The sequence below is a fragment of the Helianthus annuus genome, chromosome 3, assembly GCF_002127325.2.
Source record: "Helianthus annuus cultivar XRQ/B chromosome 3, HanXRQr2.0-SUNRISE, whole genome shotgun sequence".
In the NCBI taxonomy this organism is placed as follows: domain Eukaryota; kingdom Viridiplantae; phylum Streptophyta; class Magnoliopsida; order Asterales; family Asteraceae; genus Helianthus; species Helianthus annuus.
The window spans coordinates 10,187,469-10,254,491 of record NC_035435.2 but is presented as its reverse complement, the minus strand read 5'-3'; the positions used below and the strand labels follow the sequence as shown (position 1 = coordinate 10,254,491).

Here is a 67,023-nt window from a genome sequence, read left to right as displayed (position 1 = left end):
GGATTTTAAATTGTTGTCTTTTAATTTCAAAAACACACCTAAAATCTGTGTTTAATATAAACTTTATAAAAGCCAAAAAGATTTTATTTCTGCTTTATTTTCGATCGTATGATGTTGGAACTCAAGTCTTCGTTGCCTGAAACCTGACTGAAAACCGAATTGACTAAATCTTCATAAACGGTCAAAAATTTGCATGTTTTGAAAGTTAGAATTTAAAATTGACAAATTTATTAAACTTTCAAACAGTCGGACGGTGTTTGATTATGACATGGTCATTCGTGTGTCATTTGTTTATACTATATTCCAGGCAGTTGTTCTCATTATGCGTTTAGATTTCTTGCATGTGCAGATTCTAAAGGCTAGGAGAACATGGCCGATGACAAGCATTGGAATGAAGACACGACGAGAAGGCGCTCAAGTGATGAAAATGATCGAGTTGCCGCTGGCCATCATCAACACCACAAGGATCTCACTTCATAAGGATAAAGTCTTTTCACGAGCATAACTCAAGGGGGAGCTTATGTTAAGGGGGAGTTTGTCAGCACACTGCCTACATGATACGGGTAGTTTGTTGATACACTCTCTGCTTTCAAGACGTGAAGACTTTGAAGATCCTCCGACTTTGAAGACGTGAAAGGACATCAGAGTTTGAGAACTCGAAGACCAAAGACCGTCGAAGTTCGAGACGAGTCTACAACTATAGAAGATAAAGACAAAGCTACAGCCAAGGGGGAGTTTGTTGGTGCACTTGTGTCTGTACTTTGTCTGTATTCGGTCTGTATGTAAACGATGTCCTTGGTAGTCTGTAAGTTGACCAAGTCAACTATCCTCCTAGTTTGACTTGGTCAACATTTGAAAGATGTTCTGATCGAAGGATAGCCTCGAAGGATACACCTGATCCTTCGAGGTGATCGAAAGATATGGTTCGACCATGGTTCGACCATTAGACCTCGAAGGATGATCCTTCGAGGTCCATGCTGATCTTTCGTGTGAACTATGATCGATAGATGATCCTTCGGACCATCTATCAGATCCTTCGATCAAGACTTCATGAGCTGGGTATATATACCCATGCATGTGTTGAGTTTCGGTAGACAGACACAAGACAGAAAGAATACACACACACTGGCTGAGAGCATTCTGTCCAAACTCACACACACACTTTGAGAGTTTATAGAACACTTCTGTAAACATTGAGCTTGTAACCGAACCCTCATTGCATTAATACAAGTTGTGTTAATCGGTGAACTTGTGTGTTTGTTTCTCTACTTGCTACTAACTCGGTTTGCTTGCTAGCTTGGATTCCGCACTCGCTAGTAGGTTTGTATAACAAGGTTTAGGTTCGTAATCCTCCGCGAAACAGGGACCTACATAAACAATATACAACAACAATGTAATATATGAAAGGTAAAGTAGAGGTGTATAAAGAAATTGGTTTTAGAACCAAAACTGGAAAAAAACTGAAACCATTTTTTTAACCGGATTTAGAACCGACACTACAAGAAAGGGACACCTTTAGCGGCGACACCTTTAGCGGCGACAGGTCAAATGTCGCCGCTATTGGTTTATCCGCGTCACAAGATCTCAAACCAAACCCCATCCGTTGATCAAAAGCATGATCTGACGGTTGAGGATTTATAAATTATTGCCGGCGACATGGACAGGGTAATAGCGGCTACAGCTAGTCTCCGCTAAAATAAATGTCAGAACTTTAATCCCTAGCCACACAAATCTTATCCCTGGTCAACCTCTAGTCAACCTCGTTAAAGTCCTTACCGGCGACAATTGGCAATACCGGCGACAATCTGTCGCCGCTAAAGGTTGAACGAACCAAACCCCTATACAGCGGCAATTTCTCCCTCCTCTTTCACTTTTCCCCCAAAAAAACCTCCGAACACGGCTGGTAACTCGCGAAAATCGTCCAAGTCGGTTAGTTTCACTTTGTTTTTGTTAGATTTCTTCTCTACATTTGTTATATACATGTTATAGGCTTTAATTTTTGCTCTTTTTTGTGTATTTTTGTGTTTGTGGAAGAAATATCGGATCACCACCATCTCGAATCCAGTCACCACCATCTCGAATCCGGCACCACTTCGTCTCCTCGGTCTTCATCTCCTTGAAACTTGAAAAATACGGTTAGTTTTTTTTTTTAAGTTTAGAAATTGTATAATTTTTGGTTTAGGTATCTAAATGTATAATTTTTGGTTTAGGTGTATGTAAGCATCTCGAATACGGTTAGTTTTTTTTTTTTTAAGTTTAGAAATTGTATAATTTTTGGTTTAGGTGTATGTAAGCATGTATGTGTGTATGTAAGTCTATGAAGTAATGTATGTATGTAGGTGTATGTTAGTATGCCAGATGTATAATGTAGGTGTATTTGATAAAAAGTGTATATGAAAATCTATTGATTTGTGTATTTTGGTGTATGTAAGCATGTATGTGTGTATGTAAGTTTATGAATGTATGTATGTAGGTGTATGTTAGTATGTAGGTGTTTATAAATGATGAACAATTGTGCATGTAAATGTTTGTAATTGGTGAAAATGTGTATGTTATTATGTATGTTTGTATAAAATATGCAAATGTGTATGTAAGTAAGTATAAATTTTGTGTTTTTGGTCAAAATGTGTGTTTGTAGGTATGTATGTGTACATATGTAAATGTGTCTTTATAAGTATGTATGTGTGTTGGTAGCATGTTTATGTGTAGGTTTGAAAAAAAAAGTTTAAGTTTGATAATTAGTATGTTTGTGTTTAGGTTTGAAAACATTTATATTTAACTTTGAAAGATATATATTAGTTAGGAAATACCCTCCTTGAATTAAAATTATCATTTAAAACATAACGAACATAGAAAATACCCGCCAAAATTGAAATCACCATTTAAAACAAAAGGAGCTAACAAAATGAAGAACATTACATATTTAAAAAACTGTGCCTGATATTTAATTCATCATTTCAACATAACGAGCTAAGAAAACACCCAATCGAAATTGAAATCATGATTTAAAACATAACGTTCCGCCCAACATTTAAAACAATCATAAAGAAAATAACAAGCTTAAAAATTGTGCCCGTGTTTGAATTAATCATTTTAAACATAATGAGCTTAGAGATACCCGCCCGAAATTGATTTAGAAATTAATTTCGGGTTGTCCCCGTTTATCTTGAGACTGCTTTTTGAATACTTTATCTCATTTAGGGTGTGAATGTGTATTACATGATTGTTTGTTTAAGAAGGATTCGGTTATCATTTTCTCTTTGCTCCTCGGGTATATATATCATTACATATATACTTGGGAGCTAAGAGGAAATGCTGCCGAATTTTTCTTAAACAAACAATCATGTAATACACATTCACATATGGGATAAAGTGTTCAAAAAGTGGGTTTAGCAGCCTACCCTTGTCTTGTTAATCCTAAATTATATTTTCTTTCAGTTGCATAATGCCTATCGATAAAAGTCGGATTGATTCCCCACGTCATTCACCTCAATACAAGCAAGGACTCGAGTCATTTATCGAGATGTGTGAAAGAGTGATAAAAAACCACGATGAAGTTAGATGTCCGTGTACCAAATGAAAAAATTTCGGCTTAAAAACTATGGCAGAAATGAAATACCATTTGCGTATTAACAGTTTTTGGAAGGAATACACGAAGTGGGCCTATCACATGTAACATCCGTCAAAATCGGACCTCCGAAATCCGACCCTGATTTGCTAAACCGGACCATTACCAATTAAATAAAAATAATAGTTTTCATTATTATTATTTAATTAATCGTCACTTATCGCGTTTGTTTAAAACCAAATGAAAAAAAGTTAACTTTATAAAGAAACTTAATTAGTTTGGTTAGATTTATACAAGGGAAGCTTTAACGAAGTTAGATTGGTTAGTTAAATAAAGTTACAAGTTAATGGGTCGTTTTTGTAATTTATGCAAATTATAAAGGTAAAACAAATCAACTAACCAGGTTAGTAAAAACAGTTAACTCAGTTAGTTATCTTTATAGGGACTTAACTAACTAGGTTAGCAAACTTAGTTACCTCACTTAGTTATTTATTTTAAGAACATAGTTAACTAGGTTAGGTTCATTGCTGGTGTTATAGGATATCAACACTAACTAGGTTAATGTAATAAGTTAATGCAGTTAGCAGGTTATATCAACTTAAGGGACCAAAGTGAAATTACAGAAACTTGTTTAATAGCTAAAAAATCATGTTTGGGACCGGACTCGAACTCGGAACCACTCACACAACATATAAGGGATTAACAAACTGGACTACATCAGTTCACGTCTGTAAACGCAGCTCATTAGAATTTAATACACATCCCGAACCCGACTGTCTTCTTTTCTTCTTTTTCTTTTTTCGCGATTCAGCTAACCAAACTCCACAATTTCGGTTTAATTAACGTTTTGAATTCTTTCCCAACCCATTAAAGTCACAATTAGTGAAGATATCACCTCAGTATCATCAAACGATCCAATTCGGTCCATAAGTTACCTTGAAATCGAAATTTTATCATTTTTTTTTAGAAAACCATTGTCAAGTCTTAAGAACACGTTTGGGTTTCGTTCATTCTCGCAAATTGATAGACATGGCTAACACCATTTGAAACCCTTGATCGAACCATGCAAAACCCCACTGAAATTTCCTCGTTTCGTCAACAGTACATCGCGAATTGGATCAAAGATCATTCTAGGGCTCCAAATTTCATGTGGCGATATCACCTTCAATTCTTACCATTTTCAGGTGATTCCAAAGCCTAACTTGCTTAATTTTTCGTGCTCTACAAAAGCCCTCTATCAATTTCCGTGATAGAAGGCAAGTTAATCCGATTTTAATTTTAGTTGAAATTAGGTTTCTTCATGCATAGAAATTGGGGCTTTTAGATTTAGACTTGTGTTTTGATGAAATTAAAAGTATAATGTTGTTATATATCATATTAGCATGTTATGTGTAAATTTTGGGAATTTTTAGATATCAAATTGGAATTTTGGTGAATTATATATATTTTAATCGCTAGCTAAATCAAATAAAAATACAAAATAGTCTTATCAAAATTCAATAAATATTTTTGTTGATTATTTCAGATTATATAAATACTAGGTAATTTTTATAGAAACTTTCCTTAATTTTTTTGGAAATTTTTAGATCTAATATGCACAACTCATGTTTTAATCCTTTAAAAATATATACAAGTTTATCATAAATAATTTTTTTATAAATAATATTATTGATTTTTACAGATTATATGATGGCTGTAAAATTATTATGGATTTTCTATATTTTTTTTTTTGATTATATAACTAAATAATTGGTGGAATGGTTTAGACAAATAAATCCCATTACGAAATTATTATTTCAAAATAAAATTGAGGATGAATATTAAATTGAATCTATATAATTTTTTTGATGAACTTGATGAACTTATTTAATCATTTGCCATTATCAAATATTCAAAACCATTAAAATAGCAATTCTATGATTTTTGCCATATTAATAAATTCTAAAACATATACAATTAGTATTTTGGTTACTTCTTTGTTGAACGAATATAATTTTATATATTTCCAAGCTCTCAAATAGGAGAACCCAATTTCCTAAAATCATTAGGTTATCCTTTCGTTTAGTATGTCTGTTATTTACAATGCGGTTATTATTTTAGAATTCCACATATTCCAGTTCGTGCGTTAATTCTCGTGGAACGTCTCTTCGCAACCTGTGAGTAATTTCTTCCATTCCCCTTTTTAATCTTTTACAAATTTTGGGGTGCATCACGTTACATTTTTCGATTTACTTAACATGCTATGATCAAGTGTTATTATGTGAACGTCTTATGTGTATTCTATTATTCTATATGCTATCTGATGTCAAGTCTATTGCATGCTATTATTCTAGTGGATCCACACGGCTGACTAGGTTCCCCACGGCCATGGGTTGTAGCCTAGTATCGCCAACAGTATTAGACTCGCTCCTCGGGGCTTGAGCCTAATGCACGCTATTATCAGGAGTCTATTTATTTTGTTTGTTTGTGTTGTTATTGATGGTGTATTGTTGTTTGGTAAATTTGGATTTATGGATATGTTTACTACGTTGATGATATGAGACCTTTTACACACTAACCTTGAGGTGCATGTTAAAAATATTTTTTTAAAAGAAATAAATATAAAACTGTTTTCTATAAAACGGAGGAAATTATTCACCAACTTATTTGTTGACCCAAAAATATATTTTTCTAACGTGGTGCATGTTTTCAAAGTTGATGATCAAGTGATGTGGACACGTAGCATGGGCCTTAGGAAAATAAATTGAAATCTTGATATGTTTGTATTGAACAATGTATGAACAAATTTTGATTATTATATGATATGTGACTATTTAAATAGATATGCTTTAAATACTGAAACAATAATTAGTTGTCATGAGCTATGGGCAATCATCATGCCCCGTACCTTTCCGCTGCGGGTCGGGGTGTGACAGATTGGTATCAGAGCCAATGACTATAGGGAATTAAGATAGGTTATTAGACCCTTAGACTTAGTCTATAGTCGATTAGGTTTCTTAGGTACCTTATGTGCTTAATTGTTTGATTGTCTTAGCTAAAAAAATATTTAAAGTGCCCATGATTTAAATTTTCTAATGTCACACACATATGCATGTGAGCACATCAAATTGTTATATGCTAAGTATTATATGCCATAAATGACAGCATGTACCTTAATATTAAACTATAGTTTATTATTTCTTTTACCATGTCACGTCGCACACACCTTAAACTATATGCGAATCTTCAACATTCTAATTCTTATTCATATATATCTAAAGTCTTGAATCAATTCAATTTCTTTAATGCATTTAAATTGTTAATGAGTTTGGTTTTATTTCGTTTTTTGGAGTTTCAAATTTCAGTTGATATTTCACTCTCGTCAAAATGAGTTCTTGTGACGGACATGTAGTAACTGGAAAGGTTACGTACCGGTAGTCGGGACGTCCTGTCTAGGCTGGCATTCGTATAAATCCAATTAATGGACCACTTTGCCTACCTGGGGACTATCGATGAGAGTACCGATACCTATTAGGCCAAAGCATGTCACACCAAACGTCACGTGAACTAACAACATTTTGATATCTCAAACGTGTCCGTGTTAATTCATGGATACTATCCTAATCATCGTTTTACAACACCCCAAAATTTATTTCATTTACTGATTCACGATTTTCTTCGGGTTAAGTTGTACGTCAATGGGTAGACATATGAGGACCATGCGAAAGCTCGGTAATTACGGGTGCACACGTAATTACGAAAGTGACGCACGGAAATCATACTAAACCCTATGATGTGCCAAACCTATGATTTTCAATATTTTATGATGAAATATTATTTTATCATGAATTCTATTATTTTATCTTATTCCATGTGGCTATTATATTGTTTCATATATAAACTACCGGAATAAATCCTAAAATATCCATGAGGTTCTAATGAATTTTCTTTAAACAAATCACCCTGAACTTATTGTAATTTGTCAAAGGGTTAGACTTTTATTACCCTTTGATACTCCATAATATTTTCATGAGATTTGTATTCTTGAATCATGGGATTTCCCCTAAGTTCCATGATTTCACAAATCTATGAATCCTGACCATCTGACCATCAATTCTTGTAATGGGCTATGCATCTTACTTATGTTGTCCCTCGTAGATGCCGCCTTATTGTCGTCATCTTCGTCAACCGAGGAATTCTAGCCATCTTTAATAACTGAACAAATGGCCACTCTTATTCCTACCATCGTCATCCAAGTTCAACAGGCGCTCAACGCCCCCGTCTCCACGAATCAAATCTAAGGGGCTGAAGCTGAACCGTCCTCACCCGATAACAACCATCAAAGGAGTGAAACCAACCACGATTATGCTATACCAGCTGTTCCGCTAAACCAGGTTACCCCTAATCCTGTACCTGACAGAAAACCTTATCAGGGACATTTTCCACAGTGCCCCACTTGCAAAAAACATCACCCAGTCAACACTTTGTGCCGCCTTTGCACTTATTGTGGACTTTATGGTCACTTAATCGACATTTTTCGACGCTATAACCCTCAAACAGAACCACCTATGGCACCATTTAATGTACAACATGTGACACCTCCATTTGGCGAACTAGACACCCACCTTATGATCCAGCCATATGTCCAACCCGACGCTCCACTAATGGATCAACTGACCGTACTTTATGGCACCCAACTCGTTCCTTACGATCGAGCCGGTCAAATCGAACTAGATGACCAGGGTAACTAGAAGGCACGCGGATGAACACTCAATTAGACCCAAAACAACCATGACGTGGTCAACAACATGACGAAATTTTATGCGATGAGTTATTGCGAGTAAAATGTTTTAAGTTAAAATTTTGTATGAACTAGATGGAAATAAAAAAAGGATTGTTCCGAATTTCCGAGCACAAGTGTAATAATGTGAATTTTGGTTATATGTTTTGAAGCTTAACGAGTCGTCTAATATGAGTTGAATATCACAACCCTAACCAATATCGTAACCTATGCCTAGAGTTTGGAAAATTCGAGTCGAGGGCACATGGTGACGATAAAGTATTTTTTTTTCTTTCTGATCTCAAAATTTGGTTTTATAAAATAATAATAAAATGTAATAAATATATACTGTGAATGTTCTACTTTAGGCCAAAAAAAACATTTTCCCTGAAGTTTAAGGAAATATTTTTCTAAATAAAACTAAGTTGCTTTTATACATGAACAATTTATAATACCAATGTGCTACACTTGGTAAAATGTAAAAATAGTTAACAAAACGAAATGCACATGAGTTAAGTTAACAAAGTTATGGTTTCCTTAATTTATCTTAGGACCCTTCTACTTTTGTCCGAATCGTAATTATCGCCCGACTGGTGGAAGTGTAAATCAATGCTGCTACTTCATCCAGTCCACCATTCGACTTCATGTTTAGTTTTCCCTCATTAACGACTTTACCTGCTACTCTCACTTCGTATCCTTGACGTTCGCACTAACGCCAATCGATACAATTATCACTCTTAATCAGTACCGTTGATAGCTTGTGCTGTTGTCACGCGTTCGACGTTACTATTTGTCATCGTTTTCATCCTTTACTCAGACGTTTTTATGTATCGCTATGTTATGCATTTATGATTTGTTTTATTGCTAGTTCATGTTGTTGCAGTTTCACATCATCACTCATCACGGCTTACCTTTTCCCATAAATTGTGTGATATGGGTAACGTCTCACTTGTTCACAGACTGACCCTTTTCCCCATAACTATGGATGTAGGTACTGCCACCATTTAGTCGCACCCTTTTTGGGTTCGAGACTCATACTATGGTTGTTTGTGGTTTGGTTGTGGTTATTTAATTAATAAGTTGAGTCATCAATCATGATTTGAATAACAATGTGGATGGAAATTTGATAGGGACATGGTGGATACGCCGCTAGTACTTCCTATATATAAGTGTGTCTGTCAAATTTTCAAAAGCAGCGTTAGCCTAATCATGAGTGTCTTAGTTAGTTTGTTTTGGTTTTGTGATTAGAGAATTCAAATTCTATAATTTCGCTCATTCAACTCAAATTGTGGCATTTTTATGAGAATTTTTTTTTGTTTTTTTTGTTTTCAAGGTCCCAAGTTGTGACACGGATTGTAGTTGGGCATCACATATATACCTCACAACTCAGTTGCAAACTCTCTCGTGTTACAAGTCATCTTTGGGACACGATTTTCTCTTTAGCTGCAATACATCTTTGATACGCCAATCTTGGGCTTCAAGATCGTAATGGTCAAAGAGTCTACGATCGGCTACCTTACACATAACATTTAACGTTTTTCATTAGTACATCACAGGCATCAAAAGCGATTCCTCTATTTGGGTATGCAACCCTTATCAGGAACGCTACCGCCCCAATCTGATCTAGACCTTGCACTTGTTATATCCTGGTTTGAGCGTATTCTCAACAACGTTAGGACTCGTGTTTAACCCTTGTTACTTGATATTCCCAAGGAACACTCAGATTTTAATATTCGAGTTCCTAACGCTATTACCAAATCAAACCGTTACCGTTCAAGTCTATGGAAGACCCTACCTTCATCCGATACGAATTGGTTCTCCTAATTTCGGGACGAAATTCCCAAAAGTTGGGGAGACTGTAACATCCGTCAAAATCGGACCTCCGAAATCCGACCCTGATTTGCTAAACCGGACCATTACCAATTAAATAAAGATAATAGTTTTCATTATTATTATTTAATTAATCGTCACGTATCGCGTTTGTTTAAAACCAAATGAAAAAAAGTTAACTTTATAAAGAAACTTAATTAGTTTGGTTAGATTTATACAAGGGAAGCTTTAACGAAGTTAGATTGGTTAGTTAAATAAAGTTACAAGTTAATGGGTCGTTTTTGTAATTTATGCAAATTATAAAGGTAAAACAAATCAACTAACCAGGTTAGTAAAAACAGTTAACAGTGTTATAGGATATCAACACTAACTAGGTTAATGTAATAAGTTAATGCAGTTAGTAGGTTATATCAACTTAAGGGACCAAAGTGATATTACAGAAACTTGTTTAATAGCTAAAAAAACATGTTTGGGACCGGACTCGAACTCGGAACCCCTCACACAACATATAAGGGATTAACCAACTAGACTACATCAGTTCACGTCTGTAAACCCAGCTCATTAGACTTTAACACACATCCCGAACCCGACTGTCTTCTTTTCTTCTTTTTCTTTTTTTTCGCGATTCAGCTAACCAAACTCCACAATTTCGATTTAATTAACGTTTTGAATTCTTTCCCAACCCATTAAAGTCACAATTAGTGAAGATATCACCTCAGTATCATCAAACGATCCAATTCGGTCCATAAGTTACCTTGAAATCTGTGACACCTCGAAAATTCCTGTCCAATTAAATAAAGACACGTGTCCTCTGTGACAGACGTGTCAGAGAAACCGGATTTAATAAAGAGATAGGTGGTAGGACTTATTTAAAAAGGGGCGTCATGTATTTTAATTACCGCTGAACGACCCAAGGGCGACATGTTATTAAATCACCTCTGAGCGACCCGACATTTTATAAATCCCAAGATCCTTAAATCAGTTTATGATCATCTCGTACAATAACCGGTTGTTCTCAATAAATAAAGTTCATCTTTATTAAGGACTATGGAAATGAAGGTTGTTACTACTCCTAAATTTAATAAGATCCTTGTGATTAACATTAGTTATATAATGGCCAACTTCTATAAAAACTTCAAGACCCATTCCTTTGAAATATCCGTCATTTTGTCCAGACCTTTGTGAATAAATGAAATAGGGGACATGTAAGAGTCTTCTCCTCATGCAAAGGTTGGTCAGATGGTCCCACAAGCTGCAAAAGATAGGCATGTTTCGGTTTTGTAAATGCATGGTCAAGACTTTAAAGTTGCAAAATTTTTGTCTTCTGGTCATCGCTTACGGACCGCAAGGCCCTTGGCTTACGGTCCGTAAGCAGGGTATATAGATTCTGTTCCGCATGAACGGTTACGGACCGCGAAGCCCTAGACTTACGGTCCGTAAAGAAGGCACCTGAACTATGTTTCAGTAAAGTTGGTTACGGACCGCAAGGCATGTAGCATACGGTCCGCAAGAGGTCTTACGGACCGTAAGGCCTCAAGCTTACGGTCCGTAAGACCGTCGCTGGCAGTATGTTTTGGACAGCTGCCTGTCCATTGCTTGTAACCGACTTAAATCGTAAATTTTGGTTTCTATGGGCTGCATAGGCTGTTTTTAGACCCTTAGGGACAAATGTAATGATCTTGTATCAACATTAGACTTACTTGGCTTGATCCAAGAGTCTTGGGTTCACTATAAATAGAGCTTGAGTTTGATCATTTGAACTTGCTCATCTTGGAACCTTGGCTAAACATTTTCTGGAGCTCCTCTGGTCACCAAGTCAAATTCTTAGGCTCTCTAATCCATCTTAGGACTCTTGTAAGTGTCCTTAACCCTCTTTAATCCTTTCTAGCTTAGTTAATTAAGCAAAAGTCAAACCGTCGTAATTAAGGTTTGACTTCGTGATTAAGCATAATGTACTTTGTCTAATCACGAATTAAAAGTACCTTTAGGAAGGTAATTAAGTGGGTAACAAACCTTTAAAAGGGTATTTCCAGATTCCCACTCTAAGCATGTTAATTGTCGAGTCAAAGCTAATTAGAAAAAGTCAACAGAATGCTTATCTTTGAATTAACGCATAATTAGCAATGTAGGTTGTATGTAACCTGTTTGAAAATTTATATAACTTGGTAATAAGTGTAAGAACATGTTCCAACATGTTCAACTCGACAATTTTCTGTTTAGACCCGGTTCGGAACCGAAAGTCGCATAGTTTGACTTTCGCTTTGACTTTCAGTTCTGACCCGTTTTAGGCAAGTTTGAATCTGCCTTAGAGCTTCTTTTGGACCTATTAACATGTTAGTATATCCTCCTGTGATTACACAATATGGTTCATTAGATATTTAGTTCGTATGCATGTTTCCGCTAAAAGCCCATATGTTGACCATTATGCCCGAATGTCCAAGAATCATAATTTTTGAAAATGTAAAAGGGTAGACACCTTAGTTACTGAAATATAAAGTTGTCCCCAAAATTTGACATCAATTTGAGGTCTAGATTAAGAGTTATGCTTATTAGCGTAAATAGAGGCTTTCTTAGTAAATTATTAGCGTAATTAACGCATAGCCTATCTAAACCCGAATTTTTATGCCAAAACTTTATACCCACTGTTATAAAATAATATTTTGGGAATTTTAAAGATTTTTATTTATTTTTAGGCTGAGCATAACTAGAGGTTCTAAGCTTCTTTCGGCTTATGCCGGTTTTACCCTTTTCGGTCATAAAATGAGTTTTACATAACCTTTTGACCCGAAGCCTTTTTCCAACTGATTTGTTATATTAAATATCATACTTTGAGCCTTCTGGAAATATAAAAATATCAGCATTTCTTTCAAAACCCGGAAATGGCTCCAAACCGCCTTTTTAGGCATTTTTACGACATAGTATATGTCAAAATAAGATTTTATATAAAAGGCCTAAAACCTACTGATATATTTTATAAAAATATACATTATAACAGTAGCCTAAAGTTGGAAACTCAGATTTCCCATTTTACCCTTTTTTTTTAGCCTATGTAAAATTACTAAAATGCCCTTATGAGGCGTAATTGGCATATAAAAACATTTGGGGCATATTTGGGCATACCTTTCTGATATTACAACATATTTGGTGCATATAATCTCAGGAAACTTGCATATGACTTATATGGTTACTCGTTACGCACTTTCGCGTTCGGATCGGCTTATGTGACTAGTTCACACATATTAGCCGAAGCGGGTCAAACCATATCATCTAAGTCTCAAAATTCAGGATGTATTTAGTTTACCCATATTATACAAGTATCCAAGCTTGTAGGGTCTAAATCACATTCCTCCCCGGTTTTCGCATTCCTCGCGATTAAACCATAATTACTCTTTGAAACTAACCGGTCTAAGCTTAGGCTATGTTAAAAGACCCGTTAGGATTCTAATAGGTTATTATAACCTTCGTTCCAGAATAGGAGCCCAGTAAAAGACACGTGCATTTTTGAAATTGTGGTTATACTTGCTCAGGTAAATACTTTTAACTTATTTTCCCTATACGGGCTTGGGGGTACGGTATGTAATATACCGCTTGGTCGGGCGGTTGGTTCCATCTCATTAGTAGATGGGTATTACCAATGGGACCCGTTTGAAAATCTGGTGTTGTTTGTTTCTTGTACCTTTGGGAGCTTAATGACCATGTCCCGGATATCCTTGGCATCATTTTTGGCCACAACCTCGACAGTCGGGTGTAGGCGTACACCCGGTTTTATGTCTATTATTTTAAGGTATTAACGTTGGCTTCCCGCCGCGGACTTATACCATGTGGTGTGTCATTTAACCTTAAACCCGACACGACTCGGGCGACTAAACGGTCAACAAACATGTAAATCTTTTACAAGTTTAACTCTGCTTAATTATTCCCAAGTTATAAAATGTTTTGTGCCTTGTGCATTTAAAACCAATATTTTTAAAATGAGTCAGTTAAATTGTATTTACCAGTGCAAACTGACGTATTTTCCCCAAAAAGATTAAGTGCAGGTGCTATACGGAATAGGCTGGTTTCTCCTTAGCATCGTAGAGTCTCGCAAGCTTTTGGGATGCGTAATCTGTTGAACAATAACTTTCTTTTTACTTCGATCCGCCTGTGGATCTATTTTGACTGGTTGTGATACTTGATATTACAATTAATAGTTGAAATAAATCTATTTTCATTTGCTTCCGCTGTGCATTATAATTTGTGTTGTTTGACATATGATGATATCAACTACGTCACGGAATCCCCCACCGGGCCCACCGGTGACACGTGGAAATTAGGGGTGTGACAGGTTGGTATCAGAGCCAACACTGAGTGAATTAAACACTAGCCTTTTTTTGTGTTTAATCTCAGTGCACAAATTTGCACAATTCTTCGAGTTCCAAGTCTAGACATTGAACATAGGACAACTCTGCTTTGTTTTATTTTTGAGTCTTTTATAACTATATTGTTGTGGTTATCTAAATATTGTATGCAGGTCATCATGCCACCCAGATTCCTTCGAGGTAGAGGCAAAGGACCCGTGACAGGTCATGATCACGAAGCCGGGCCTTCGCACCGGCGAACCCCATCCATTACTATGAGCACCAGCCCGCAAGAGCCCTGGAGACTCTATGTCGAACCAGGAAGGCGATCAGTATCCCTTAGCTCCTCTCCTTTGTACCAACATTCATTTGGGCCCAATTCTGAAAACGAACCCAATAACCAGCCTCCAGCTTTCATACCTCTCCAAAGATCCAATTCTCACCATTCCTTTGGCAGCCCAACACCCGTCTTCCAAAGCCGGTTTAACCCGGCTAACCTTTTGCCTGAACCCATGGGTTTTAACCCACTCAGACCGGGAGACCACTTTCCAGAGGAGAACGACATGGATGAGGATACTGACCCCGTGGAGCCAGCATCAGGAACGCCGAACCATCCCATCGAGATATCAGATGGGTCATCATTTCATGGATCGCCATATCGTGGTCCAGACAGCTACGAGGAAAGGTTCCGAAACATTGACTGGTACTTCACACCGTCTGAACACTCGCATCATGAGCAGCAACAGGATCCTTCAGTGGGTCATCAATTTGTGGCAGTCACGCCACCGCCGCCACCGCCAGTAGAGCCGCAGCAGCCGCCTCCGGAGCCACCAAGGCGAAGAAGGTCTAATGCACGGATGTCCGTGCGAGGTGGAGTTCGGATTGCTACTCCCCAGCCATCTAGTGGCAGCCATTATCCCCCACTTCAGGAGGAAGAAGACCCCTATGATGGTGGTCCGTCAAGCCCCATACCAGATGTCAACTCAGTACCTGTGGTACCACCTCTGGGTTTCGATAACCCGATTCCTGCATATGCTGGGTCAGCGGCGTACAACCCATTTGAGCAGCCGGCACACACCCACTACAAATACAACTACGGTTATGCAGAGGTAGATCCATACCTAGTAGCTCGGGATTACAATGCTCTTCATCCTGAAGGACCATATGGAGGGCCATGGACTACTGGTTACCCGACTTATGGGTACCAGCATCAGCCACCTCCTCCGCCGGTGTATCAGCCGCCTCAGCCACCGATTCAACAGGAAGTCCTTGAGAGGCTGAGCCAAGTTGAACAAGAAGTTCGTGAAGACCGCAAAGAGCGGCAAGGATTTTTCAAGGGGCTGTCAGATTTGCTTAAGGGGAAATCGAAGAGGAGGGGTCATTGAAAACCCTTGTTACTTATTTGTGTTGTAATTCAGTCCCTGCGTGGACTTGTTATTCCTGTATTCAGCTCCTGCGTGAGCCTGTGGTTTGTATTCCGCTCCTGCGTGAGCAAGTTTGGTTAGTTAACCCCTGCGTGGGTCTGTTCTTGTTTCCCGCCCCTGCGTGGGCATTTTCATTTATTTTAGTAGAAGTCCCGTTTGGGCAATTGTAGTACTGTCTTAAAACTATGTGTGAGATGTTTTAATTAAGTTTCTTTAATTATTGCATGCATAAATTATGAAAATAAATGAAATATTTAAAAAGGATCTGCCATTATAATTAATTGGTAAAATCTAAAGTGAACCAAGACCTAGCTTTGTAAAACAAAGCCAAGATGGTAGTTCCATAATTAGGTTAAGATCCATAATTAACATCTCAATTTAGGACTGTTCTGCGTTAATTATTAAAAGAATCTTAGAGGTAAAACCTAGCCCTTGTGTTATTAAAACCTGGCCAAGATGGTATAACCCACATAATAGATTCCAAATTATTAACATCTAGTATGTTAAAGCTCTTGGCAAACTGTGAATCAGTAAAGTCACACAGGCCATGTATATTTGGGTTAATTTTAAAATTCCCTTAAATTAATTAACCACTTCTTTGAAAGTGAAGTGCCTGCGGGCAATAATTAAATGTCCTCCGTGACTAAGGACAGTGGTAGCTCATGACTCCCTGTTAATTAATGGTATAGAACTATGATTCGACCTAAAACACCTAGATATTGGAAAATCTTGGTTATTGAAATATCTTTATTGTCCTTGTGACTAGGCCTATGTGCTAATGATTAAAGCATTGTAGGATAATAACATCCTAATGTTTCAATAAATTAACCTAAAATGGCAATTTAAAACCTTGGTTAATAGAACATAAAATACTATAAAAGAGCCTTTAAGTAAAACCTTGTCTATTAATTATATGTAGTGTTGAAGCTACATGACTAGATCAGAGGAAGCCAATAGCCATCCGGTTGAGAACCGTGATGATGTAAAGTTTCTAGTAACCAGTGCCGAATTAAAAGCAATTGTAAATGAAGCAGTTGACAAAGCCTTAGCGCGACAGTATAGTGAATTCAGTGAAACCCACAGTAGAACCCTGTCTGCACCTCATGCTAAGCCAAATAACCATTCTGAGGTTCGCAACAAGCCGCCACCTGCTTCTCCCAAACCTAAGAAAGATGAGGATCGTCATTCCTCCAATGAAAACAGTGTTCACCCTAAAAAGCTTGTGGTTGATGAAACCCCACGTGCTAAAGGCTGCACGTATAAGTATTTTGTATCATGTAAACCTCGAGAGTTTACAGGGGAGAAAGGGGCAGTTGATTGTATGACATGGCTCGATGAGATTGAGACGGTGGTAGACATTAGTGGATGTGCTGAGAGGGACATGGTGAAGTTTGCATCACAATCCTTCAAAGGTGAGGCGTTGGCTTGGTGGGGAGCATTGATCCAGGCATCTGGGAAAGCTACCTTGTATAGTATGTCATGGGAGCAGTTTGTTGCTCTTATCAAGGAAAACTACTGCCCTCAACATGAGGTTGAGCGTATTGAATCTGAATTCCTATCCTTGGTTATGAAGAACCTTGATTGTCAAGCATACCTCACCAGTTTTAACACCTTATCCAGATTAGTACCTTACCTGGTAACCCCTGAACCAAAAAGGATCGCGCGTTTTATTGGGGGTTTGGCCCCTGAAATCAAGGCCAGTGTGAAGGCCTCGCGACCAGTTACGTTTCGATCTGTCACCGACTTATCTCTGTCACTCACCCAAGATGCAGCAAGACAGAGGGCTCTAAAAAGTTCGGAATCTGACAAAAGGAAACGGGAAGATGATAACTCTCACAGATCAAGCAAGAGGCATAGGGGAAACCGTGATGGTAAGAAGGGCTCCGAGGCCAGGAAGAATGAGAATCGATCGGGCGATAGGCCCAAGTGCAAAACCTGTCAAAAGCACCATTTTGGGAGGTGCAGGTTTGAACAGGGGTCCCAGTCCAAAAAGTGTGGGATATGCAAGTCCTCTGAGCATAGGACTCTTGAATGCAAGAAGTTAAAGGATGCAACTTGTTTTAATTGCAATGAGAAGGGGCATATCAAGACTAACTGCCCAAAGAACGCCAAGAAGGCTGAAGAAGGAAAGAAGACCAACGCTAGGGTCTTTCAAATGAATGTCCAAGAAGCCATCCAGAACGACAACGTCATAACTGGTACGTTTCTCATTAATGACGTTTTCGCAAGAGTATTATTTGATTCGGGCGCGGATAAATCTTTTGTGGATAGTAAATTCTGTGAGCTGTTAAGATTGCCTGTTAAAACCCTTAGTGCTAAGTATGAGGTAGAGTTAGCAGATGGTACCTTAGAAACAGTCTCGACTGTGTTAGATGGATGTGCTATATCCATTAGGAACCACTCTTTTCCTCTATCCTTGCTACCCTTCAAGTTAGCTGGTTTCGATGTAGTATTGGGTATGGATTGGTTATCGCATAACCAAGCCCAGATTGTATGCAGTAGAAGGCAAGTAATAATCAAGACTCCATCTGGTGAATCACTCACCATTCAGGGAGATACTCGTCATGGATTGCCTAAGCAGTTGTCTATGCTCAAGGCATCCCAATGTTTGAAGAATGGCTGTGTCATCTATATGGCACAGGTAACCATTGATGAACAAAAGCCGAAGATTGAAGATATCCCCGTTATATCTGAATACCCTGAAGTATTTCCAGAAGAACTGCCTGGTTTGCCACCAGACCGACAAGTGGAGTTTAGAATCGATATTATTCCTGGAGCCGCACCGATTGCTAGGGCACCGTATAGATTAGCGCCAACGGAGATGAAGGAATTGAGAACACAGTTAGATGAATTATTGGCTAAAGGTTTCATTAGACCTAGTTCATCTCCTTGGGGAGCACCAATTCTATTTGTCAAGAAGAAAGATGGTTCGATGCGTCTATGTATCGACTATCGAGAACTCAACAAGGTTACCATTAAAAACAGGTATCCTCTACCCAGGATCGACGATCTATTCGATCAACTTCAAGGGGCAAGCTACTTCTCCAAGATAGATCTGAGGTCAGGATATCATCAGTTGAAGGTCAAAGAAGAAGACGTTCATAAGACTGCGTTTAGGACTCGTTATGGCCACTACGAGTTCCTAGTGATGCCTTTCGGGCTCACAAACGCACCTGCCGCATTCATGGATCTCATGAATCGCGTTTGCAAACCTTACTTGGATAAATTCGTCATAGTCTTCATTGACGACATTCTCATTTATTCCAAGAGTAAAGCTGATCACGAGAAACACCTCCGCAGTATTCTAAAGCTGCTTCACCAAGAAAAGCTGTATGCCAAGTTTTCCAAATGTGAGTTTTGGTTGAGAGAAGTCCAATTTCTTGGACACGTGGTCAGTGAGCGTGGTATTCAAGTGGATCCCGCTAAAGTTGAAGCCGTCATGAATTGGCAAGAACCAAAGACACCTACGAAAATTCGCAGTTTCCTAGGTTTAGCTGGATACTACAGGAGATTCATCGAGAATTTCTCAAGAATTGCAGCACCCCTAACTTTGCTGACTCGCAAGAATAGTAAATTCAATTGGGGGCCTAAGCAGCAAGAGTCATTCGATACTTTGAAGCAGAAATTAAGTAACGCTCCTGTGTTGACGTTACCTGATGGTATTGATGAATTTGTAGTCTATTGTGATGCATCACACACCGGGATGGGTTGTGTGTTAATGCAAAAAGGCAAGGTCATCGCCTACGCGTCACGACAATTGAAAGTGCATGAGAAAAATTACACCACTCATGATTTAGAATTGGGTGCTGTTGTATTTGCACTAAAGTTGTGGAGGCACTACCTGTATGGCACGAAGTGTGTGATCTACTCTGATCACAAAAGCCTGCAACACCTGTTCAACCAGAAAGAATTGAATATGAGGCAGCGACGATGGATGGAAACTCTAAATGACTATGATTGTGAAATAAGATACCATCCAGGCAAGGCCAATGTAGTCGCAGATGCCCTCAGTAGAAAAGAAAGGATAAAGCCAATCCGAATCAACGCCAAAAGCATTGAGGTCAGGAATGGTCTGCATGAAAGGTTGTTAGCTGCACAGAAGGAAGCAGTGCTAGAAGCTAATTACCCCAATGAGAACCTAGGAGTGACTGAAGAACAGTTATCCTATGGCAAGGACGGAATCTTGAGATTGAATGGAAGAATATGGGTTCCTATTTATGGAGGTCTTCGTGACGTCATCCTTAAGGAAGCCCACAATTCTAAATATTTCGTCCATCCTGGAGCGGATAAGATGTACCAGGATGTGAAGGCAAATTATTGGTGGATAGGCTTGAAGAAGTCTATAGCCACCCATGTGGCTAAATGTCTGACGTGCGCTCAAGTTAAAGCTGAGCATCAGAAACCGTCAGGTTTGCTGCAACAACCTGAGATTCCCACCTGGAAATGGGAGATGGTAACGATGGATTTTATAACCAAGTTGCCTAAAACACCAAAGGGAAATGATACCATTTGGGTGATAGTGGATCGACTGACTAAGTCAGCTCATTTCCTACCCATTAGAGAAACTTTCAGTTCTGACATGTTAGCCCGATTATATATGGATAAGATAGTAGCTCTGCATGGCGTACCGGTATCCATCATCTCTGATCGAGATACCAGATATACATCTCACTTCTGGAAAAGTTTCCAAAAGTCTCTAGGGTCGCAGCTAAATTTTAGTACGGCTTATCATCCTCAGACGGATGGGCAAAGTGAGCGTACTATTCAAACCCTAGAGGACATGCTTCGTGCATGTGTGATAGACCTAGGAGGAAGTTGGGATAGACACCTGCCTCTAATAGATTTCTCATACAATAATAGCTACCACTCCAGCATTAAGGCTGCGCCTTTTGAAGCCCTATATGGTAGGAAATGCAGAACGCCATTTGCTGGGCCGAGGTCGGAGATGTTCAAGTATCAGGACCTGAGTTAGTCCTGGAGACGACTGACAAAGTTGCCCAAATCACTGAGCACCTAAAAGCTGCCCGTGATAGGCAGAAAAGCTATGCCGATGGTAAGCGGAAGTCCCTCAAATTCGAGGTTGGCGATAAAGTTTTCTTAAAGTGTCTCCTTGGAAAGGGGTAATGAGATTTGGCAAGAAAGGTAAGTTGAGCCCAAGATACATTGGACCATTCGAAATCATCGAATGTGTAGGATCAGTGGCTTATAAGTTAAACTTACCAGAAGAGCTTAGTGGTATTCACAATGTGTTTCACATCTGCAATTTGAAGAAATGTCTGGCTGACGAATCGCTAGTCATCCCGCATACAGATGTGCATATTGATGAAAACTTGAAGTTTATAGAAAAACCTGTGTCGATTGAAGACCGACAGGTAAAGAAGCTTCGGAGGAAGCATGTGCCCATTGTCAAGGTCAAATGGGAGGGCCGCAGAGGTCCTGATTATACGTGGGAGTTAGAGTCCACGATGAAGGAGAAATACCCTCAGTTATTTCAATAAAAATCTCGAGGTCGAGATTTCTTTTAAGGGGGTGAGGATGTGACACCTCGAAAATTCCTATCCAATTAAATAAAGACACGTGTCCTCTGTGACAGACGTGTCAGAGAAACCGGATTTAATAAAGAGATAGGTGGTAGGACTTATTTAAAAAGGGGCGTCATGTATTTTAATTACCGCTGAACGACCCAAGGGCGACATGTTATTAAATCACCTCTGAGCGACCCGACATTTTATAAATCCCAAGATCCTTAAATCAGTTTATGATTATCTCGTACAATAACCGGTTGTTCTCAATAAATAAAGTTCATCTTTATTAAGGACTATGGAAATGAAGGTTGTTACTACTCCTAAATTTAATAAGATCCTTGTGATTAACATTAGTTATATAATGGCCAACTTCTATAAAAACTTCAAGACCCATTCCTTTGAAATATCCGTCATTTTGTCAAGACCTTTGTGAATAAATGAAATAGGGGACATGTAAGAGTCTTCTCCTCATGCAAAGGTTGGTCAGATGGTCCCACAAGCTGCAAAAGATAGGCATGTTTCGGTTTTGTAAATGCATGGTCAAGACTTTAAAGTTGCAAAATTTTTGTCTTCTGGTCATCGCTTACGGACCGCAAGGCCCTTGGCTTACGGTCCGTAAGCAGGGTATATAGATTCTGTTCCGCATGAACGGTTACGGACCGCGAAGCCCTAGACTTACGGTCCGTAAAGAAGGCACCTGAACTATGTTTCAGTAAAGTTGGTTACGGACCGCAAGGCATGTAGCATACGGTCCGCAAGAGGTCTTACGGACCGTAAGGCCTCAAGCTTACGGTCCGTAAGACCGTCGCTGGCAGTATGTTTTGGACAGCTGCCTGTCCATTGCTTGTAACCGACTTAAATCGTAAATTTTGGTTTCTATGGGCTGCATAGGCTGTTTTTAGACCCTTAGGGACAAATGTAATGATCTTGTATCAACATTAGACTTACTTGGCTTGATCCAAGAGTCTTGGGTTCACTATAAATAGAGCTTGAGTTTGATCATTTGAACTTGCTCATCTTGGAACCTTGGCTAAACATTTTCTGGAGCTCCTCTGGTCACCAAGTCAAATTCTTAGGCTCTCTAATCCATCTTAGGACTCTTGTAAGTGTCCTTAACCCTCTTTAATCCTTTCTAGCTTAGTTAATTAAGCAAAAGTCAAACCGTCGTAATTAAGGTTTGACTTCGTGATTAAGCATAATGTACTTTGTCTAATCACGAATTAAAAGTACCTTTAGGAAGGTAATTAAGTGGGTAACAAACCTTTAAAAGGGTATTTCCAGATTCCCACTCTAAGCATGTTAATTGTCGAGTCAAAGCTAATTAGAAAAAGTCAACAGAATGCTTATCTTTGAATTAACGCATAATTAGCAATGTAGGTTGTATGTAACCTGTTTGAAAATTTATATAACTTGGTAATAAGTGTAAGAACATGTTCCAACATGTTCAACTCGACAATTTTCTGTTTAGACCCGGTTCGGAACCGAAAGTCGCATAGTTTGACTTTCGCTTTGACTTTCAGTTCTGACCCGTTTTAGGCAAGTTTGAATCTGCCTTAGAGCTTCTTTTGGACCTATTAACATGTTAGTATATCCTCCTGTGATTACACAATATGGTTCATTAGATATTTAGTTCGTATGCATGTTTCCGCTAAAAGCCCATATGTTGACCATTATGCCCGAATGTCCAAGAATCATAATTTTTGAAAATGTAAAAGGGTAGACACCTTAGTTACTGAAATATAAAGTTGTCCCCAAAATTTGACATCAATTTGAGGTCTAGATTAAGAGTTATGCTTATTAGCGTAAATAGAGGCTTTCTTAGTAAATTATTAGCGTAATTAACGCATAGCCTATCTAAACCCGAATTTTTATGCCAAAACTTTATACCCACTGTTATAAAATAATATTTTGGGAATTTTAAAGATTTTTATTTATTTTTAGGCTGAGCATAACTAGAGGTTCTAAGCTTCTTTCGGCTTATGCCGGTTTTACCCTTTTCGGTCATAAAATGAGTTTTACATAACCTTTTGACCCGAAGCCTTTTTCCAACTGATTTGTTATATTAAATATCATACTTTGAGCCTTCTGGAAATATAAAAATATCAGCATTTCTTTCAAAACCCGGAAATGGCTCCAAACCGCCTTTTTAGGCATTTTTACGACATAGTATATGTCAAAATAAGATTTTATATAAAAGGCCTAAAACCTACTGATATATTTTATAAAAATATACATTATAACAGTAGCCTAAAGTTGGAAACTCAGATTTCCCATTTTACCCTTTTTTTTAGCCTATGTAAAATTACTAAAATGCCCTTATGAGGCGTAATTGGCATATAAAAACATTTGGGGCATATTTGGGCATACCTTTCTGATATTACAACATATTTGGTGCATATAATCTCAGGAAACTTGCATATGACTTATATGGTTACTCGTTACGCACTTTCGCGTTCGGATCGGCTTATGTGACTAGTTCACACATATTAGCCGAAGCGGGTCAAACCATATCATCTAAGTCTCAAAATTCAGGATGTATTTAGTTTACCCATATTATACAAGTATCCAAGCTTGTAGGGTCTAAATCACATTCCTCCCCGGTTTTCGCATTCCTCGCGATTAAACCATAATTACTCTTTGAAACTAACCGGTCTAAGCTTAGGCTATGTTAAAAGACCCGTTAGGATTCTAATAGGTTATTATAACCTTTGTTCCAGAATAGGAGCCCAGTAAAAGACACGTGCATTTTTGAAATTGTGGTTATACTTGCTCAGGTAAATACTTTTAACTTATTTTCCCTATACGGGCTTGGGGGTACGGTATGTAATATACCGCTTGGTCGGGCGGTTGGTTCCATCTCATTAGTAGATGGGTATTACCAATGGGACCCGTTTGAAAATCTGGTGTTGTTTGTTTCTTGTACCTTTGGGAGCTTAATGACCATGTCCCGGATATCCTTGGCATCATTTTTGGCCACAACCTCGACAGTCGGGTGTAGGCGTACACCCGGTTTTATGTCTATTATTTTAAGGTATTAACGTTGGCTTCCCGCCGCGGACTTATACCATGTGGTGTGTCATTTAACCTTAAACCCGACACGACTCGGGCGACTAAACGGTCAACAAACATGTAAATCTTTTACAAGTTTAACTCTGCTTAATTATTCCCAAGTTATAAAATGTTTTGTGCCTTGTGCATTTAAAACCAATATTTTTAAAATGAGTCAGTTAAATTGTATTTACCAGTGCAAACTGACGTATTTTCCCCAAAAAGATTAAGTGCAGGTGCTATACGGAATAGGCTGGTTTCTCCTTAGCATCGTAGAGTCTCGCAAGCTTTTGGGATGCGTAATCTGTTGAACAATAACTTTCTTTTTACTTCGATCCGCCTGTGGATCTATTTTGACTGGTTGTGATACTTGATATTACAATTAATAGTTGAAATAAATCTATTTTCATTTGCTTCCGCTGTGCATTATAATTTGTGTTGTTTGACATATGATGATATCAACTACGTCACGGAATCCCCCACCGGGCCCACCGGTGACACGTGGAAATTAGGGGTGTGACAAAATCGAAATTTTATCATTTTTTTTTTTGAAAACCATTGTCAAGTCTTAAGAACACGTTTGGGTTTCGTTCATTCTCGCAAATTGATAGACATGGCTTACACCATTTGAAACCCTTGATCGAACCATGCAAAACCCCACTGAAATTTCCTCGTTTCCTCAACAGTACATCGCGAATTGGATCAAAGATCATTCTAGGGCTCCAAATTTCATGTGGCGATATCACCTTCAATTCTTTACCATTTTCAGGTGATTCCAAAGCCTAACTTGCTTAATTTTTCGTGCTCTACGAAAGCCCTCTATCAATTTCCGTGATAGAAGGCAAGTTAATCCGATTTTAATTTTAGTTGAAATTAGGGTTCTTCATGCATAGAAATTGGGGCTTTTAGATTTAGACTTGTGTTTTGATGAAATTAAAAGTATAATGTTGTTATATATCATATTAGCATGTTATGTGTAAATTTTGGGAATTTTTAGATATCAAATTGGAATTTTGGTGAATTATATATATTTTAATCGCTAGCTAAATCAAATAAAAATACAAAATAGTCTTATCAAAATTCAATAAATATTTTTGTTGATTATTTCAGATTATATAAATACTAGGTAATTTTTATAGAAACTTTCCTTAATTTTTTTGAAAATTTTTAGATCTAATATGCACAACTCATGTTTTAATCCTTTAAAAATATATACAAGTTTATCATAAATAATTTTTTTATAAATAATATTATTGATTTTTACAGATTATATGATGGTTGTAAAATTATTATGGATTTTCTATATTTTTTTTTTTGATTATATAACTAAATAATTGGTGGAATGGTTTAGACAAATAAATCCCATTACGAAATTATTATTTCAAAATAAAATTGAGGATGAATATTAAATTGAATCTATATAATTTTTTTGATGAACTTGATGAACTTATTTAATCATTTGCCATTATCAAATATTCAAAACCATTAAAATAGCAATTCTATGATTTTTGCCATATTAATAAATTCTAAAACATATACAATTAGTATTTTGGTTACTTCTTTGTTGAACGAATATAATTTTATATATTTCCAAGCTCTCAAATAGGAGAACCCAATTTCCTAAAATCATTAGGTTATCCTTTCGTTTAGTATGTCTGTTATTTACAATGCGGTTATTATTTTAGAATTCCACATATTCCAGTTCGTGCGTTAATTCTCATGGAACGTCTCTTCGCAACCTGTGAGTAATTTCTTCCATTCCCCTTTTTAATCTTTTACAAATTTTGGGGTGCATCACGTTACATTTTTCGATTTACTTAACATGCTATGATCAAGTGTTATTATGTGAACGTCTTATGTGTATTCTATTATTCTATATGTTATCTGATGTCAAGTCTATTGCATGCTATTATTCTAGTGGATCCACACGGCTGACTAGGTTCCCCACGGCCATGGGTTGTAGCCTAGTATCGCCAACAGTATTAGACTCGCTCCTCGGGGCTTGAGCCTAATGCACGCTATTATCAGGAGTCTATTTATTTTGTTTGTTTGTGTTGTTATTGATGGTGTATTGTTGTTTGGTAAATTTGGATTTATGGATATGTTTACTACGTTGATGATATGAGACCTTTTACACACTAACCTTGAGGTGCATGTTAAAAATATTTTTTTAAAAGAAATAAATATAAAACTGTTTTCTATAAAACGGAGGAAATTATTCACCAACTTATTTGTTGACCCAAAAATATATTTTTCTAACGTGGTGCAGGTTTTCAAAGTTGATGATCAAGTGATGTGGACACGTAGCATGGGCCTTAGGAAAATAAATTGAAATCTTGATATGTTTGTATTGAACAATGTATGAACAAATTTTGATTATTATATGATATGTGACTATTTAAATGGATATGCTTTAAATACTGAAACAATAATTAGTTATCATGAGCTATGGGCAATCATCTGCCCCATACCTTTCCGCTGCGGGTCGGGGTGTGACATCACAGGGACACGACTCCAATTGCAAAAGTAAACGATGTTGCGCCACAAGACGGTATGGTAAACGTTATTGAAGACATTAGGGGGGAGCGTATGGAAGAAGATACATACCTTAACCAAGAGAACTCGAATGGAGATAGTAGCGGTGTTGTTGATAATTTTGAAGACCTGGTAAAGGAAGTTGAAACAGAATTATATCCTGGTTGTACCAAGTTTTCTTCTATCGACTTTTTAGCAAAGCTTTTGAATATAAAGGATACGTACCATTTTCAAAATGAAAGAGTAGATCGACTCCTCTCGTTGTTGCGAGAGTCAATGCCAGAAGGCAACAAGATTCCCCCTTCGTATTATGTAGCTAAGAAGACATTTAAGAAGATTGGGTTTGGCATATGAGATTATAGATGTGTGCACAAATGATTGTGCTCTCTTTTGGAAAGAAAACGAGTCCTTGCAAAATTGTCCCGTTTGTAATGAGAGTCGATGGGTCGATAAAGACATAAAAGGCACGAAGGTGGCTCGTAAAGTGTTACGATACTTTCCTTTGACGCCTAGACTACGACGTTTGTATTGTTCAAGGCACACAGCGAAAGATATGATATGGCATAGTACTGGACGATCGGAAGATGGGACTATGCGTCATCCAGTTGATGGATCTGCATGGCAAGACTTTGATAAAAAGTACCCAAACTTCGCGATGGAGCCACGAAATGTTCGCTTAGGGCTTGCAGCTGACGGTTTTAATCCCTTTAACAACGGTAGTGGATCCTCAACTCATAGCACGTGGCCGGTTATACTCACCACATATAATCTGCCTCCCTGGCTATGCATACGAGAGTCCACATTCATGTTGACCTTGTTCATTCCTGGCCCTAAATCACCAGGGAAAGACATGGACGTTTTCCTTAGACCGTTAGTGGATGAGCTTAAGCAATTGTGGCAGACAGGTGTACGTACTAAAGACGCAGCAACAAACACATACATCACAATGAAGGCGGCGTTGTTATGGACCATAAATGACTTTCCAGCCCGTAGTAGCCTATCAGGTTGGAGCGGACAAGGCTACATGGCATGCCCAACTTGTAACCAAGACACTCCTTCAATACGTGTAACTGGTAAATGTGCTTATGTTGGTCATCGCTGGTTCTTAGATGCCAACCATCCTTGGAGAACAAGTCTCGACTTTAACAGGAGACCCGAGACACGAGACCCTCCGAGACAGTTTAGCCCAGCTGACATAGAAGCTCAACTCGGTCGTTTAATTAATCGGCTACCAGGCAAGCATCCAGATTTTGGAGGTGGGAGGATAACCCGGTCAGATTTCGAGTTGAACTGGTCCAAAAGAAGCATATTTTTTAACCTTGAGTATTGGTCTTCTCTGCAGCTGAAACATAACTTAGATGTAATGCATATAGAGAAAAATTTGTGCGACAGCTTGCTCGGTACTTTTCTAATGAACGATAAGAGCAAAGACACGCCAAATGCGCGGTCCGACTTGGAAAAACTAAACATTCGGCCGTCACAATGGCTGAAACAATCGGGTGGCAAGTTCTTAAGTCCCCACCCAAAGTACCCATTCAAGTCCGATGATCGAAAACTTTTATTTCAGTTTATAAAAAATGTTAAATTACCAGATGGGTTTGGATCTAATATCAGTAAGAGGGTGACAGATAACAATGCTAACATTACCGGGTTGAAATCTCATGACTGTCATATCCTCATGCAACGTTTGATACCGATTGGGGTTAGAGGGCTTTTGACTAAAGATACATCTACACCAGTAGTAGACCTTTGTATGTTCTTTAAGCAACTTTGCTCTAGAACACTATCGGTGGATGATATGAAGAAAGCAAAGGATGAAATTGTTACCATCTTATGCAAGTTAGAGATGATCTATCCACCTGCGGGAGGTCCAGTAGCTTTTAGATGGATGTATCCATTTGAAAGATACATGAAAAAACTAAAGAACTATGTCAAAAACCCGGCAAGGCCTAAAGGTTGTATAGGTGAAGGTTATGTGTTTGAAGAAGCTCTAACATTTTGTTCAATGTACCTTAAAGATGTTCAGACTATGTTCAATCGCCCAGATAGAAACGATGATGTCGTTGTTGAAAAAAGAAAGTTATGGGTGTTTGAGTCCAAATGTCGTTATGTTGGCGCAATAAAGGACAAATATCTATCATTCATCGAAAAAAGCAAGATGGAATGGTTTGTCCTCGAAAACTGCGCAGAAGTTAGGGAGTACATGAAGTGAGTGCTTCTATCTTTAACATTTCATAATCTGTTAATTGGTATTTCTCATTCCTTTCTTATATTTGTCATCAATGTAGTGAATTCAAACATACACATCCCCATGATGATCTTAAAACCAAATTTCCGGGATGGTTTCTCCATAAGGTATAATACATATATAACACTCATTAGTCTATACTTGCTAGGTAATACATATATAACAAACATTATTACTCTATATTTGTTAGGTCCATTCGATGAAAACACAAAATTCTCCAGAATTCCACCCGGAGTTGTATGCTCTTTCAATTTGTGCGAAAATGACTGCTTACACTTACACTGCTTTTGTAGTCCTTATATTTTTTATATTATAAATGTTGTTACTAATTATTTTTGTTTTAATTGCAGCGGTTCCCCCGAAGAGAGTTAGGGGGAAAGCAAAAAACGAGAAACTAAGGCGTCTGGTAAAAGCGGGGGGGCCTGTATCGCTTACGTTTGACAGGCAGGTCACGTATACCCCTGTTGGTAAAACAAGAGATATATTTTCATGGGAGGCCGGCCTGTATATGTGGCGGTCCATCCCGTTCGATAAAATTGGATGGGATAACGTTGAACAACATTACAAGGATGACCTCATGAACCACTTACGGGTAAATAAGTTATATGCATAAAATTTTATCAAATATTTAAGCACATGCAAATCTAATTTATATATGATATTTTAACTTTTTTATTTAATTTGTAGGAAAATTTCAATTTTGATGAAGTGGAACGTCATATAGAGGCCAAAAACTTGACGGGTGGCATTAGGGCTGTGCTTATGAAGCGGTACTCTGACTGCAAGTACGATGCTAAAAAATTATTTAAGAGCAAGGGAGGTTACGAGGATCTTGAGAGTGCAAGGGCATTCCATCCCCCGGATATGCCCTATGATAACTGGTTGAGAACCATCGAAGGTTTCCGAGAAGAAAAATATATTAAAAGAAGCGAGGCCAACACACTAGTACGCGAGAAACAACAATTCCCATACCGTGGGGGGACATCGTCGTACCGTAGCACCGCCTATAAAAATGTAATGTTTTATGTATGTGTGCGTGTGTGTAAGCTTTTGTTTATTTAATGTCTAATCTAAGTTTAATGTTAAACAGGATATGGATTGGGTACCTACGTATGCTAAAACCCACACGGACAATCAAGGGAATTGGGTTGATCCGGTTGCTAAACAAAATTACGTAAGTATTTCTTTTAAGTATTATTTTCTATAACAAATATATATATATATATATATATATATATATATATATATATATATATATATATATATATACACATATATATTTAATCATCTTCGTAAAATACAGCGGAACATATAACAGGCCACAAGTGAATGGAGCGGTGAGGGTCCGCCAATTGCCCCGTATCAGGAAGCGTTGGGTGAGCGGCGAGGATGGTACCGCGGGATGGGGCCTAAACCTTCTTCCAACACGTCCTCGCACTCGTCATCTAACATGTCATCTTCGCAAGCTCGGACGCAAGAACCCTTTTCTGAGGTAAACTACGCAATTTATAAAATGACAAACGAACGCATGTTTCCTTGTTAAATATATGTTGGTAGCGTTAATTAATATGCTAATATACGTTTTGCTATCTATTATTGTAGGATTTTGTTAACAGCTTGTTCCAAACCCCGTCATTTTTGAACCAACTTAACAACTGATGTAGTGCGTGGTACGATAAATGAAGATCAAACACGTTGATTCTACGAATACCCGTGTAGTTCTTCCCCAACCCCAAAATTCAACCCAAATGGCACGGAATTTGAAGTGAAAAATCAGTTTTCTCAAAATTCAAGTCTGAACTTTTCATTATCTTTAGCAACATATAAATAGAGACTGAAATTCGAAAATGGGCCTAAAACACACTTGGGCCAAATACTAGAACAAAATAAAAGTCCAAAAAACCCACTAAAAAACATAAAACATAAAATAACTCATGGAAATAAGCGTTTTATGGCCCGGACGATGACCCAAACCACCGTAGGCGTTTGCAGCAAGATGGAGCTCGTTCTCACGGTCGTTTCGCCTGGTCGCACGCCCAAAACGGACCCTTGTAGCCCAAGTTAGAGCCATTTTAGTGAGGCCCCTTTTGTTACACGATCTTGGGCCTCCAAATACAAGATGGCCTGTTCCTCTACACTTGGGTCCGCATCAACAACTATCTTGCTTCACAAGGAAAAGGAAAAGGAAAGTCAAAAGACTACGATTCTGACAACTTATTCGATAATGAATCCGACGATGAACCCAACGATAACGATGAGTGACTTGTTTTTAATGTATGATTTAGATTTAATTAAACGTTGTAGGATATAATGTATGACTTAAACGTATTTTTTTATTATATTACCTTTAGTATATGTTGATTATGTTCATGGCGTATGCTTGCGTTGTTTGAAACTGCTGTATTAAAAAAAAAACAGACTTTTAGCGGCGACATCTGTCGCCGCTATTGCCTTTCAACCTTTACCGACGAAGATTAATACCGGCGACACTTTTAGCGACGACAGATGTCGTCGGTAAAAGTGAAGGATCAATACCGGTGACAGTAGTCTTTGCCGGCGACAACCGGTCAATAGCGTCCGAGCAATACCGGCGACGTTTTAACGGTGACATGTCGCCGCTAAAAGTCAATAGCGGCGACAAAAGTGGTCAATACCGGCGACACCTGTCGCCGCTAAAGGTGCCTTGTTCTTGTAGTGCGAACCGCCGGTTGTAGACCGGTTAGGGATATTTATCCTCGAAACCGGTTTTAAAACCGAAACTGGTTATAAAAAACCGGTTTTGTTGGAATAAACTGGTTAAAAACCTACCCTAACCGGTTGGACCATTTGTTGTTTTGAGTAAAAAAATCGGTTAGTAACCAAAACTGGTTATAAAAAAATGGTTTGTTTTTTATGATAAAAACCGGTTCGGTTAATAACCAGAACCGATTTGTACACCTCTAAGGTAAAGGGTGGAATTTAAAAAATTATAAAAATGATATTTTTGGAAAGGAAGGTATAAACAATAAAAATGTAGGTGCATTTAGCCACACCCTAAAAATATTATTATTTGTAAAAACAATTAACATAATAATGTTTAGACGTTTAGTTGTTTTAGTTTTAATATTGTTTTGTTCGAATCGATATTAATATTGGGAGTAGATTGATTATATATTTGCTATAATCTCTATCTATTTTTGTTTACATCTTTGATTTGTTTATTGAAAAAGAAAAAAATCAAACCATCTATCGAATTGAATGATATTGATATTGGGAGTAAATTGATTATATAGTTGCTATAATATCTATCTATTTTTATTTACATCTATTTTGCTTTAGGTTTGTATTTATTTTTTTAAATTTGTTGAGATTTTATAGGAGTTACAATTACAATTAAAAAAAAGATAAACTGTTTGTATTAAAAAAACAAAAAAAAGTAGGAGGTTAAAAGAGAGAATTTCATGTGTCATTAAATGAAGTCTTTTATTAATATTTAGATGTATGTCTTTAGAATATATATAAAAAACTAAAACTTATATACAATATTTTCATTACCGCACCCACAATATATAAAAAACTAAAACTTATATACAATATTTCATAACCGCACCCGCAATTATTGAACAACCCATCTAATTGGTCCCCCGATCAAGCGTATATTTTTAAAAATCGAATGCTGTGATAAATAATTTATCTTTGTAAATAAAGTGTTTGTGTGTATACCAAAACTGTCACACCCCAAAAATCTCGTAGGAGAAATGCGGACGGAGGTTGGTACCTATGAATGATTAGTGAATGATACATAATTCATTTTTTGTAAGTTTATTGTGGTGATAATATTAGTCATCTTAGTTCTTAAAGGAAATGTACGTCCCGTTACGGATCGTCGGACTAAATGATTTCTTGTTTCGGATGACGTAGCGAGTCCGGAATCCAAGCTGCGACACAAACCGAGCGAGAGAATACTTTACACAATAAAGATTCAACGATTAACGCGTTGGTGTATTCGATATTCGACACGGTTTCGGTACAATATTCGAGCATACAAAGCACTACAATAACTCTCGTTCTCTCTCTAGCCTCTCTTTCTCTCTCTCTAGCTCCTCCAAGCTCTCTGTTACAAATGAGGAACGAACTATTTATACTAAGAACCTATCGATAGGTATGCATATGGATCGATAGCTTCATGTTGATCGATAGACATTGTGTGACCGATACATCATGATCGATATATGTTGTTCTTTATCGATAGACCTTGTTGATGTAAGGGTTGTGATGAGTTCTGCAAGTTCTGAAAATATATAAGGTTCTAAAATGATTTTGATCCTATATATATGTCGATAGTTCTTATATTATAAGTTTGGATCGATACACTTGTGAATCGATAGTAAACATGAACCTCCTGATCGATGTATGTGGATATTAATGCATGCATGCTTTCCTTTATGATGATGTCATGATATCATCAATATCTAACCGAGTCTTTCTCGTGTCTTCGTCATTTGTATCCCGTTTTCCAGGTCGTACGACAAAGGAAAGTCGTCAACTTCGGTCTTGAACCAAACCGAGCCACATCCACACAAAAGTGCATCAATAGGAAACATAAACACTACATAGTTGTTTGATCCGTTATGGATGTTAGTACAAAGGTCCCAATAACATTACTTGTTGATACATATTTTGTGGACGCAACTCGGTTCGACGCGAATCGATTCGGCGAGTCTCGTCTTGATTCGGTTTAAGTCACGACATTCCTCCGTCGTGCACAACAACACTTGTTTAAGTGACTTGGTCATTGGGCCGAATCACAAGTCATCGAGCACTGGGCCGGATTACAAGACTTTGAATTATATTTAAAAGCTTAACTAATAATATTTCATTAAATAAAAAAATTACATTACTTCCAAGTAGAAGCTCCCAACAATTAAAGTATGAAAAAACGCTTCTCGTTTGGTTGTACTCCTCCAAAGCTCTTGTTAATATATTCGCGTCGTTTTGACTGCTACCCAGCTATCCTTGGTGCGTTGGAAAACTTCTTGGAACCAATGACATACCCATTGCATTAAAAAAAGTTTCGCGAATTTTATTCCAAAAAACAGGTAGAGTTTGATAGTTTTCTACAAAAAATAAAACAAATATATTGTTATATTTAAAAAAAAAAATTATAGTACCAAAAATAATATAATACAAACTATATAAAAAAATCATACTATTTACACTACACGAATTATACACCATTAGCGACGACACCATTAGCGGCGACGGGCCAAGTGTCGCCGCTATTGGTCGATCCGTGTCACGGAGCCTGAGACCAAACCCCAGCCGTTGATCAAAATCCTGATCTAACGGTTAGGGATTTAAAAGGTATTAGCGGCGACAGGGCTAGGGTCAATACCGGCGACATGTGTCTCCACTAAAAGTAGGCGTCAGAACTTTAAACCCTAGCCACACAAACCTTATCTGTTGTCAGAGCTTTACCGGAGACAGCACGTCGCCGCTAATGGTGTTACGTTATCAGACCCATATCAGCGCCTTTTCTTCCCTCTTTCTTCACTTTTTCCCCCAAAACCTTCCCTCTACCGCCGGAAAAACGCGATTTTCACCCAAATCGGTAAGTGAACCTTTGTTTTTGTTACATTTCTTCTTTATTTTTGTTATATACATGTTATAGCATTTAATTTTTGTATATTTTTATGTGTTCGGGTGTATGCTAGAGAATTTCTCCACCGGCACCACCTCGTCTCCATGGCCGCCACCTCATCTCCACCGGCACCACCTCTTCTCCTCCTTCAAAAAAGGTTAGTGTATGTTTATTTTTGTTCCAAGATGTAAATGTTGGTAAATATATGTTAGGATGAATGTTAGCTTGGTGAAAATGTTTAGAAGTAAATGTATGTTAGGATGAACGTATGTTAGGATGAATGTTAGCTTGAACATTTCTTCAAATTGGCTAAATATGTTGGTTCATCATCCCTTAAGAACTTCACCAGTCATTTTCCTTTACATACCCACCTATTTTTTAGTCCAAAAATAGATGTTAAAATGTTCATTAGTTTTATGTCAGTAACCATAGTGAAGAATGGGTTAAATGCGATTTTTTTAGTAACCATAGTGAAGAATGGGTTAAATGCGATTTTTTGGACTGTATTTCTGCACATTTGTTTGATATATAATGTGTTTTTGTGTCAAAAATGGGTTATATACGATTATCAATGTAAACATTTTTTTAGTGATAATGATTAATGAATACTATTTTATCATTTTTTCTAGCTTTATATACAAATAGACATGCTGTTCAAATGGGTTACAAGCTATTTTTTTAAGAATTTCACAAAGTGTATTTTAAAAAAGTTCAACCTTTACAAATTATTAAAATCACTACAAGAATTATACACCATTAGCGGCGACAGGCAAAGTGTATGTAAGTCTATGAATGTAAGTATGTTGGTGTATGTTAGTATGTCAAATGTATAATGTAGGTGTATTTGGTGAAAATTTGTAAATGAAAATCTATGTATTTGTGTATGTAGGTGTATGTAAGCATGTATATATGTATGTAAGTCTATGAATGTATGTATGTAGGTGTATGTCAATGATGAACAATTGGTGAAAGTAAATGTTTGCAATTGGTGAAAAATGTGTATGTTAGTATGTATGTCTGTATAATGTATGCAAATGTGTATGTAAGTATGTATAAATTTTGTGGTTTTGATCAAAATGTGTGTTTGTAAGTAAGTATGTTTATGTGTAGATTTGAAAAAAAAAGTTCAAGTTTGATAATTAGTATGTTTGTGTTTAGGTTTGAAAACATTTATATTTAACTTTGAAAGATATATATTAGTTAGGAAATACCCTCCTTGAATTTAAATTATCATTTAAAACATAACAAACATAGAAAATACCCGCCAAAATTGAAATCACCATTTAAAACAAAAGGAGCTAACAAAATGAAGAACATTACATATTTAAAAAAACTGTGTCTGATATTGAATTCATCATTTCAAACATAAAGAGCTAAGAAAACACCCAATCGAAATTGAATTCATCATTTAAAACATAACGTTCCGCCCAAAATTTAAAACAATCATTAAGAACATAACAAGCTTAAAAAACTGTGCCCGTGTTTGAATTAATCATTTTAAACATAACGAGCTTAGAAATACCCGTCCGAAATTGATTTAGAAATTAATTTCGGGTTGTCCCCGTTTATCTTGGGACTGCTTTTTGAATACTTTATCTCATTTAGGATGTGAATGTGTATTACATGATTGTTTGTTTAAGAAGGATTCAGTTATCATTTTCTCTTTGCTCCTCGGGTATATATATCATTACATATATACTTGGGAACTAAGAGGAAATGCTGCCGAATAATTTTCTTAAACAAACAATCATGTAATACACATTCACATATGAGATAAAGTGTTTAAAAAGTGGGTTTAGCAGCCTACCCTTGTCTTGTTAATCCTAAATTAGATTTTCTTTCGGTTGCATAATGCCTATCGATAAAAGTTGGATTGATTCCCCACGTCATTCACCTCACTACAAGCAAGGACTCAAGTCATTTATCAAGATGTGTGAAAGAGTGATAAAAAACCACGATGAAGTTAGATGTCCGTGTAACAAATGTAAAAATTCCGGCTTAAAAACTATGGCAGAAATGAAATACCATTTACGTATTAACAGTTTTTGGAAGGAATACACGAGGTGGACCTATCACAGGGACACGAATCCAATTGCAGAAAACGATGTTGCGCCACAAGACGGTATGGTAAACGTTATTGAAGACATTAGGGGGAGCGTATGGAAGAAGATACATACCTTAACCAAGAGAACTCGAATGGAGATAGTAGTAGTGTTGTTGATGATTTTGAAGACATGGTAAAGGAAGTTGAAACAGAATTATATCCTGGTTGTACCAAGTTTTCTTCTATCGACTTTTTAGCAAAGCTTTTGAATATAAAGGATACGTACCATTTGCAAAATGAAGCAGTAGATCGACTCCTCTCGTTGTTGCGAGAGTCAATGCTAGAAGGCAACAAGATTCCCCCTTCGTATTATGTAGCTAAGAAGACATTTAAGAAGATTGGTTTGGCACATGAGATGATAGATGTGTGCACAAATGATTGTGCTCTTTTTTGGAAAGAAAACGAGTCCTTGCAAAATTGTCCCGTTTGTAATGAGAGTCGATGGGTTGATAAAGACACAAAAGGCACGAAGGTGGCTCGTAAGGTGTTACGATACTTTCCTTTGACGCCTAGACTACGACGTTTGTATTGTTCAAGGCACACAGCGAAAGATATGATATGGCATAGTACCGGACGATCGGAAGATGGGAATATGCGTCATCCAGTTGATGGATCTGCATGGCAAGACTTTGATAAAAAGTACCCAAACTTCGCGATGGAGCCACGAAATGTTCGCTTAGGGCTTGCAGCTGACGGTTTTAATCCCTGTAACAACGGTAGTGGATCCTCGACTCATAGCACGTGGCCGGTTATACTCACCACATATAATCTGCCTCCCTGGCTATGCATGCGAGAGTCCACATTCATGTTGACCTTGTTGATTCCTGGCCCTAAATCACCAGGGAAAGACATGGACGTTTTCCTTAGACCGTTAGTGGATGAGCTTAAGCAATTGTGGCAGACAGGTGTACGTACTAAAAATGCAGCAACAAACACATACTTCACAATGAAGGCGGCGTTGTTATGGACCATAAATGACTTTCCAGCCCGTAGTAGTCTATCAGGTTGGAGCGGATAAGGCTACATGGCATGCCCAACTTGTAACCAAGACACTCCTTCAATACGTGTAACTGGTAAATGTACTTATGTTGGTCATCGCCGGTTCTTAGATGCCAACCATCCTTGGAGAACAAGTCTCGACTTTAACGGGAGACCCGAGACACGAGACCCTCCGAGACAGTTTAGCCCAGCTGACATAGAAGCTCAACTCGGTCGTTTAATTAATCGTCTACCAGGCAAGCATCCAGATTTTGGAGGTGGGAGGATAACCCGGTCAGATTTCGAGTTGAACTGGTCCAAAAGAAGCATAATTTTTGACCTTGAGTATTGGTCTTCTCTGCAGTTGAAACATAACTTAGATGTAATGCATATAGAGAAAAATGTGTGCGACAGCTTGCTCGGTACTCTTCTAATGAACGGTAAGAGCAAAGACACGCCAAATGCGCGGTCCGACTTGGAAAAACTAAACATTCGGCCGACACAATGGCTGAAACAATCGGGTGGCAAGTTCTTAAGTCCCCACCCAAAGTACTCATTCAAGTCCGATGATCGAAAACTTTTTTGTCAGTTTATAAAAAATGTTAAATTACCAGATGGGTTTGGATCTAATATCAGTAGGAGGGTGACAGAAAACAATGCTAACATTACCGGGTTGAAATCTCATGACTGTCATATCCTCATGCAACGTTTGATACCGATTGGGGTTAGAGGGCTTTTGACTAAAGATATATCTACACCAATAGTAGACCTTTGTATGTTCTTTAAGCAACTTTGCACTAGAACACTATCGGTGGTGGATGATATGAACAAAGCAAAGGATGACATTGTTACCATCTTATGCAAGTTAGAGATGATCTATCCACCTGCGTTTTTTGACATTATGGTTCATTTACTTGTGCATTTACCTGATGAAGCGATTGCGGGAGGTCCAGTAGCTTTTAGATGGATGTATACATTTGAAAGGTACATGAAAAAACTAAAGAACTATGTCAAAAATCCGGCAAGGCCTGAAGGTTGTATAGCTGAAGGTTATGTGTTTGAAGAAGCTCTAGCATTATGTTCAATGTACCTTAAAGATGTTCAGACTAAGTTCAATCGCCCAGATAGAAACGATGATGTCGTTGTTGAAAAAAGAAAGTTATGGGTGTTTGAGTCCAAATGTCGTCCTGTTGGCGCAAGAAAGGACAAATATCTATCATTCATCAAAAAAAGCAAGATGGAATGGTTTGTCCTCGAAAACTGCGCAGAATTTAGGGAGTACATGAAGTGAGTGCTTCTATCTTTAACTTTTCATAATCTGTTAATTGGTATTTTTCATTCCTTTCTTATATTTGTCATCAATGTAGTGAATTCAAACATACACATCCCCAAGATGATCTTAAAACCAAATTTCCGGGATGGTTTCTCCATAAGGTATATGTGAGGACCGGTTTTTGGCACCGTTCGATTGCGTAACGAACGTTTCACGTGCGGAATCCGTGAACGAACGTGACCGAACACACGATAACGTACTTCTAATGTGATTCCATTGCTAAATTTGACAAGAACGATACAAGAATCACAAATCTACAACTTTCTCTCTCTACTTTCTCTCTCTAGAAAGTCTTCTCCAAGTCTTCTCCAAATCTCTATCTAAAAGTCTTCAAGAACTTCCAAAAGTCTAACTAAAAATATGACATAACTCCTATATATATGGTCAAGGCAACTTAGTGAAAGTTCTCACTAATTACAAGTTTGCCACCTTGCCATTTCTAACTAAATATGACGTTATTCACTTGATTCCTTCCGGCTTTTCACTACGGACTCGGATTGACGAAGGCGATAGACAAAATATGCATCAACAATCTCCCCCTTGGATATTGCCGTAGTCAATCTCGTAGTGAAACTCGTAACGACTTGTCTTTCTCTCTCTCTAAGACTCGAACTAAGATGTAGTCAACAGACAACTGCACCAACAGACTCCCCCTTGGATGTTGACGGAATCTTCAGTGAGAGTCTTCAATCATTTCCAGCTCTTCACTCTTGTTCGGTCTTCTTCAGGAACTCTGCCTGGAATCAAATTTTCTTCAAGAATTTCTTCTTGGAATCACATGCCTGGATCATTCTCTGGCTCTAACTTTCATCAGACTCCCCCTATCATCATGTTGGGATCTCTGTCTGGAAATCGTTATCACCATTGAAATCAACTCCTGGCTTTCTCTGTTTAAGCTCTCCTCTGGTTCTGATGTGTCTCCTGGCTATTCGTAGCAACAGGATCAGAAACCTGCAAAACTCAACCATACTATTACAAACTAATACAATTTGTAATTCAACTTAATGAATTAACTAATCGTATAAGAAAAATTATGAAGATCAAACTGTAGGTTACCATTCAACTTAGTCATCAAGTTAATGAACCAAATTTGCATTTTAAATCTTCACAATTTAACACTCTCTCTCAAACCATAAGTTCAACATGTTTAGCACTTGAAATGTCAAATATCAGTTCTTCACACTCTGTTGTCGAAAATCTTTTTGTAGTTTTCAAATATCAAACAAAAATACAATATTTTTGGATTTTTGAATTTTGAACAATACAGAAATGAACACTATTTTTGAGAGATTGTGCAAGAGGATCATATCAGTTTTTGAGACATATCACCAACACCGTTGATCTTGATTAATCAGCAAATGTTAAAAACAAATTTACTTCTGATTGTCAGTATTGTTGTCCACTTAAACCTCTACACAAATTTTCAATTGATTCAAGATACGTATGTAATGTATTAGCACTTAAACTTATTTGAGTGTCCCACCTCTTGAATATACTCCCGTATCCAGATCCCAATATTCTGATCTACAGGTAAGTATAACTACAAATGATATCTGTATATAAATTAGGGGGAAAATGCGAGAACTGAGGGATCTCAGGTCAGAACTTCCGTTCAGCAGAGAGATATCAGCTTCGACTTAGCAGTGGGTCCCCTTTAGAGGATCTTTTCAGCTACAACAACTGATCATCAATTTTATTGTCTAATCAGCTGAGGGCTTTATGCTATGTTTCAAGCATATGAAGAAAGTATTAGCCAGGGACTAGGTCAGAACCACCGTTCAGCAGAAGTCCCGGAATAATACCCCAGACATCATTTGAGTACAAGAACCTAGTATTCCAGAATAAGAAACCTTTCAAACGAGATTTCAGGGGTTACCTATATATCCAAGTAGTGTTCCCCACAAAATAAGTAAGTTTTGATTTTATGTTTATATCTCGAATACAATTTACTAACTGTGTGAAGCCTACTGACACATCATTAGTAAGACTTGTTTAAAAACAATTTTGTCTTTACAAATCTCTAGCATGCTGTGATAGTCCACCGATGTACTATCATCTCCTCTTTTTGCAACAAAACTCATTTTCATTTTTCAATTTTTTTAAATTTTTCAAAATTTTATTACTCCCCCTAAAATCAAAATATATTTCAATTTTGATTTTCTGAGAAAAAAAAATTGAAAACAAACTATACAAGAAACTTGACAACATTATGTGAATTACCTCAATTCACCATTCTCGTGCAAAAACAATCAGAACTCCCCCTCACAACAAACTATTTTCCCATTATGATTTCAAAACACTTAAGTTTGTTTTAATCAAAATGGTTTTTCCGGAAAAATTAGTTTGTGTTCCAACCATTTGTAGATTTGGGGTTATCTCATCATCTTGTTTTCTTCAAACCTTTTAAAGATTTATCATTTCCAGTTTGATCATAAACCATTAGTAGAAAATCAAGTACAAATTAATGTCCCTGATTTACCACTTATGAGGCGAAAAATCACCAAAGTGAAATTTCTCAAGAAATGTGCCGATTCATGATCCACGATACCATCTTGGGATCTCCGGCAAGTCAGGTTTTTCTATTTAAACAATTTCACCCAAGCCTGACTGACCTTGGGTGATTTTGAATTCTTGCTCAACAATGGTGGAAAATTTGCATCATCCATTGCTAAACTAGAATTCTCAACTTTTACCTTAACCAATGGCTCCTCTGGTTTTACCATACCAGAATCATTGCCTGAAGGTGGCTTGTCCGACTTTGATCTGTCAGATTCATCGCCGACCTTTTCTTTCTTCTTCTCCTCTTTTGTCCTCAGATTTGTATCTGATGAATTCTTTTTGCTCGACTTTGCAGATGAAGGAGTAGATTCATCAGAACTATTAATCTGTTTGTCCCGTGAACCCGAGGACAAAATATTCTCGAGATATTCTCTCGCTTTCTTCCTCTTCTTCCTCAGTCGGTCTTTCTGCCCCTGAGAAAGTTTAACTTTCGTCTCTAGAACTTTCGGTTGTTGAACTTTTGGTTCTCGAACTTTTAGTTCTTCAGGCTTGACCTTGACTGGAATTCTTTCCACTTTCTGAGACATAACCCTTGATCTTCCCATTGATCTCCTCGGGCAATCTCGGGCAATGTGACCTTTGATATTGCAGTTATAGCACCTCCTGGTCTCATATCTCCAGTACTGGCAATTAACAGCAATGTGTCCATGATAGCCGCAGCTGTAACACATTCTGTTATCGTACCAGTTATCACCGTTGTACCAAACACTCAAGTCGTAACACTGTTTGGCCTGGTGATATTCCTTCCTCAACTTTGCTGGATTTGACGCTTTAGCACTGTGGTCTGACCTGCACCACTTATTACCAACATTTTTTGAGTTTTCATTTTTTATTTTTTGTAAATTTTGTTTTTGATTGGATGATCGATCCGATGAACTTTTATTATCTTTTTGTTTCTGTTCTGCTTTCTTCTTCAAAGGCTTTTGCTTAGAACATTCACCTTTTTCGGTCGATTGCAAAACAGTTTTCTGAAATTTTCCTTTCAAATTTAAAAACAATTTTTGTTTTTCTTTTTTAATATTTTCATCATCGGATGCATCATCACAATCTTCAACTTTGACAGAGTCAAAGTTTGTGACACAGTCACTTATTGGAACTGAATTGATCGGTTTTGGACAAGGAATATTCAACTTGTCAGATTTAGTCGCAAAACTGATCAATTTCTTTTCAAGTTCATCAATCTTGATCCTTGAACTCTTAGCTTCGTCTTCAAGCTTAGATATTCTTTCAAGATGAGACTTGATTGAATTTTCATTTTCATTTTTCAAGTTTTCAAGAACAGATTTTTCATTTTCCAAAACATTTATCTGTTCTTGAAGTTTCACTTCATTAGCTTTCAGATTTTTGTTCTCCAATTTTATCCAGAAATCTTCATTTTCAGATGATTTCTGTTTGCTTTCAAAAACCTTTTCATTTTCTTTCAAACCTTTGGTCTCTAATGTCAAACTGTTCACACAACCCAACAGTTTGGCATTTTCGACTTTCAACTTCTCACAAATACCCTGTAAGTCTAGAATTTGTTTTTCGTCAGCTTTCTTCTTATTGTTCAACTTCTTGATCTCCAATGCTAAACTTTCTGCATCCTTCACAAGTTTGGCATTGACTGTCTTGAAGTTGTGACAATTTGAGCATACTGATGCAGACCTTGACAATTCATTCTTTACAGATTCTTTGACTTTTACAGCTTTTTCTTTCCTTTTCTCATTCTTGATCACCATCTGTTCTTCAATCCTTTTAATGAGTGGAGTAATTGTCAGTTGAGAAAATTCTCTAGAACTTTTCAAGCTCAAGACATAATCTTCCCATTCTTCTTTCGGTAATGCACTGATAAATTTTTCAACCCACTCTTCTGGTTCTTTTGTAATATCTAAATCAGACATTGAACTAACAAGATGTTTGTATCTCTTAATGACACTCTTTGTACTTTCTCCTGGAAACATTGAAAACGAATCAAATTCTCTCTCTAATTCCCTTATTTTATCCATTTTTCCTGAGTCATATTAAACACATTGAAACCCATGATTTCTTAACTCGGTTTTTCAAACTGCCAAATACGCGATCCAACCGATGTTCGAATACGCGATCCAAAGAATTTGTCTAAAAAAGCGATCCAAAACAATCTGAATAAGCGGTTCAACGTGTTAACTTTTTAGCGGACCAAACGTTGTCTATGAGCGGTTCATAATGTCATAAACGCGGTTCACATATAGACTTTTGAGCGGTCCCGACGTGTTACTAAGAGCGGCAAATGATTTGAACTTTGGGTTAGTGGGTTGGTTGTATGGGCGGTGAAAAAAAATCTGCGATTGGGCCAACAAGTGAGTGGGGCGGTGGGTTTGATTGAAAAAAAAATGGGGCAGTGGGCTTATGTTTGGGCGGTGCAACAGAACGGTGGATTAATATGGGCTTATATTGACTAATGTGGGCGGTGATGTTTTGATAACAAGGCCGATAGTGGGGGACAAATGTAAGTGGATTGATGGATGGTTTTTATGAGATAACCGACAACCCCTGAGCTTCACATGTGCACCTCTTTGAACCGACACCAATGATTGGCCCACTACATAAAATGATTGGCTGAATTAATTTGTCAAAACAACAACTTAATTGTTTGCTGACAATGATGACAAAAGAGCGATTCAACTGACACTTGGAGCGGTTCCCAACTCTGTCTAATCTTAGACGTATGAGCGGTTCCACACCTGAAATTATGAGCGGTTCCAGATGTTCGTATAGGCGGTTCCAACAGATCTGAACATATGACGCAAAATCGGACCGAAAATTCGCGATTACTCCTAAACGGCTCGGAATTTCGAGCTGAAACTTGGTAGGGTTGTAGATCGGGTCTATACGCACAATATATCCAAAAATCAGACGAAACGGACCGTATTTACCTGTTCAATTTGACGTATTTCAGTACAGAACGAGTAGAAGGTGAAGAAATAGGAGAAATCAGATCTGAATCGGCTCAAATCTGCTGAAATCAGTACGAAAACAACGTGTTTGATCAAGCAATCGAGCTCCTAGCTCTGATACCACTTGTAGGACCGGTTTTGACGCCGTTCGATTGCGTAACGAACGTTTCACGTGCGGAATCCGTGAACGAACGTGACCGAACACACGATAACGTACTACTAATGTGATTCCATTGCTAAATTTGACGTGTACGGTACAAGAATCACAAATACACAACTTTCTCTCTCTACTTTCTCTCTCTAGAAAGTCTTCTCCAAATCTTCTCCAAATCTCTATCTAAAAGTCTTCAAGAACTTCCAAAAGTCTAACTAAAAATATGACATAACTCCTATATATATGGTCAAGGCAACTTAGTGAAAGTTCTCACTAATTACAAGTTTGCCACCTTGCCATTTCTAACTAAATATGACGTTATTCACTTGATTCCTTCCGGCTTTTCACTACGGACTCGGATTGACGAAGGCGATAGACAAAATATGCATCAACAGTATAATACATATATAACACTCATTACTCTACACTTGCTAGGTAATACATATATAACAAACATTATTACTCTATATTTGTTAGGTCCATTCGATGAAAACACAAAATTCTCCAGAATTCCACCCGGAGTTGTATGCTCTTTCAATTTGTGCGAAAATGACTGCTTACACTTACACTACTTGCATAGTCAACGGTGTTAGGTTTAAGACACTTAAACGTGATGCAAAATGCGCAACGCAAAACTCTGGGGTGGAAGTGGTTGGAGAGAACGGTGTGAGATTTTATGGCCAATTAGAAGAAATTATTGAGTTGCGTTATACAAATGATTATTCCACTGTCCTATTTCGGTGCAAGTGGTTTGATACTCGAAGGGGTGTAAACCATGATAATAATATCACCAGTATAAGCACTGAACATGAATGGGACAAAGACGATCAACTCATATTTGCTTCGCAAGCCAAACAAGTGTTCTTCATCCAAGAAACGTCTCGAAACCAAAAAAATAAACATAGGTGGGTCGTCGAAAATGTTAATCATCGAAGAATTTGGGATCAGCCATTAAGTGATGATGACCGCGTCAATAAGGTTCAAAATGTTGACAAAGGCTTAGAAGATAATGACGTTGTCGACAGCAACTCTTCATCTGACTGTCCACTTGTCATTGACTTGACCCAATACTTTCAAATTGGATCTTCTCATGTTACTGCGGGTGAGCCTTCAATTGAAGTTGATCCCCCAACGGCTACCGTCGATGAAGTGTTTGAGGTCGAGACTGATTGTGATGAGGTCGAGGCTGATTGTGATGAGGATGATCCCTATTATGTGGAGTCTGACTAAAAGAAAAGTTATTGTAATTTATATTGATTTGTAATTGATAAAGACTTGTTTGAAATATTTATTTGAATTTGAGTTACACTTGTTGTACTTTCCCTTAATTTCTATTAGATACACATGCTGTAACATTTGTAACTTTATAGGGATTATGTTTTCGGTATTGCTGATATTCGCTTATCTTATGGCGGATGTGGCCCCCTGGGGACATGCGGGTGACGGCGCTGGTGATCCACCGATTCCTCCTGGTGGATTTCATGGCACACACGAGACAGACGGTAAGTCTTTTACTAAATTATTTTGTAGTCCTTATATTTTATATATTATAAATGTTGTTACTAATTATTTTTGTTTTAATTGCAGCGGTTCCCCCAAAGAAGGTTAGGGGGAAAGCGAAAAACGAGAAACTAAGGCGTTTAGTAAAAGCGGGGGGGCCTGTGTCGCTTACGTTTGACAGACAGGTCACGTATACCCCTGTTGGTAAATCAAGAGATATGTTTTCACGGGAGGCCGGCCTGTATATGTGGCGGACCATCCCGTTCGATAAAATTGGATGGGATAACGTTGAACAACATTACAAGGATGCCCTCATGAACCACTTACGGGTAAATATGCATAAAATTTTATCAAACATTTAAGCACAAGCAAATCTAATTTATATATGATATTTTAACTTTTTTATTTAATTTGTAGGAAAATTTCAATTTTAATGAAGTGGAACGTGATTTAGAGGCCAAAGAATTGACGGGTGGTATTAGGGATGTGCTTATGAAGCGGTACGCTGACCGCAAGTACGACGCTAAAAAATTATTTAAGAGCAAGGGAGGTTACAATGATATTGCGAGCGCAAGGGCATACCATCCCCCGGATATGCCCTATGATAACTGGTTGAGAACCATCGAAGGTTTTCGAGACGAAAATTATATTAAAAGAAGCAAGGCCAACACACTAGTACGCGAGAAACAACTATTCCCATACCGTGGGGGGACATCATCGTAAGGTAGCACCGCCTATAAAAATGTAATGTTTTATGTATGCGTGCGTGTGTGTAAGCTTTTGTTTATTTAATGTCTAATCTAAGTTTAATGTTAAACAGGAGATGGATTGGGTACCTACGTATGCTAAAACCCACACGGACAATCAAGGGAATTGGGTTGATCCGGTTGCTGAACAAAATTATGTAAGTATTTCTTTTAAGTATTATTTTCTATAACAGATATATATATATATATATATATATATATATATATACACACACATATATATTTAATCATCTTCGTAAAATACAGCGGAACATACAACAGGCCACAAGTGAATGGAGCGGTGAGGGTCCACCAATTGCCCCGTATCAGGAAGCGTTGGGTGAGCGGCTAGGATGGTACCGCGGGATGGGGCCTAAACCTTCTTCCAACACGTCCTCGCACTCGTCATCTAACATGTCGTCTTCGCAAGCTCGGACGCAAGAACCCTTTTCCGAGGTAAACTACGCAATTTATAAAATGACAAACTAACGCATGTTTCCTTGTTAAATATATGCTAATATACGTTTTGATATCTATTATTGTGGGATTTTGTTAACAACTTGTTCCAAACCCCATCCTTTTTGAGCCAACTTAACAACTATCTTGCTTCACAAGGAAAAGGAAAAGGAAAGTCAAAAGACTACGATTCTGATGACATATTCGATAATGAATCCAGCGAAGAGTGACTTGTTGTTTTTAATGTATGATTTAATTAAACGTTGTAGGATTATAATGTACGACTTAAACGTGGTTTTTAACTATATTACCTTTAGTATATGTTGATTATGTTCATGGCGTATGCTTGCGTTGTTTGAAAACAGGCAGGTTTTGTTTTTTCGGTCGTAAAACTGGTTGGGCAGCTGTATATACAGCTGCTGTATTAAAAAAAAAAAAAACAGACTTTTAGCGGCGACACCTGTCGCCGCTATTGCCCTTCCATCCTTTACCGGCCATGACTAATACCGGCGACACTTTTAGCGACGACAGCTGTCGTCGCTAAAGATTGAAGATCAATACCGGCGACATGGTACCTTTAGCGGCGACAACAAGGCAATAGCGTCCGAGCAATACCGGCGACAGCTGTCATCAATACCGGCGACAGCTGTCATCAATACCGGCGACAGCTGTCGCCGCTAAAGGTGCCCCGTTCTTGTAGTGTTAAAAAGGTAAATAACGCTTATCAACTTCGAAATCCATCCTCCGATATGTCGAGCCACGCCCGTGCTAACGCGTACTCCTCATCTTTCGACCAAGCTTGGTAGGTTCGATTCCTGCTTGTAACGTTAGGCTTTTTTTATGAGACTGTTTACCACGTTGAGATACCTCGGCTACGGGCCCGAGTTGTGTCTCCGGCACCGTTTCAATGTCGGGCTCGGTTTCTTCTTGAGCCGTATGCGAACCGCCCATGGATGCAAAGTCGTGTGGACCGTGAAAGAATTGCGGAGACATGCCTAATATTTGCGTGTACGCTATCATCCTCGTGTCCATCTCTTGGAAATTGAAGGACGGTTGCGGTTGGGTTGTGTTAGGGCGATATGAAGTTTGGTTACCGGGTCTAGACGGAACACCTAAAGGGGGTCGGAAGGGATTCATGATTTTTTTTTTTTTTTTTTTTTGTAAAATATGAAGAAGTGTGAAGAGAAGAGGGTAAATTTTATAAAAAATGGAGTGGATAGTGGGGTTTTTACAAGTAAAAAAGTGGATAAAAAATAAAGAAAAAATATTTTTTATTACCATTAGACCCAACAGTCCTGTCTCGATCTTTGCGCGAATTCTGGCGTTTTAAATAAAACGCTTGGGCCAAAACTTTGAAAAAAAGGCCCAAGGGGGCGGTTACACCGGCGTCACCACAAAGAATTTTAGGGATAAAACGCCAAAAACCCCCGCTACGAATGAGTTGGCTGAATTTAGATGGGTTAGGTTGGTTGGTAATTCTACAATTATGTTGTTTAGACTGTTGAAGTGGATAGAAGTGGGAAGATGCTCAAGGTCAAGAATACATGGAAGTGGTGCGAAATTATCATGTCTTTTTGGTTGATTTGTATTTTGTTATTGAATTTAGATACAACTTTTTGGTTATCTGGTGTATGGCTAGTTGTGTTATGGGTATGTTGAGGAGTGGGGATGACCCTGTTTCTTTTGTCAAGATCATGATTTTCAGAATGCTCAAGATAGATATTTACTTGTTACGTTTAGGTGTTTCTTTATTGTTTGATTGATATTGTGTTTATTGTTGTTTTAGGTTGTTTGGATCATGATTGTATAGTTTTAGTTTTTTTTTTAAAGTCTAGATTAGGTTGTTTTTTGATGTCTAGTTTAGCTTATGGCCGGGGCCTTGTAAGGTTCCAATTGATAGACCATAGCTATTGGTGTGGGGTTGGTGTCTTCCTTGGGGTAAGTCCCGGGAAGCCTAATGCACTTAGGCTGTAAATATTTTTTTTGTTATCTGTAAAATTTATTGGGGCGCCGTCCCCTTTTACCAAAAAGAAATATATCCGAACCACACAACGCAGTTATAAAGAATATTACCTAGCCATGGTTTCTCAATTTGTTATGTTATTCCAGTTATGGTTCAGGTTGTTCCTCAGCCATTTAGGTGAAATCATAACATTATTATAAATCCTATAAAGTATTCATGAAATCTAGACAAAGTAAACAAATAAACAAAACATAGACAATTTGTAAAGATAATCAAATATTTAAAAATGGATACACTTATTCCATTATAACAATAGGAGTGAATGAACAACTGTTTTTTATACAGTTATTTGAATTTGAAAGGTTTCAAACTTGAATTTTACCTTATCATCTAATAAGACTGTTTATTAGAAGCAGAAAGTAAGTTTTTTAACATAATCAAATGCTCATCATTTGATATATGGAGTGATATACGAAGGTTTGTTACCATAGTTTCTTTCTCCCAGTTTAAGGGTCCTGATGCATGTAATGACACCATGGTGTAACGGTAGGCCTGCAACTCCAGTCTATGAATTTCATCTGCCACTGCCTTGTTATCACCCGATTCATCAGTTCCTTGGCTTTGACTTTCTTCATGATATCCACACTGACAAACAGACTCTGCATCACTTTCATGATCTTCAATATCTTCAACACAAAAGCCAGAACCATGGTACGGTTTATAGCTATTAATGCTACAACTACCACTTGAGGATTCAACATCATCCACCTTTTCAGGTCATGTTCCCTGCACCAAGGCATGTCTGCCCTCTTTTCCACACATTGTTAACTTCCGTGCACGTTTTTTCTTCATTTCATCTTGAGAATCACAGCCGGGTGAAGCGCGTTTTCGGGTTTTAGAGAAAACAATACGCGACGCCATTAACCGATGGTTGTCTTGAGTACCATACTTCAAAAGCTCGGAGCCGTTTGCCTCTTTATGATCACTAGGAACCTTGCCAGTCACAACCCATTGACCATTTTGATACGATTGCCTCACACGGAGTTCTGATTTAGTTGCTTCAAACTCTTGTAATGATCCAACTAATCTGACTATAAACTGGTCCAAACCGATATCTTTCAAAACGATTGCCATCTTCCATGAAAGATTGTGAAACACTTCCGCCACATCACCAGGAACCCAACATTCTGAACTTTCAAACAAAGGAGGACACGGCCTTATAGATTTTATTGATATGTGTTCCACGTCATCCTTGTTAGTAAAACCAGGATACACATCGTAACTGACGGTGTAGTTGTGTCCTTTGCTAGAAACTATTCGAGCACAACGCCAAGATTTGTCGCAAAATACCTCCACTGTACTTCCTCTCTTATACTTCATGATATGGTATTTGTCTTCTTTCCGAAATTAAAGTAGTTATAACCTGTTCATAAATCATATTATTGTATGATTAGTCAAAATTTACTGGAATTAAATCCCTAATTTACCAAACAAATGTATCTTAATTTTAGCTAGATCATAACACACAAACAAAAACGATTAAGCAAATTCTTAGAACACAAATTACGAGTATTAATTCCAAGGTCTTAACAACAATCAATCGACATTGTATATATTTAAGAGATGCTCCCACGGATAACTAATAGACCATTTAAACACTTTAAAAAACGGCCATTAAACATCATCAGAACACAGGCGATGTATATATAGGCAAAAGAAACTAATCAAAATCAATAAAATCAATGCAAGTATCAGATTTTTGTATGATTAATCAAAACTTACTGTATTAAACTAAAGTAAAGTATCATAACTTTACCTATAAATCGGTGCATGCAAGCAGAATATTATATATCTAATCCTACGCTAATGATCAAGCAAATCACTGAATTTTATAACGAAACAAGATGCAACTATCGATCAACCGCCATAATACATAATCAAGAGATTCTAATATAGATAAGTAGATAACTAATATATCGTTTCAAAACGGCCGCTAAATATCAGCCTCCAAGAAATCTCAAATGTAACTAATCAGAATCAATTAAATCTACATCCGCATCGATAATCTGATTAACTCAACACAAAACAAAAGCATCACCAATAATCGATCAATCAAACAACATTATAGATGTCAAGAGATACTAATCCATAACTAACAACACATTCAAAATTCAACATAAACATCACCAATAAACATATGCCTTGCAGCCTTGGCATCAGTACAGCTTATATATCAATACCATCAAAATCTGGATATAAAATAATAAGAATCGATGAAACGTAGAGCAAAATGCTGAAGAATGAGAGTAATACCTGTCGATATTGCTAAGAGTAGCGTTGTTGTTCTTGTGTGATTTGTTGTTGGAGAAAACAGGAATTGTGGATGAAGTTCGTGTATGTAGTAGTAGTACTTATATATAGGATTAGTTATAAATCTCTACTCCGCATCTTTCTCCCTTTTATCCTCTTTCTTTATGTATTTATCTCTTAATTAATTGCCCCTTAAGTTAAGTTTTAAACTAGGGTTTCTGATAATATAAAATCCAACCTCTCTACTATATATATAAGCCTGCGTAGTAGCACCAATATAGGAATTGTTATAATTTATTTATCTTTTAATTAATTGTCCCCCAAGTTTTAAACTAGATTTGCCATAATATATAGGAATTGCTATAATTTATTTATCTTTTACACTTGTATAGTATTGTATACTAGGTACGGTTGAGTAAAATAATCAAATAGTTAGTAATGAATATTTAAATTATAAAACGATAATTTTAGACGTTTTTCAAATGCCCAAATAAATTTTGTATCGTATATGATCAATATGTATGATGCTTACGAAGTTTATAAATATGAAAGCTTTAATTCATTGACTAAAGAAACTGCATCATCAACTTTCTCATAAGTTTCAGCAGTCACAACAACCATTGTTTCTATGTTTTTATTAAAATTGAACGAGTTATATATATACACACAATGTTAGAATCTCGTGCATTTCGCTACACAAATTAAGTAAATGTAATGTTCAGTACTTAATAACAAAAAACTGTTACGTTTTTTTAAAAACCCGTATATTGTTTGAGTTGAATACACATGTTTGTTACACCAACATGAGTATTAGATAATATTACAAATATAATTTGATACTTTATTTATATAATCTGCTACCAATTTTAGTATCTTAAGTTATACTACTAACAAAATTATAAGTATGCGTACATGTTATACGGTTCTTTTTCTTTTTTTACTATTTTAATAATATGTATAAAGAAAATATTATTATTAAATATAAAGAAAATATTATTAAATATTATTTTATAGCATATACGATAAAAAAGGGTGTTGCTAAATACACTCCCATTTTTTTAAATTTTACTGATTGCACTCCCCCATTAAGTTTTGTAATAAACAGTAAAAAATTCAAAAAAAAAAAAGAAACCTTTTTTCAATGTGAGGAAAATGAAATTTAGTTGTCAAACACATCCTATTTTTATATAAACAATATACAACAACAATGTAATATATGAAAGGTAAAGTAGAGGTGTAAAAAAAAATTGGTTTTAGAACCCAAACCGGAAAAAAAACTGAAACCATTTTTTTAACCGGATTTAGAACCGAACCGCCGGTTGTAGACCGGTTAGGGATATTTATCCTCGAAACCGGTTTTAAAACCGAAACTGGTTATAAAAAACCGGTTGTGTTGGAATAAACTGGTTAAAAACCTACCCTAACCGGTTGGACCATTTGTTGTTTTGAGTAAAAAAATCGGTTAGTAACCAAAACCGGTTATAAAAAAACGGTTTTTGTTTTTGATGATAAAAACCGGTTCGGTTAATAACCGGAACCGATTTGTACACCTCTTAGGTAAAGGGTGGAATTTAAAAAAATATAAAAATGATATTTTTGGAAAGGAAGGTATAAACAATAAAAATGGAGGTGCATTTAGCCACACCCTAAAAAAATTATTATTTGTAAAAACAATTAACATAATAATGTTTAGACGTTTAGTTGTTTTAGTTTTAATATTGTTTTGTTCGAATCGATATTAATATTGGGAGTAAATTGATTATATAGTTGCTATAATCTCTATCTATTTTTGTTTATATCTTTGATTTGTCTATTGAAAAAGAAAAAAAATCAAACCATCTATCGAATTGAATGATATTGATATTGGGAGTAAATTGATTATATAGTTGCTATAATATCTATCTATTTTTATTTACATCTATTTTGCTTTAGGTTTGTATTTATCTTTTTAGATTTGTTGAGATTTTATAGGAGTTACAATTACAATTAAAAAAAAAAAGATAAACTGTTTGTATTAAAAAAAACAAAAAAAAAAGTAGGAGGTTAAAAGAGAGAATTTCATGTGTCATTAAATATGGAGTCTTTTATTAACATTTAGATGTATGTCTTTAGAATATATATAAAAAACTAAAACTTATATACAATATTTTCATTACCACACCCACAATATATAAAAAACTAAAACTTATATACAATATTTCATAACCGCACCCGCAATTATTGAACAACCCATCTAATTGGTCCCCCGATCAAGCATATATTTTTAAAAATCGAATGTTGTGATAAATAATTTATCTTTGTAAATAAAGTGTTTGTGTGTATACCAAAACTGTCACACCCCAAAAATCTCGTAGGAGAAATGCGGACGGAGGTTGGTACCTATGAGTGATTAGTGAATGATACATAATTCATTTTTTGGAAATTTATTGTGGTGATAATATTAGTCATCTTAGTTCTTAAAGGAAATGTACGTCCCGATACGGATCGTCGGACTACATGATTTCTTGTTTCGGATGACGTAGCGAGTCCGGAATCCAAGCTGCGACACAAACCGAGCGAGAGAATACTTTACACAATAAAGATTCAACGATTAACGCATTGGTGTATTCGATATTTGACAGAGTTTCGGTACAATATTCGAGCATATAAAGCACTACAATAACTCTCTTTCTCTCTCTAGCCTCTCTTTCTCTCTCTAGCTCCTCCAAGCTCTCTGTTACAAATGACGAACAGACTATTTATACTAAGAACCTATCGATAGGTATGCATATGGATCGATAGCTTCATGTTGATCGATAGACATTGTGTGATCGATACATCATGATCGATGTATGTTGTTCTTTATCGATAGACCTTGTTGCTGTAAGGGTTGTGATGAGTTCTGCAAGTTCTGAAAATATATAAGGTTCTGAAATGATCTTGATCCTACATATATATATATATATATATATATATCGATAGTTCTCATATTATAAGTTTGGATCGATATACTTGTGAATCGATAGTAAACATGAACCTCCTGATCGATGTATGTGGATATTAATGCATGCATGCTTTCCTTTATGATGATGTCATGATATCATCAATATCTAACCGAGTCTTTCTCGTGTCTTCGTCATTTGTATCCCGTTTTCCGGGTTGTACGACAAAGGAAAGTCGTCAACTTCGGTCTTGAACCAAACCAAACCGAGCCACATCCACACAAAAGTGCATCAATAGGAAACATAAACACTACATAGTTGTTTGATCTGTTATGGATGTTAGTACAAAGGTCCCAATAACTCTACTTGTTGATACATATTTTGTGGATGCAACTCGGTTCGACGCGAATCGATTTGGCGAGTCTCGACTTGATTCGTTTTAAGTCACGATATTCCTCCGTCGTGCACAACAACACTTGTTTAAGTGACTTGGGCATTGGGCCGAATCACAAGTCATCGAGCACCGGGCCGGATTACAAGACTTGGGCTGAAACCAAGTAGACGAAACACAGCATGGGCCTCAACTGTTTTGGGCTAAAGGCCAAAGTCGGCGAAACACAGATGCTGTCGACGAAACAAGTCTGTTTCGTCGACCTTGATCTTGTTTCGTCGACTGCCCTTCTATTTCATCGTCTGCTCATGCATTTCGTCGAAGACCTGCTTCTGTTTCGCCGTACCTGATCCTATATAAACAAGACTCAAGACAGAAACAAGTCAGAGAGGACACAAGTGTGAGAACACACACACACGAGAGAACTAGAGAGAGTTTACAGAGTGTATTTGTAAACCTTGCTTTGTCACTGTTTTCAAGTATTAATACATTGGTGTTAATCGTTGAGTCTCGTGTCTATCATTTACGTGTTCGATCTCGGTTTGCTATCTCGGTTGGATTCCGCACAACCGGGTTGGTTTGTACACAAGGATTAGGCGACTAGATCCACCCCTAGCCGGACCTACAAGTGGTATCAGAGCCTTGGCTCTTCTCCTTGTTAAAACCGAGTTGGTTTCGGGTGTTTTCCGGGTTTTTGAAGTTTGTATTTTTCTTGGAAAATCTGTTTGAAATTTCGAAAATCTTCATATTTTGCTGAAAGTTCTTATAAAAACCATTTTATTCTTCATTTTCACATGTTAAAAGTTGGTTTTTAGTGAAGTTTCAAGCAAAAAATCGTGTTCGGAAATTTTTTGGTTCACCGGAAAACTCATAAATTTATCGGAAACTTCATCATGTTCTTAGTGTTCTTCATAAAATCAACCTTTAGATCTTTTGTTAAGTAACTGTTCAAGTTGTTTGTGTATTGAAAATTGTAACTTGATTAAAATATTGATAGACATACTTTGTTTGGTTAAGAAGCATGGTGATGGTTTGAAAAGTCGTGTGTCTGTGTCAATAAAGATAAGGTTGAGCCGAAAAGTCTCACCAACTTTTTCACCAACTCTCTGTTACTTTTTCGACGAAACAAACAAGCAGGCGAAACAACCTTCGACAAAATACAAGCATTTCGTCGACTCTTGTTTCCTCGATCATCATTTGGTCATTCAGTTTCGTCGCCAAGCATAGCAAATTTGTTTCGTCACTATTTATCACAAAGCTGTTTCGTTGCTTAGTATAAAACATCTGTTTCGTCGATCATTTCAAACAAACTGGTTTCGTCGTCCAATTCTTCTGTTTCGTCGGGTTTCAAAGCAAGATCTGTTTCGTCATCTATTAGTTTCGTCATACATCGGACCTCAAATTCAAATATGTTTCGTCGCACAAGATTTGGGCCTCTGTTTCGTCGATAATTGATTTGGGTCGTTTCGTCGATTAGAAGCCCAAAAGGAATTCTGTTTCGTAGACGAATCAGACTTTGTTTCGTGAAGAGCATTTTGTCGCATTGTGGTCAAGTTTTAACTGAAAGGTTGCAAAAGTGTTTTAACTGTTTGTTTCAAGTTATTTGTTCAGGTATTCATTCTTAAATATTCAAAATGAACCCGGATTGGTGGGGTAATCCGTCTACGGCAGAAAGTAAGTATAGAAGTATGGGTTTGTCGCCATCGTGGGCCGAATCTCCCACACTCGTTTCTTCGCAAGTGAATCCAATTTCGACAGGTCAATGGGCGTTTGTTTCAAACCAAACTCCAAGTATTCAAAGCATACTCCTGAGCGAAAACGAAACCGGAAGTCTAAATCACCCACCGAAATTGATGCACATAAACGAATATCCTGGATGGGTAGATAGATTCCATACATACGTCCTTGGGCAAAACACGGAATTGTGGCTACGTTTTACCATAGATTTCGATCAAGCTCTCGAGGTTGCCGCTTCAACCGCCGCGACATTTGCCGATCTTTCGGAAGATCAGAAAAAGGCATATGATTTAGAAAAGAAGGCATGTGCTATTCTAACTCAGGTGTTGAGCAAGGATATCTATCATCAATTTGTCAGCTTCAAAACGACAAAGCGATTATGGGATGCATTGAAGACGAGAGGTGTAGGAAACGAAGCGACTCGCCAATTGCGACACGACTTACTCAAGAAAGAGTTTGATGGCTTCACGTGTATGGAAAAAGAATCCTTGGGAGATTTGACTAGTCGGTTTTATCACTTGCTGACTAAATTGGGTAATTATGGGGTCGTAACAACTCCAGCAGAGGTAGTCACAAAGTTTGCCGATGCGTTGCCACCTCAATGGAATAGCTTCTTGGAAATCCTGAAATACAATGGAGTTTTGGCTACGACAAACATCAATAACTTTGTTCAGCTCTTGGAAAACAAAGATCAGGAAGAAACCCTAAAGGCGAAAAGGGTTCCAGTGCCACAAAATCCTGATATGTATTATGGAACTTCCAGCACTTCTTCTGCAAGACCAGTTTCACATGCTCCACTTCAAACGGCGTTTGTTACAAGCACAGATTTATATGGCAGTCCGATACAAGTTCCAGTAAAGCCAACTCCAATAACAGACTTGTATGGAAATCCTCTACAACCAACTCCACAACAGCAAGTCTATCGGCCATCTACTGTAGCAACTGATTTATACGGGAATCCATTTCCTGTTCAACAACAAGCTTGTTATGGGAGCACATCATCTGCTGGTCAGCCATCTAAGCCAAATACAGTACGGCTTGACACTTCAAGCTTCTCGAAAGTAACTGTTGAAGTAGCAAAGGAACATATGGAGCTACTGAACACCTTGGTGAGCGCGTATTGTGGGTTAGTAGAAGGTCAGATCGGAAACATCAATCTGACACAAGAAGATTATCAGCAGACCGATAAGGAGGAAATGGATTTGATGGACATCAAATGGGCTTTCGCAAGTGTTGTAAGGCTAGCAAAGGATTTCATGGAAAGGACTGGCAGAACCAGCTTGGAAAGCAAGAAAGACACCAAGTATGGGTTCGATAAGCAGTCTGTCAAGTGCTTCAACTGTGGCGAACGGGGTCACTTCAAGAGAGAATGTACGAAGCCAGCTCAGCATGGGAACCAGAATCCGTTCAGGAATCAAGGCAATCAAGGCAACCAACAGAATCAGAACAGGAATAACGAGCGTACGTTGATACCTGTTAACAACCCAAGTCAAGCAGGACCATCAAATGCCAACCAGGCTCTTGTGGTACAAGTAGATGAAGGTTGTGATTGGTCAATTCAGTTGGGAAATGATACTCCGGATGGAACAGCTTGTTTTGCTGAGGTTGTCAAGGATCTTAAACATGCCAGTGGTGGAGAATCTTCCACCAATGGTGATGAATCTTCTGAAGACGAAGACAGTTCTGGTTATAGTAGAAGCTCAGATGAAGAATCCTCAACTTCAGGCGATGATCATTTGGATGACACATCAAGTGTGTCAGTCGATGCAGATGTTGATGAGCTATTGGGAGAAGCTACAGCAGAAAATCATAGAAGATCTATATTGGTGGATCAAGCTGCTTATTCTTCTTCTTCTCTTCATTCAGCCTTTATGGCTAATGTTGGCAGTTCATCAAGTCAGGTATGTGTCGATGAACCTACTGTTGTTAATTGTGATAATTGTGCTAGCTTAAGTGTTAAATGTGCTGATTTGGATGCAAATATGTCTGAGTTGCAAGGCAAACATGATGCTTTAAAAGCTAATTTGTTTGACTTGCAAAACAAACATGTTTCGTTGAATGCTAAGTGGTGTGATTTGCAAAGCAAACATGAGGCTTTGCAAAACAAGTGTGATGTGACATTCATCCACAACCAAAAGTTGACAGTAGATCTTTCTAAATGCACAGAAGCCAACATGTTTTATGAAAACCATGAAAAGGAATTTGAATCGGTGATTGAAAAATTAATGAAAGATAAAACTGAGCTGACAAAAATGGTTTCAAGAAAACAAACTGACATAAATTTGTATATCAATCGCCTTGAGATAATGCAAAAAGAGATGGCTTGTGTTAAAACTGAAAGTGAGGCGATCCAGCTCAAGTTAGACAGTTATTTAAGCTCTAGCTATGTGTTGGATCACATCATTGATGTTCAGAAAGAGAAAAGGGATGTCACATGCATTGGATATAAGAAATGTCCACCACCTGTGAGACACAATTATGATGCCATGCCTGATGAAGAGGATAGAACTTACTTTAAACCATCTGTTCCTTTAGACATTGAGGAATTTATGACCGGACTTGGATACAAGAAGGAAGTATCATCAGATTCGGATGTGTCAGCAGATACATGTGTGTCTTCTGCTGAACCGAATCAGGATCCTCCAGTTATTGTTGAGGATGCTGATTCTTCTGATGATGAATCCGATGATACTAACTCAGCAAAGTCTGATGCGGTAATCAAAGAAGAGGACATACCTCTTGAGAATCATATTCTATGTGATCCTCCCACAAAACCTGCTAAGACTGTTCTGATCGAGTCCACGTCTGCAAAAGAGTCTGAGAGTGTGAATTTGTTGTACACTCTTGTTGGTGATGATAAAATTTATTCTGACAAAGATTTTCCGATTAAGAATGTAAATCAATCTTTAATCAGTAAAGTTTTTGAAAATTCGACAATTAAGTTTTTGGGAAAGTCGGGTTCACATGTTGTGGTAACACAGTGCCCTTCGATTCCAAAGGCCGAAGTTCAAAAACAATATGGCAATCAGAAATTACCGACAGTGAAAAAGCAGCAAAATCATACCAAACCAAAAGGTAAATTACCGACTCAAGGTCAAAGGAATCAGACTTAGAAAAAGGACAAGAAGGTGAACTTTGTGAAATCAAAGGGAACGGACAAAATTGAAACATTTGAAAACAAATCTAACTTAGATTTTGTTAAGCAAGCAAAAATGTTGAAAAGAAATGAACCAAACAGTTCAAAACCAAGTACCTCGGGATCACAAAGTTCATCATCGACAAGACAATCACATGTTACTTCGGGGTTTGTTGAACGAAGATCATGTTTTGAATGTGGTGAAATTGGGCATATAATTCGAAATTGTCCGTATCTTCATAAGTTAAAAGCCAAATTTGATGATCCCCGTGAACGAAATTACCAAAAGCGATCTGTTTCTTCAAAACAAGATCCCCGCCTTGTAAGAGAAAGGGAAAAGAAACAGAGACGCCAACAAGTCAAGGTGATTGAGAAAGCACTTAAAACTGATGTGGTTCAAAAACAATCTGTTTCAGTTAAACCAGAAAGTTCAAAGTTTCCAAAAACTTCAAACAATCATGAAGTTAGATTTTCAAACAATCAAACTGGTAAAACTAAACAGACATGGAAACCTAAAATGACCACAAATTCAGGGGGACCATCACAATTTCCTAACCATCAAAAAGTGGAAGTAATTGTTGTTGATGAAAATGGAAGACCCAAGACCACAATGGCTTGGGTCCCCATCTCCAACTAATCATGTGAGCTCATGTGCAGGGTGTTCCAGGAGGAACTATCAGTAGTCATTGGATTGTTGATAGTGGGGCATCCAGGCACATGACAGGCGACATGAAGCTTCTCTACGACGTTAAATCTATTAGAGGAGGGTATGTTGCTTTTGCTGGAGATAAAGGCGGATATATTACTGGTGAAGGAATGATATCCAACGGGGTTGTAAGCTTTGATAAGATCAACTTTGTACAACAACTTGATCACAATCTTCTCAGCGTTTCACAAATCTGTGATAAACAGTTTTCAGTACACTTTGATGCAAATGGATGTTATGTGCTGAAACCCGGCTTCAAAATTCCAAAAGAATGGATTCTCTTATCTGCTCCAAGGATAAATGATTTGTATGTCCTTGATATGAGCCAAGCTATTACAACGTCTGCACAAGCAACCTGTTTCGTTTCCAAAGCCACAGAAAAAGACTCATCTCTTGGCACAGACGAATGGGTCACATTCACTTACGCAAAATGAATCATTTAGTGTCAAATGAATTGGTGAATGGTGTTCCTCTTAAAAACTTCCATCTTCAAGACGTCTGTGTTTCGTGCCAGAAAGGAAAACAAACGAAGAAGCGACACCCGACTAAGAAGATCAACACGGTGGCCGTTCCGCTAGAACGTTTGCACATGGATTTGTTCGGTCCTGTCAAGCATAAAAGCATCCGGAATGATCAATATTGCCTCGTGATAACTGATGATTATTCAAGATTTTCTTGGGTGGCGTTCATGGCACACAAGAGTGAAACTTTCGGTATTATCAAAAACTTGATCATTCAGATTGAGAATTTGTATAAATTGAAAGTTAGACGGATACGTAGCGACAATGGTACTGAATTTAAAAATCATGCCGTGGCGGAGTTTTGCACTTCAAAAGGTATTCTTCATGAATTTAGTGCGGCTTATACTCCTCAACAGAATGGCGTTGCTGAACGTAAAAACCGTACATTGATCGAGACTTCTAGGACAATGTTGGTAGAGTCACAATTGCCGATTCCCTTCTGGACTGAAGCTGTGGCCTCTGCATGTTACACGTTTAACCGAGTCCTTACAGTCAAAAGGCACAACAAGACCTGCTTTGAGCTTCTTCACAAACGAAACCAGATTTGTCATATCTTGAACCGTTTGGAGCTCCGTGCACAATAATCGATCCTAATGGAAAGTTTGGGGCAAAAGCAATTGAAGGATACTTTCTTAGGTATGCCACCCTGAACTTAAGAGTCTGGAATCTAGAGACTAAAAGGGTCGAAGAATGGTCTGAGGTCAGAGTACAAAGGCACACATTGCCAGTAAAAAATCCAGGTCAGCCATGGATATTTGAGTACGATGACTTTTTCAATTCGATCAATGTTGAAGCAGTTGAAGAAAATGCTGCAGCAAGGATGTTTTTCGAGAGTGACAACGCAACAGATTCACCATTGGTTCGTCCAATTATTGTCAATCAAGAATCATCTTCAGTGAACAATAATGCTCTCGACAATGAGGATTTTCACGATGCTACCGAATTGAACGAATCTTCAGAGGATGAAGAATTTCTCGATGCAGATCAAGAAGCTCCAACAACAGCCGTTCATGGTACTTCAGAGGCTACACCTCCAGTGGACGCCCCTAGAACAGCTGAAGCTACTGCATCATCCTCTTCGTCAATTCCGGGTATTGAATTGGTTGCTGATCTCAATCTCAACAATCTAGGTACAAATATTCCAGTTCAAGATAATCCAGAAACAAGGATTCACAATACCCATCCTCAACAAAACATCATCGGAAATGTACAGAGTGGCATTCAAACAAGAAACATGTTGCGAAACAACAACAATGCAGGCTTGTATGCGACGATTCGAGAATCTGGTCAACAAAATGATTGGTCCTTTGCATGTTACGTTTCACAAGAAGAACCAAAATCTATTAAAGAAGCTTTGAAAGATAATTCTTGGGTTGAAGCAATGCAGGAAGAACTGCAACAATTCCAGAAGCTAGGTGTCTGGAAACTAGTTGAGAAACCTGAGAACTACAAGAAGATTGGTACCCGTTGGGTGTACAAATGCGAAAAGGACGACCGTGGAGTAGTTATCCGAAACAAAGCAAGATTAGTCGTTCAAGGTTTTCGTCAGATTGAAGGGATCGACTACAACGAAGTTTATGCACCAGTTGCACGTCTGGAAGCAATTCGAATCTTTCTGGCAAATGCCTCATTCAAAGGATTCAAGGTTTGCCAGATGGACGTCAAAAGTGCATTCTTACATGGTGTGGTTGAAGAAGAGGTGTACGTCGAACAACCTCCAAGTTTTGAAGATCCTATCCATCCCGATCGGGTTTGGTTGCTGAACAAAGCTCTCTATGGTCTACATCAAGCACCACGAGCTTGGTATGCAACCTTATCTAATTATCTGCTGGAGAATGGATTTCGCAGAGGTCTTATCAATTGTACTCTTTTCATCAAAGAACAAGATGGAGATCTTCTACTGGTACAGGTATACGTTGATGATATTATATTCGGTTCTACTAATGATGTTTTGTGTAGGAATTTCGAGCGTATTATGCAGGATAAATTCGAGATAAGTGCTATGGGGAAATGACTTTCTTTTTGGGCCTACAAATGCAACAAACTGAGTCTGGGATATTAATCCATCAGACTAAATAAGACTAAATATGTTGGTGATATCTTGAGCCGGTTCCAGATGTCTGATGCAAAACGCCCATCGGTACCCCATTGCAGCAAAATCACGGAATTAATCCAGACTTGAAGGGTGAAGCTGTTAGCCCCTCATACTACCGCGCGATGATCGGATCTCTTATGTACCTCACAGCATCAAGGCCAGATATAATGTGCCCAACGTGCCTGCTTACCAGATATCAAGTCAACCCGAAGGCCTCACATCTTGCAGATGTAAAAAGGATTTTTCGTTATTTGAAGGGTTACCCTGACACCGGTCTATGGTACCCTAGGGTAATAACTTTGACTTGATCGCTTTCAGTGATTCTGATTTTGGCGGATGCAAAATCGACGGCAAATCCACAACGGCTGGATGTCAGTTTTTGGGAAATCGCCTAGTCACATGGCAGTGCAAGAAGCAGACGTGTGTCGCTACATCAACATGCGAAGCTGAATACATTGCTGCCTCAAGTTGTTGCTCCCAAGTCCTGTGGATCCAACAACAATTGCGCGACTACGGTTTTGAATTCCTAACTACTCCAATTTACGTTGATAATTCTGCTGCCTTACAGATCACTAGAAATCTTGTGCAGCATTCAAAGACCAAACACATCGAAATCAAATATCACTTCATACGTGATTGCTTTAATAAAAGGCTAATCGATGTTGTTAAGGTCCACACCGATGACCAACGTGCCGACCTTTTTACCAAAGCATTTGACAAATCAAGATTTGACTTTTTATTATTGGTAAACGGCATTAAGGTCAAGCAAGAGTAAAACCAACATCGGAAAATCATTTTTGTAAATACCTTTGTGTTTTAAATTTATCTTAGTTTGTTGATTTTAGGGGGAGTAAATCCAAATTTGAAAATCCAAAAACATCGAAAAATTTCAAAAACACAAAAACAATAGAAAAACAAAAATGAGTTTCCTGGCGAGCAAAAGAGAAAATGATAGTACATCAGTGGTCTGTCTAAACCTCTTTAAACCTTAAATGAAAAATATGTTAAGCAGCTCTATATAAGATGTATCGGTAGGCTCACAATCATTTTAAAGTGTGCAGGGTGATATAAACTTAAATCGACTGAAGACCAGGTGGGAACCGCACATTGGCATATGGTCTTAGTACCGAAATTTCGTTTGAGAGATTGCCGAGGTTCTGAGATATTCGGTCTTTATGCTGCTTATCATCTGGGTATCATGGTTGTATCTTTTACCGAAAAATAACGGGGACGCAAGTCTAGATCTTCCATGATACTATACATACGTGTACATACTGCATTAAACCTCAATAAGTGATAAACAATCACATGTCCAAACAAAATAAGTGATAATATATCACATTTATCTGGGAGTCAAGTTCGTCTCTCTGCTGTACGAAAGTACTGACCTGTTCACGGACTTGCTCCTGTGCCCTCATGCATCGAAAATCAAGTTCCTCATCAATAAGTGATTCTATCACATAGGGCTTGTTTTCAAATCAAAATAAGTGAGAATCTCACATCATATACGGTTAAACAGATGATAATCGGTATACTCACCGGTAAGATGAACCCTCTTGCATACCTTGATACGAGAATGTGTCGTGATGTGGATGAACACCGGTCGGTAAGTATAAATCATATCTTAACGTATCACCTCGCCATGATTACATCTGATAAGTTGAGCTTATGTGGACAACAATACCGATAATTGTTATAGGATGCTTATCTAAATGTTAACTAATTGAACAACAAGAGCGTTTTGGCGTGACCGTACACTGATATGATTCTCTTACCCTCGAAACTCACAAAAAGAATGTCTGTAAATATTTATTTAATGCTTTCAGTTTCTGCATCTTTGTATATATTTATTTAGTGCTTTCTGTCTTTACATTTGAAATATTCAAAAATTCCAAAAAGATTTTAGGTGTGTTTTAATATAAACTTTATAAAAGCCAAAAAGATTTTATTTCCATCTTATTTTCGATTGTACGATGTTGGATCTCGAGTCTTCGTTACCTGAAAGCTGATTGAAAACCAAATCGACTAAATCTTCATAAATGGTCAAAATTTGCAAGTTTTGAAAGTTAAAAACTAAAATTGATAAATTTGTTAAACTTTCAAACTGTCGGACAGTAGTTGATTGAATAATGGTCACATGTGCGTCATTTGTTTATGTTAACTATATTCCAAGCAGTTGTTCTCATTGCGCGTTTAGATTTCTTGCATGTGCAGATGCTAAAGGCGAAGAGAACATGTTCGATGACAAGCTTCGGAATGAAGACACGACGTGAAGGCACTCAAAGGATAAAGATGATTGAGTTGCCGCTGACCCTTCATCAACACCACAAGGATCTCAAGTATTGAAGATCAAAAGATTCATGAGCATAACTCAAGGGAGAGCTTATGTTAAGGGGGAGTTTGTTAACACACTTCCTAAATAAAATGGGGAGTTTGTTGATACACTTTCTGCTTACAAGACGTGAAGACTTTGAAGATCCTCCGGCATAGAAGACATGAAAGTCGAATCTCACGGGTAGCGTCCAATGGGGAGTTTGTTGATACATATTTTGTGGACGTAACTCGGTTCGACGCGAATCGATTCGGCGAGTCTCGACTTGATTCGGTTTAAGTCACGACATTCCTCCGTCGTGCACAACAACACTTGTTTAAGTGACTTGGGCATTGGGCCGAATCACAAGTCATCGAGCACTAGGCCGGATTACAAGACTTGGGCTGAAACCAAGTAGACGAAACACAGCATAGGCCTCAACTGTTTTGGGCCAAAGCCCAAAGTCAGCGAAACACAGATGTTGTCGACGAAACAAGTCTGTTTCGTCGACCTTGATCTTGTTTCGTCGACTGCCCTTCTATTTCGTCGTCTGCTCATGCATTTCGTCGAAGACCTGCTTCTGTTTCGACGTACCTGATCCTATATAAACAAGACTCAAGACAGAAACAAGTCAGAGAGGACACAAGTGTGAGAACACACACACGAGAGAACTAGGGAGAGTTTACAGAGTGTATTTGTAAACCTTGCTTTGTAACTATTTTCAAGTATTAATACATTGGTGTTAATCGTTGAGTCTCGTGTCTATCATTTACGTGTTCGATCTCGGTTTGCTATCTCGGTTGGATTCCGCACAACCGGGTTGGTTTGTACACAAGGATTAGGCGACTAAATCCTCCCCTAGCCGGACCTACACTACTTTCATTAGATCATGCAAATTCGTACAACCCACAATTTAAAACCTGTTAAATCATTGTAGCATGTTTTTCCCCCAAAACAGTAAAAAAAGCGGTAAAATAGGGGTAGTGAAACTCACCTTTGGGAGCGTTTAAAAAATTGAGCAATAATTCCCACAATTATAGTGATCGACACATCCTAATTCAAGTAAGAACGTTTTATTTACCAAATAATCTACAAATCGTAAATGTCTTTATTTTTAGTTATGTTGGTATCTGTGTATATATACACATATTTCTTTAAGATTATGCGAACTCGAACGATTTTATTTTATTGATGACCTTTGTTGAATTAAACCTGTTATCACATCCGTGTGTGTGTATATATTTATCACACGAGCAATTATTCATATAATACTTTACCAAGTACTACGCGTAA

At 37.6% G+C, this 67,023-nt stretch overlaps 2 protein-coding genes and 1 long non-coding RNA gene across 3 annotated transcripts; 2 read left to right on the top strand and 1 right to left on the bottom strand.

The window, feature by feature from the left end:
- The first annotated feature begins 14,673 nt into the window (after positions 1-14,673).
- On the top strand, positions 14,674-15,879 carry LOC110900909 (extensin-like). The gene has a single exon (XM_022147767.2). The coding sequence runs from the start codon at positions 14,674-14,676 to the stop codon at positions 15,877-15,879; it is 1,206 nt and encodes a 401-aa protein (XP_022003459.2).
- Positions 15,880-29,148: 13,269 nt separating this feature from the next.
- Positions 29,149-29,556, top strand: LOC110920779. The gene is made up of 3 exons (XR_002581892.2): positions 29,149-29,234; positions 29,315-29,381; positions 29,465-29,556. It is a non-coding gene; the product is annotated as an uncharacterized LOC110920779 (long non-coding RNA).
- Positions 29,557-49,992: 20,436 nt separating this feature from the next.
- LOC110925440 lies at positions 49,993-50,982 on the bottom strand. Its single transcript, XM_022169395.1, has 2 exons — positions 50,409-50,982; positions 49,993-50,288 (listed from the first exon to the last, which is right to left on the bottom strand). Exons 1-2 carry the CDS (start codon positions 50,980-50,982, stop codon positions 49,993-49,995), a joined length of 870 nt encoding a protein of 289 aa, XP_022025087.1.
- Positions 50,983-67,023: the final 16,041 nt, after the last annotated feature.

What these genes read in the sequence shown, in the direction of transcription:
- LOC110900909 (XM_022147767.2), top strand. Translation starts at nt 14,674, where the DNA reads ATGCCACCCAGATTCCTTCGAGGTAGAGGCAAAGGACCCGTGACAGGT.
- LOC110925440 (XM_022169395.1), bottom strand. Translation starts at nt 50,982, where the DNA reads ATGAAGTATAAGAGAGGAAGTACAGTGGAGGTATTTTGCGACAAATCT. An exon ending in AACAATGTGTGGAAAAGAGG is followed by an intron (nt 50,289 to 50,408) that starts GCAGACATGCCT and finishes TTTGTGTTGAAG; the next exon opens with ATATTGAAGATCATGAAAGT.